This window comes from Schistocerca piceifrons, chromosome 8 (assembly GCF_021461385.2).
Source record: "Schistocerca piceifrons isolate TAMUIC-IGC-003096 chromosome 8, iqSchPice1.1, whole genome shotgun sequence".
Lineage (NCBI taxonomy): Eukaryota > Metazoa > Arthropoda > Insecta > Orthoptera > Acrididae > Schistocerca > Schistocerca piceifrons.
The window spans coordinates 175,372,660-175,444,748 of NC_060145.1; positions in this window are offsets into that span (position 1 = coordinate 175,372,660).

A 72,089-nucleotide genomic window follows, 5' to 3' on the forward strand; every position below is an offset into this window, starting at 1 on the left:
TCACAAAATTACGGAAATATTTAGTTCAAACGACTATTTGTTTCTATTTGTTATAACTTTTAAATTCGGTTTGCATGGTTTTGCAGGACCACTTGAGTGTTATTTCGTTCTGGTAGCTTGTCATCTGCAACCAAACGATGTTGATGAGAAATTTTGTTTAGAGTTAACCTATCATTTTTAGCTTTAAACGTAATTTAGTTTGTATCGATATTTCGCTCATATATTCGTTTTTACTTAAGTTTCTCTGTGGCAAGCCCTTATTTCTCAGCAGTCTGATGAGGTGTTGTGAAGCACACGTAAAGATAACACATTTTTCAGAAATTCCGTTGTGAAAACCACTTTTACACTTCACCAAAACACACTTTAATCGTGGTTGTTGTGTGCCCAGTCCAGTCAGTGTTCATTTGTTCACCACTGAGTTTGGCGTCAAATTTGAATTTTCTTTACATTTTATCTTTGTGTGTGTGTGTGTGTGTGTGTGTGTGTGTGTGTATGTGTGTGTGTGTGTGTGTGTGTGTGTGTGTGTGAGTTAGTGTGGGATGTTGAGTGGATGTGGGTGTGTGGTTTGTACACGTCTTAGCTGTTTGTGTTCTCTTTTACGTGCTCTTCCTTTAGTGTGTAAAATGGTGAGCCTTTGCAGGGTGTAGTGTATTCGTTTATCATGTTTGTTTGGGGACTGGGGGGGGGGGACGGGGGTGTGTGGGTGTGTGTGTCTTTATGTGTGTAGACTTTTTAGCTGTCTGTGTTGTCTTTTCTGTAAAGTTCCTTTAATGTGTTTAACAGTGTGCCTTTGCAGAGTGTAGAGTACATATTGATGACCTGTTTTCCTTCTGCTATTGCCTTCTGTATGTGGATGGTTTCCTCAATGGTCAGTTTTCTGTGTAGGCTTTGACATTCGTAAGTCTTTTTCTATTGTAGCTGGGTGGTCAGCAAATGTGGTATGGGAGCTGTTGCTTTTTAAAGCTCTGACATGTTCTGAATATCTGGTTTTGAAGTTTCTGCATGTCTCTTCTACGTATACTGATGGTCAAGTGTTGCATGAGAGTTCATATATTACTGATCTGTTAAATTTATCTGTGGGTGTTTCTTGTGTTCTGAACTTTTTCCGTGTTGTGTTCGCTGTTCTTTATCCTATTTGGTGTCCCTGTTTCTTTAATATGCAGCCTATTCTGTGAACAATTTTGATATTGTATGTGAGTATGTGCCATTTCGTTTGGTGTGTGTGTTGTTACTCTGTTGAGCCCTGCATGTGGTCATTGTTTGTATTCTGTCTTGTTCTCTGTTGGGTGAGGCCTTGTGTGTGTGTGTGTGTGTGTGTGTGAGTGTGTGTGAGTGTGTATGTGTGTGTGTATGTGTGTGTGTGTGTGTGTGTGTGTGTGTGTGTGTGTGTGTGTGCGCGTGTGGGTGGTGTGTTCATTTCTGTATTTCTTACATATTTTTCGGTTCAATTTGCCTACCATCGGTATCATAACCATTGTTACTGCTATTTCATTTATTGTGTTTACTTCTTGAGTGTAGTTCTCACCCACGTGCAAGTAAAATTTCTAACTAATCAAAAGTGTGCAGAGCCAGTGTTTTCATGAGCGGTGCCTTTAGTGACAGAGCTAAGTAGTGACAGCTCATATTCCATTCTTCAGTGATTCAATTTTGCTAGTATATTTATCCTATAACGGAGACTCTCTAGAAGCGAGAGTTCTGAAAACAAATCTTGATCTTAGTCCGTGTATTGCTTGCCCAGCAACTTTTGTGCAGCGTTAAGCAAAACAAATATCTCGCAGTTTCAAAATTTATCCTAAAATTCATTCAGAACCTTTAATTCACTGTTAGGAAACGAATATTGTTATGGCTGCAATATTTTCTCTTTTTCGAATAAACTATGTCATCAATCCGTACGTCTACATAAGCTCCCATATAAAATTGCATAATTCCGCCTCTCTGGTCAAAATTGATTTTGGAAATAAGAATTTTTCCGTTTGATTTGGATTCCACAGAAGATTTTGACTCAGTTTAACAATGTTCCGCATTTGAATCTCGTTTATGTTGTGAGGTTACAATTCGCTTTTCCTACTGGGCGCCACTTCATCGACTTGAAGGTCCCTAACCTATCCCAGTTATCCAACCGGGGTTGAGTGGACCTACACCTTAATATGGAATCCCGACTACGCGTTGCTTTTGGCGACTCCCCACGTTGCTGATAGGTGAAGGATAGATCAGAATACGCAATGAAAAGTCCAAGGTCCGACCAAGATTCGAACCCGTGACTTTTAGATGTCCATTCAAGCGCTTTACGGCTTTTTCCACCCTTTTATTTCTTATTTTTTTGTAGTTATTCTCGTCATTTGCTCTGTGCTGGCGTAGCGTAATACACCTTCAAAGTTCATAGTTGACTTCTTCACTCTGTCTTGTTCATTACAAGGGACAGCCAGCCCTTTAAATCCAACGCTGAGTCGTAAAACCTCTCACATACAATGGCTGTCGCAAAATTTTCGCTTACTCTTTTAATTGGAATAGGCATTGGCAGCTGTAATTTGTTAGAATAAAATAACATTAGATATCTAGGTCTAAATAATGTTAGTATAAAATATTACACCTCTCGTCATGTCGAACTTCTTCCCACAACGCTCGTTGTCTTGGTCGGCCCACCAAAACAAATTGATGCATGAGGAATCTCGTGCTCCTCTTCCTCCTTGTGAGTTCACTGACCCAAAATGACATCGTGCTCTATTCAATATTTACAAAGATATTAATAATATTATTTTATCACACTGACGGAAAACGAACAGCTAATTTACAGACGGCATTTGTGTACAAATCTGACACATGGAAGACCGATATTAGATAGGATTAGCAGATTAGGCTAAGGTCTAACAAGCAAACACGACAGTGAAAATCGGTTTCCAACATTCGACTTCTGTCTTCCATAATTTGTGTAACATATATACTTGGTGAATGTTTCTGATAATTTTCATTCCTTGTGTTCTTTTCATGTACGTTAACTATTATGCGTGCTGAACTGTTGTTAACGATGAAGTTAATAATGCAGCACATATATCAGGACTTTGTTAATAGCCCCATTCTTTTATACAGTTGTTTGCAGTATATACAGTGATGAGCCATTTTTTACCCCTATTGCTCTTTTTCGAGAGTTTAAACTATCTTCATACCAGTGACCACCATTCAAAATCCCTTAAAGAATCCCGTCTTTATTTTTTCTGTGGGACCCTTTTAAAATACTAAATACTTTGCGGAACCATAAAATAAGGAAAACCTGGTTTTGTGTTCATTCTTAAAATCATTTAACGAAAATCGTTCAAAAATAAGTGCATTATACATTACTGAGTTCTACAACAATATACTAAAGAACACACAATAATACGATACACAAAATAACACGGTACTAATCAACCATAAATTGATAAGTTGTTTCCATTTAATGGGAGTTTTGAATAGTTCCTTCTGTAATGTCAGGCTGATAAAAGAGAAATATAGACGCATGCCACGTTCAGCATCCAGTCTATTGCAATACTTTGTCTCCAGTCTGCTGCAGCATTTTGTCTTTGTAACTCCCTATGCTGAGACTCCCGTTTCACATAAGTATCTTCCTGTGAACGGGGTGGAAACAGTCAGAGCCCATCTCACAAGTCGAGGATGCTCATCACCAACCATGTACAAAAAATCATCAAGTGATATTATTTTGAATGGTGATTCCGTGCTTGAATCTGATGTCATTTCTAAAAAAACAAAATATTCGTAACTTTCTTTTGAGACATTTTCTGGTTTCTACAAATTCGGTACAAAAGGATTCTGAACCCATGGACTCCCTTCAGGAAAATACGTCTCAAAGATGCAAGTATATCATGGAGACACAGGAAAAATTCTTCAAATATTTTATTTGGAAATTCTGATGCCCTACCAATAACCACATTCAGTGTTTAAGAAGCTTTCTACTTCTCTCTTGTCGACAAGTACAATCCAAAAATATATTTATTTTTTTATTAGTAATGAAAACTGTTGACTGATTTCTTTGAAAGTTAGATTTAGTTCATTATTTTTTCCAAATGTATCTGCAAAAAAAAAGGTAGTCTGGAGAACTAAGTCACATCGCACAAACAGTGTCTTAATTAAAAACAAAAGTCAGTCATAAAAGCGTCTAATTCAGCTGTTAGTTCGAATAATATTATTAAGACCTTTAACCGAGACAGCTATCTAGCCTTTAGCCTTGGTTTGAAGTAGTAGTGTTTTATGTCTACTCCCATGATCTGCACGCGATATTGAAAAGAATCGGCACTGAAGAGGGAGTCGTTTAACAGAAATGATTATTTTTACTGCTTCATCAACAACCAGTTTCAGATTTGGTGGCATGTTTGTAAACGCTGCGCTTGTGGGCGCACGATACTCGTTAAAGCCTGTACTATGGTAAGTTGACGGGCTTCACATTCTGAGAAAGGATTTTTGTATAGATATTGACCGCGTGTACCTGAATGGAGGCAAATCAGACTTACACCCACCCTGTAAGAACAATGATACGTCGAGCAAGTCCGAAATGCAACTACACGTCAGGACGGACAAGTAACAACACAGAAGATGCTACCAATTTGTTAATAATACGGTTGCCAGCCTAATTAGGCTCTAACTGAGTTTCTTCTCTGTACAAGTTAAAGTACGTTCATGAGAAACCACACGTAATAACACTGCATAATATGGTAAATTTTAGAACCAGAAAATGTACTGAACTGATAATTTCACTTTCTGTACTAATATGGATAAACCATAAATACAAAGCATTACACTATAATATTTACTACAAAACTTCGTACTGTCTATTGATCTGATTAAAATCGGGCATACGTTACCCTAGAAATAGCACTTTCGAAACACACACACAATGCCAATTTTGATAAAGGTAAAACACTGATAAATTTTGGTTTCTATTTTGGCTTTGACTTTGCTGGTCATATCAGTTTAGAACACTTCAGAATTCAAATGAAGAAAAAAAAGGGGGGGGGGCTGAAACCGTTATGATCACTGTATTAAAGCAATTAATTACTGAAATCATTATGCCCTCAAGATTTCCTATATATGATTTACTACTCTTTTTGTCTTATTTCCTGCTTATTTAAATACCATTATATCTGTCTAGAAATAATTAAGCTTCATTACTAAATCAATATCAAAATTATCTTCCAACTTTGTCAGACCTTGTTATTCGTCTATTGGTTCATTAACAAAAAAGTCCTTTAAACATCATTCTAACATAGCTAGGTCTGCCGGTAATTATTATTAACATAAACTTTAATTCTTCATTTCGGGACACTCGGATTGCACAACATTTGGAAAGGACCCTGCCTAGGTTAGTTGTGAGGATAATTAAATGATAGGACAGTTCTGGTAAAATTTAAGTTGTTATTGAACAGTATGGAACAAAAGTAACACTGGTCCACACGAATACAGTACTAAAAGTTTCAACCTGTTTTTATCGATGTGGCGGTTGGCGGGCGGCGAGATGGCGAGGCACAGAGCACACATACAACCACAGCAATGGCTCTTGATGTATCGGCACTTTACTTCTTCATAGCGTCACAATACTTTCCCATTTAGTGCCTATGGAATTATGCCATGCTGTATAGGCGTCGGAACGGCATATCCGAGGTTCAATGAAACTACGTCTTCCAGGAGAGCCTCCTCGATCCAGGACGTGTTGCTCAGACCAATGCCCAACTCCGACTACTACTGCTGAGCCCGTTATGCCGTGCAGTGCCCGTGTGCATTCTCCCGCGCTCGCCTGCTATCCACCTTTTACCGCTCCCCTACACACAGGGTATTCACCCGAGGTTTTGCATTCTACGTATCCTAATACATTGCCTATGTATGGACCAGACGCACAATTACAATTTTAACATCCTACAATAGTTTCAACGTTTCTTACATTTCAATTCTGTTATAACATTGCTTGAAATTTGACATAAACATTAACATTCACATCGAAAATTGTTTACAGTTTCTTTAACATAATGGCATGAAACAAAAAAGAAATGAAATCAGAACATCGATTACACTAATTTATCGAAAATCAGAAGAAAAATATTATTTGTATAATAGTACAGCGTTGTTGTTGTTACATGTTCTTCACTGCGCATGCTTTTCTATACAGGATGCAGTGGCTGTAACTACACTTTGGCGCTTTACTTTTCATTAGGGATACCACTCCTGCTGTTTTACCATTCATTTCCTTGGCCTCATCTGTACAAACGTCTACGCAATCGTTCCAATTGAGATGGTTTATTTTGATAAAAAATTGATAATGTTGAATGGTAATATTGGTTGGTTGTGATTTGCACACAAAGAAATCTCCTTCGAGTCAATTTATTTGGGTATCGTACATTTATCAGCAAGATATCCAGCACAGCAGCATCAATCGACTCATCCATTTGCGAGAAGAATTTGTGTGATGAAGGCGACCATCTAGTTCATGTCTGATATAGCCCACCAGGTCGTTAATTAGAAGAGAAACGAGCTATAGAAAGAAATTTTCCAGATATTTCATCGAGAATACATTGTATTATATTAAAATCTCAGCGATAGTGAGCCCTTCGCCCATTTTTGCTGTGTATTAGATGACCAAATGCGATGCCTCTGTGGCTGTTTCATTGACAGCTTGGGACACAAATTTCACAGTTTCTGACATCTGAATAACTGTCTCACATACAAAAAATTCTTCATTCTTATCTTTGCAGTCGGGGTGTATTGATTGCAAATGTCGGTGCATCCTTAGCAGATACCATGGAGCTATTCGGGAGGACTAGCTTGCTATGTAAAATGTAGAGGGACAGGCGGCTAGAATCAACCAATTCTGAGATTCCTGTAAGATTCGCCATACTTCATTTTTTTTTTACCTTTAGGGATTTTTAGATAGCGTATTGCCTGAAACTATGCGACTTTAAATCGTTATATCACCTCTTGAATATCATACTCCGGATCCTAAATCTTTGAGGTAGTTGCCGCATCTACGATGGAAGGTTTCGTTGCAACACCCTTAAGACTACGCTCCATTCTATCTTTTAAAATCGACTATTTATTTTTACAAAATGACAAACATAGAATACTATCACCACAGGAGATTAAATTTCACAGCTGTAGCCAAAAGCAAACAGGAATCGAATATTCGGCGATCCAAGAGCGGTATGCAGGTTCGTCATGCTAAATTGGACTAGGCGTTGAAATCACAAACTCGGGTAGGAACTGTACTCTGTATGTGTGGCGTGGATTATATAGCTCCGGACTGTGAACCGCAGAGAGCGACCCTTCGAGGCAGTTCGATATGTTTGTGGCTGAGAGGGAATGTGCACGGCATGTGTAGATTAGAAAGCGTGCAGCGAGAGCGAGAGAGAGAGAGAGATTGAGAGAGTGAGAGAGAAAGGGGGGTTGGGTGGGGGGGGGGGGGGGGAGGAAGGGAGAAAGCGTCAGCACGGCCACTGCGGGCTTGTGTTTATAAGAGGAGTTCTTCTCATTGTGTGACAAGACTGATGTGCTTCGTTCTTTGCGTTGACATTATTTTGCCGGCGCTAGGCAGAGCCTTTGCGGAGACCCAGTGCTCCGCAGAACACACTTTTGGTATCGCTGCTTTAAAGAATCGACCTGCCGTGCATACAGCAACTTTGAACACCTTAGTACTTTCCATTTGACTTAATGGCTTACATATTTGAAGTTACGCTTGTAAGACCTGTATAGCCGAAGAAGCAAACCTTAACTGGGTTGATTTTAGTAGTTTCGGATTATACACCAATACACTAATGAAAAAAATCAAAACAAAAAATAGAAAAATAATAAAGTTTATGTCGCCATGTCTCCTGAGAAATGTGTCGTACATAGATAGAATTTTGCAGATACGTTCAGCAAAGTTTATGGACACTGTCTACAAAATGTGTTACTGCTTGAACAGCGAAAATGTAATAAATAATAAGCTTTTTTCCTGTCATTATTTTACGTCGACCCTTATTTTATACTTTCCACAGTGTTCAGGCTTTCCCCAATCCTTTCCTGAATGTCGCGTGGATGCGAAAGAAAACCGAGACGAGCACCTACAGATGATTATGAAGATGATCAGTAGGTAATAATACGAATCGGTACCGGAAATGCGTCTCAAATCACTTTAAACAGCCAACAGATGCCATGATATTGTTCTTTTTAATGGATAAGCAATCGAATGTTCAGAGGTTTCTCATAAACAACTGAATCTATGAAAGTTAGCTAGGAGATTCACAGAACTAAGCTTAAGAAATTACAAACATGTATTAAGTGCCTTATCGCTGAGTCCTTCAAATTAATAAAAGCAAACTAATTAGGAATCTGTTGTTTTGGAGGATTCGTTCTAGCGCCAGGCTCACATGTTCATGCAACAACTGAGTAGCATACAGTTTTTGGTGGTACTTCTTCTCTTCACTGACGTCGTTATTTGAAGCACAGGTTATTTATTTTCGAATTTTTGGAAATATTTTCAATAAGAATTCATTGTAAACCAACAGCAAGTAATTTACTGTAAAGGATGATTCTGATTTCTAAAGGTGTTCCCAAATATATTTTTGTCACCAAAGAGATTTTTTTAATGACTACAGGATGCCCGCATTTCCTGCGAGCAAAGTACTGGGACGTAGCGCAGTCCCTGAATGGTACCGCAGCATTTGTGCAGCTCGGGAAAGGTTAGCCGGTTGAACGTGCCATTAAGCCTCTGAAGCAAATTACAAACATTTTCTATGAAAATTACGTCCCTATACGTTACTGCTGCCATAAATTTTTATTATACCCATTTCTGTTAACTGCGACAGTTAAAATTCGTGTATGATTGTGTAAGTCGAAATTTTTGCAGCGGAACGAATACACAAGAGAACATTTTTGCTTGTTGGCAGACACGTGAGGTACGCAGTTATAAAACTGAATATAGCAAATACATGAAACGTTTTTCAGAGGAAACTGGATCTCGTAATCCGAAGGTACTCGAGCTGGATATAGAGGTGGTAAGTGTGGCTGAGAAGATGTTGCCATGATTATGGTTGGCCAAGAAAGGTCGAAGTGCTGGTACGCAGTTCCCAATAACAAGACTGAGTAGCGAAAATACTTTGTTACTGTGTGTCGCTTTTTTTGAGAGCTCTCACACTGGTTCTGTCAATAAGCTTGTATAAAACAAACACTAGTATATTTACAATCACTTGCACAAAATGAAGTATTATTTTAGGCACTGGAAACACTAATTACTTAAGAGCAACATCTTATATTACTTTAAATTAGTGAAAAAATTTATGAAAATATTTATATAACTAATTCCTTACATTCAGGGTGTCAGATTCAGTCGAATAAAAGCCATTACAATAATTTATACGGAATGCGGCGCTGCTTTTGTCTTACTGGTGACTGAGAGAGATGACTTATAAACACACGCCCGCAGTGGCCGTGCTGACGCTTTCTTTCTTCTCCCCCCTCTTCCTCCCCCCCCCCTCTTTCTCTTTCTCTCTATCTCTCTATCTCTCTCTCTCTCTCTCTCTCTCTCTCTCTTGCTGCACGCTTTCTCATCTACACATGTCACACACATTCCACAACGGTCTCTCAATCTCCACATAAAGTTCACTTCTCGAGCAGTTGGCCGTCAGACTCAACGTTTTCAATCAATAGACGCATCATGGTGAACTATCAGACAAATGTTCACACTCTAAAAGATACTGCAGTGGCGTTGTCTGTCGCCTGCACAAAAAAGTTCACTGACCTTTCGCTCAAACGTTCAAATGTTTGTGAAACCTTATGGAACTTAACTGCTAAGGTCATCAGTCCCTAAGCTTACACACTACTTAACCTAAATTATCCTAAGGACAAACACACACACCCATGCCCGAGGGAGGACTCGAACCTCCGCCGGGACCAGCCGCACAGTCAATGACTGCAGCGCCTGAGACCGCTCGGCTAATCCCGCGCGGCGACCTTTCGCTGATTTCTTCCGTACCACAGACGCCTTCTCTGAAGAAAACTTTCAGTGTGGGTCGGATAGAGAGGCTGTAGTTAGAACTAATCGTTCCAGGTCTGAGTAACTACCAAATGAGAGAAGGTCGTGGAATGAAAATTTGGATATATTGTTCCTCCCTGAATACATATTCTTCTGCCACGTCTGTACTAATTTGGAATTGAAATTACGACGTTCACAGGTAAGTACAGTCAGTCAAACATAAAGTTTATGGTATACGCGTTAACCTGTTACCAGAAAATCACCCACAGATTATCTGTGAATTGAATACTTGGTCATTATTCAACAAATTGATCTCTTTGAACTATTGTTTCTACGTTACAATTTTTACAGTGGGTAACAGGGATTTAAAATCTTCAAAGAAGTTCATAAATCACATAAAAATCCGGAATTTGCACTTCCATCTTTACAGTTAGCCCGTTAATACTTTCTAACACTCCACGATCTATTTAATGCTGCAAATGATCGAAACTAAAACATGTTTTCAGAGCTCACAACTAACACATCACGCGCGAGCCCCGAATCTTCTTTCCTCAAAATGAAATTTCTCTCGCCATACAAAATGCGTGCGAAGGCGCTCTCTTCTGATAGGCTAGAGCCCATCGTAGTCAGTTAACTTGCAACTCTAACTCTCAATATCCCACGCTTTCTTTCTTGCACCAACAATATTATGAACATTTCTATATCTCAGTTTGTTAAGTAATTAGTTTTGTAAAACTCAATAACAGTTAATTAATCCCTTCTATAAATAATTAAACTACTGCAGTACTTTTGTCGTTTCCTTAATACCATGAACTTGAATATTAAAAATATCAAATTTCCCCGAAGTATTTGATTCACATTTGCGAGAAATATCCACGTTCCCACGCTCCTACGTATTAAATTGTGATTATAATGTGATTACTACAATTAATCACATGTCACACACAGAACATAGACACATACCCTTCGCACACTCAGGTAATAAGATAAATGGAACAGGTGTTATTTTGCTTAAAACAAAATGCCAATGAAAGAAAAAAAGAAAAATATTACGAAAGAATAAAGTGTCTTACATTAAATTGATTTTCCGCTTACTGAAAATTTAGATATACCGTCAAACGTCTCTACGAGCTGATATCTGAGATACACAGATGAGCCGAACATTATTACCATCTGCTTAATAGCTTGTTTGTTCGTCTGTGCAACAAACTACTTCACTGATTCGGCCTATCGGGGATCCGACAGTTTCTTGGTGTGGTTTGTGAACGTATGTGGCATTAGATGTCTATGCACATGTCATACAATTCCCATAAATAGCGAAAAGCTTATTTGCGTTTGCGGTGATGGCGCCCGATAGCGAGCCAGATAGGTTCCATAGGATTCACGTCAGGTGAATCTGGACGCCAAGACGTCAACGTGAGTTCACTGCAATGCTTCACAAACCACTATAACATGGTTATGGCTCCGACACACGGACAGTTATACTACTGAAAGATGAATGCAGGTGGTTCACAGATGGCAGCGTGTCTTCGTTTACTGCAACAGTTCCCGAGAAGGCGCATGAGAATATCTCCCACCGCCGGCCGTGGTGGCCTAGCGGTTCTAGGCGCTTCAGTCCGGAACCGCGCGACTGCTACGGTCGCAGGCTCGAATCCTGCCTCTGGCGTGGATGTGTGTGATGTCCTTAGGTTAGTTAGGTGTAAGTAGTTCTAAGTTCTAGGGGACTGATGACCACCGATGTTACGTCCCATAGTGCTCTGAGCCATTTGAACCATTTGAAATACTCCCACCCAGCCAGTGTCCGTGGCGCGATGCACGTTTCAAGCCGCCTTTCACCTCATTGACGGCGTTTGTGGAGTCTACCATCGACCTGGTGTAGCAGAAATATGATTTACCCGATCAGCCGTCACTTTTCCATTGATCGACGGTCGATTCCCGATAGTCCTCTGACCACTGCAGTCTTAATTCACGATGTCGTTGGGCCAACATGTGAACACGTAGGGGTGATCTGCTGCGGAACTCCATGTTCAGCAATGTACGACGAACGGTGTGCTCCGAAACACTTGTGCCTGTACCACCATTGTGCTCATTCGGCAGAGATGCCGCAGATCACCACCTATCTTGTTTTACAGAGCAGACAAGGCTCCGAACTCCACGTTCTCTGAAGAGCCGTGGACGTCTAAGCATTTAGCGCCCAGTGGTAGTTTCATTGTCCTTCTACCTCTTTCCGTAGATGCCAACGACAGTAGCACGTAGACATTCGCTCAGCTTCACCGTTTTCCAGACATTAGTTCACAGGCCCTGCTTAACAACAATCTCGCCTTTGTCGCTGTCACATATCTCAATGAATTTTCCTGTTTGCATCCCCTATCTTCGCTAGGGTGATACCCCGTCCGTGTCCGCTCCGCTCACATCCTTTTGTTACCGCGTCACGCGCCCACAACGCCACCAGGTGGCATCCAACGTCGCGGTGGGCAGTGGTAAAAATGTATATGTATACTTGAAAAAAAGTTGCTGAATCATGTGAACTTTAAATTCTGCGGTATTAGTTGTTTTTTAGCATCTCTAAACGTACGAAAATTATTGCTCTAAAATTCTGCTGCTGTTAGCTCTCTACATTTGAAAATATAGTATAAAGTTTTGCTCCGTTTGGTATAATGTAAATGTTGCATTTTGCATAGCGTACTCAATATTTCACCGTCTGTTCCACGTTATTTTGATCAACACCCGCATGCGTAGCTTGATGTGAAATCTCAACAACTATCCTTTAAAAAGGGATTCCTAACGTTGAAGCATCTGTATTAACTATCGACCTTGACCACTTCAAGGGTAACTACGCAATGCACTATGCATTACCGTAAGCGAAATAAGATTTCAGTGCCGCTTTTTTGTGATTCTTGACCAACCAGATAACGTTCAAGCTGCGTGATCCGCTGGAATAGGCGAGGATTTGAAGGTCAGCCTCGAAAAGAGTATTTTTATCAATTATGGCTCTTCCAGTTAGAGTCCTCGTTAAGATATTAAAACTGTATACTTCAGTGTAGTTAGTTTCGGAAAACGTTCACGTAATCATCAGCCTTCAACTCTCTATGTAAAGTAGCAATATGATTAACAGAAAAAAACATTAAGGTAAAACGTATCTAATACCTGGACCCTCATATGTTGAAAGGCTGATTTAAACTGACATGTTGATGCACTGGTATTTGTCCGTTACTTCTGTACAAAAAATTAACGTCGGTGATTACCAGTCGACGGTGAAGTTGCTCATTTTGTGTCTCAGAAGGAGTGAGAATAACTCGCTCCTTACTGCAGCAAATAAACAATAACTCTATAATTTCATTCAAAAGCATATCAACAAATCACACGTCCACGCCATGACCAGTGCAAAAAAAAAAAAAAAAAAAAAAAAAAAATGAAACCATTGTGCAAAGGATGAATATTGTGCAACTAGTTCGTCAAATTCTATTAAACGTTTTTTAGTGGCAGGTTATACAACAACAAAAGATAAAATGTATATCTCAAATTCATTAAGATACATAGCTCTGAACCGTCTTAGAGGAGTCAAACAGAAAATAATTTAGTTAACGCACCCAAATAAACACAAATTATATATAAATTCTTCTTCTGCTTCGTTAGGACCCTTTACGATCAGGTGTGACTTGTTTTCCAAGTTTTCTTTCTTCCCAATGCCTCTTCATCCTCTCGCTTCTACTGTTTCTTTCTTCTTCTGTTATGACAACTTTAATTTTGGTGTCTGGCCACCTGTGACCATCCACCAACCCTTTATACTTCTCCCCGTCCTGTATTATTGCCTGCAAATTCCTTTATTTTATTCCTACAGCATTCCAGTCATCTCTGACTTCCTACACCCAGTTATTTCCCGTATGACATGTTGCATTCTATATCTTCTTAGTCAACCTCTTTTCGTCCATCGTCACGATGTGCACAACAAATCGTAACTTCTCACTCGATTTAGGTTCAATATTTTCATACAGTTCCTGTCCTATTCTGTGTATCCAGATATCCCCATGGTTTTTTGGTGCCCCAAATGTCTTTCAAAATTTTCCGCTCCTCCTTCAAGTGTATACAAACTCTCTTGCCAAGTGTGATCGTTTCTGATGCCTACAGAGCAGCATTTCTTATAGTTGCTGTGTAATGTCGCAATTTGGCATTCCGTGGCAGATTTTTCTTGCCGTATGTTGTTTTCACCGCATACCGAAGCTTCTGCAAAAGTCTACTGCGCTACTGTTGCTCTGTATGCCACCAGTTATTTTCTCCCCGAAATAACGAAAACTGTTGACTTTCTCAAACAGTTGGCTATCTGTCTTCCTGTCAGAGACAGTGTTCAATGTCGTGGATTTCTTATATGCAATCTTCAATCCAACCTTTTCTGCTGTATCGGCTAGATATTTTGATGCTGTCTTTGCCTCTTCTCCTGTCTCATTTAAGTGTGTCATGACCTCTGCAAATGCCAGGCAGTCCACTGTTTCATTGTGTTTGACCTTGTACCCTATTTGCACACCTCTGATCTTCATCCTACTATTAAGTTGTCTCCACTGCCTCCCTACTTCGTCCAAAACCAGGTTAAATAAAATTGCTGATAGTCCATCCCCTTGCCGGACTCTTATCTTTATTTCGAAGCTGTCTGACAGTGTACTGCCATGCCTGGTCCTGGCAGTAGTGTCGCTTAACGTTTCCTTTATTATTGCATGTGTTGTAGCATCCAGTCCTCTATCTTCTAACACTTCAGGCAGAGTGCTTCTGTCAACTGAATCGTAGGCCATTTGGAAGTCCACAAATGTCACTATTGTCTTTCGTTCTTTTCCTGTGTCTGTGTTCTATTATCCTTTTTACTCCAAATATCTGTTCTGTACAGTTCATCTCTTTTTTAAAGCCACACTGGTACTCCCCTATTGTCGGCCCCAGTTGCCCTTCACCTCTGTTCAGCAAGATTCTCGACAAAACCTTGTAACCTATGTTTAAGAGATATGTCCCTGTAGTTATCCAGTACTTTCTTGTCGCCTTTCTCGCGTAGTGGTGTTATAATGTCTTCTTTCCAGTCTATGGGTATTTTCTTATTTCTCCAAATATTCATTATTATTATATTGTACATACTTCTATTTCAGGACCACCCCACTTGATCTCTTCACCACAGATACCATCATTGCCTGATGCCTTGTTGTTTTTGAGGTTTTTTATTGCCTCTGATAGTTCTGCCCTGGTGGGTGCATTGTCTAGGTTATCCTGACTTTCGTCCACTTCAGCATTCAGCAAATCCCTAAACTACTTAGCCATTTCCTCGCATATCTCTTTCTCACCAATTTTTATTGTGGCATCTTGTCCAATTTCGAAGGGTTCTTTTGCCTCGAAGCCTTTAATTCTGCTCTTCATTTCTCTGAAAAGGACTCGTGATGTGTGTTTCTTGAAGGCTATGTTTGCTTCTTCAAGTTTCTCATTCCATCTACTTCCCTTGGCATTTCTGATCGTTTTGCTAGCAATTTTTCTCGCATTCTGGAAGTTCGACCAGTCTCCTTGCTTTTTACATGATTGCCATTTCATCCATACTTTCCTCCTAGTTTCGACTGCATTCTCACATTCATCCGTCCACTACTCATGCTTCCTTGTCTTGTTGTTACATCTGCATCTACATATATACTCCGATAGCCGTCAAGTGGTGTGTGGCGGAGGGCACTGTTCATTCCAAAGTCATACTCCCCGAGCTCTGATTTCCCTTACATTTAAATGGCGATCATTGCGAGATTTGAAAGTAGGTGGTAATAATATATGCTCTACATCCTCGGCGAAGATCGGATTGGAACTTAGTGAGCAGCCCCTTCCTTTTAGCGCTTCGTCTATCTGCAAGAGTGCCCCACTTCAAATTTTCTATAAGTTTTGTAACGCTCTCGCGATGGCCAAATGTACCAGTCCCGAATCTTGCCGCTCTTCTTTGGACCTTCTCAATCTCTTGAACGAGACCCAACTGGCAAAGGTCCCATACAGACGAACAATACTCTAAGACTGCACGAACTAAAGTATTGTAAGCAATTTCCTTTGCTGAAGTACTGCATCGCTTCAGGATTCTACCAATAAACCGCAATCTACAGTTCGCCTTAGCCGTTACTTGTGTAATCTGATTGTTCCATTTGAGATCATTTCGAACAGTCTCACCCAGATACTTGACGGATGTTACCTCTTCCAAAGACTGGGCATTTATTTTGTGCTCGCACATTAATGGGAATTTTTGCTTTATTATACGCAGTAGGTTACACTTACGAATGTTGAGAAACAACTGCCAGCCATTACACCACTCATTTATTTTCTGCAAAATCTCATTGATTTCTTCACAACTTTCGTGCGACACTAATTTCCTGTAGACTACAGCAACATCGGCAAACAGTCTAATGCCACTGTCAATACCATCAACCAGATCGTCTACGTAAATCGTAAAAAAGCAGCGGACCTATTACGCTGCCCTGGGGCACACCTGATGTTACGCTTGTTTCTGTTGAAGTCTCCCCATTCAGGACGACATACTGCTCTCTGTCTCTTAGAAAACTTTCTATTCAACCGCATATGTCATCGGATAGACCGTAAGCGCGCACTTTTTGGAGCAAGCGACAGTGCGGAACTGTTTCGAACGCCTTTCGAAAGCCGAGGAATATGGCATCAACAAGGGAGCCGGTATCTAGAGCCAGTTGTATATCATGCACAACGTAGCCAGTCTCACTGCCTGTTCTTCCTTCATATCTCTCACTTTCTTCCAATCACTCTGAACTACCATTCTCTTTTCATACTCTTCTCTCTGTTTCTTCAGAAGATCTAGTTCGCTTCCGTGCGTGTTTATGGACCTCCATTTCCTTGCTCTGTTGGGTATCCATCTGCATTTTGTTTCGACAAGGTAGTAATCTGATTCAGTCCGGCTATATTTCCTAACTTTCATGTACATAATCTGTGATTCTTGTCACGGATTGCTACAATGTCTAGCTGTTTTTCCCCAATCCTATTTGCAGGGCTGACACACGTTGTTTTCTTGCTTGCCTTAGCTTTGTAATGAGTGGTCATTATTCTCATCTTGTGTCTCTTGCACAGGTCCACTAATCTCTCATCATTCTTGTTTGTTCTTTTGTGGGCTGGATAAACTCCCACAGGACCTCTAAACTTCCTTTCCGTGCCTATTTGCGCGTTAAAATCTCCTAGAAAAATACTCACACCTTTTTTATCCACATCTGTCACTACCTTATCCAAAGTTAAAAATAAATTTTCAGTTCCTGGTTTGTATTTTTGTTCTTATCATTTGTTGGTGCATGTGCATTTACTATTGACTAAGTTTTGTTTTCTACTTTCATTGACAGATATGACAGCTTCTCGTTTATGTCCTTCCAATCAGTGATACTAACCAGGTATCTACGATCTATTACAAAGACTGTGCAAACATAAAAGGTTGCTTGGGCCTCCCAACATCCGGCTTCCCTTTCATAACTACATATCCCTCCGATGCCATCGTGCTTTCGTCTCCTGTTTTCTGTAGTGCCAGTATGCCAATCCCAAGTTCTGACACACTGTCAAGAACTTGCTTTAGCTTGCCCACCTTCATCATTGTCTGTATGTTTATCGTTCCCATTTTAAAAGTCTGTTTCGGTCTGATATTATGTTCTTGAATTAGATTCGATTTTGGGGCACTGGTAGGTTAGCAGTTTTGTTTCGCACATGATACAGGCTCCACAGAATCCGATAGCCTGCTTGCGTTGGTCTCGGTCAACGAGGGATTAGCTCCCTGGTGTACGTTTGTGATTATTACATGCTTCATGACTGCTTCACAAGGCGAAGTTTCGACTTTGGCGACCGCATTTGCAGTAGTGTGGTTACAACTGAGGTGGTTAGCCCCAGAGGATGTAATCAGGCCACCCCCTGGGAATAGACGCCTTTAGTGGCCGCTCCACTGGAGTACAGACGCCACTCTGTTGTGAGTAGGTTCATCCGCCTTGATGACGATTGGTATTCGCCAAATCTTCTTTTGAAATCAGTCGCCATCATCTTCCGCCCCTCAAGCCGTTGACCTTTCCGTGCTACAATTTTGATTGAGAATGATAAGCAGAAATGATAGGTTTAAGATAGTACAGGACACAGGATATCGATAGGTCGTTATATATATGTTGTTGTGGTCTTCAGTCCTGAGACTGGTTTGATGCAGCTCTCCATGCTACTCTATCCTGTGCAAGCTTCTTCATCTCCCAGTACCTACTGCAACCTACATCCTTCTGAATCTGCTTAGTGTATTCATCTCTTGGTCTCCCTCTACGATTTTTACCCTCCACGGTGCCCTCCAATGCTAAATTTGTGATCCCTCGATGCCTCAAAACATGTCCTACCAACCAATCCCTTCTTCTAGTCAAGTTGTGCCACAAACTTCTCTTATCCCCAATCCTATTCAATACCTCCTCATTAGTTACGTGATCTACCCACCTTATCTTCAGCATTCTTCTGTAGCACCACATTTCGAAAGCTTCTATTCTCTTCTTGTCCAAACTAGTTATCGTCCATGTTTCACTTCCAAACATGGCTACACTCCATACAAATACTTTCAGAAACGACTTCCTGACACTTAAATCTATACTCGATGTTAACAAATTTCTCTTCTTGAGAAACGCTTTCCTTGCCATTGCCAGTCTACATTTTATATCCTCTCTACTTCGACCATTATCGGTTATTTTACTCCCTAAATAGCAAAACTCCTTTACTACTTTAAGTGTCTCATTTCCTAATCTAATTCCCTCAGCATCACCTGACTTAATTTGACTACATTCCATTATCCTCGTTTTGCTTTTGTTGATGTTCATCTTATATCCTCCTTTCAAGACACTGTCCATTCCGTTCAACTGCTCTTCCAAGTCCTTTGCTATCTCTGACAGAATTACAATGTCATCGGCGAACCTCAAAGTTTTTACTTCTTCTCCATGAATTTTAACACCTACTCCGAATTTTTCTTTTGTTTCCTTTACTGCTTGCTCAATATACAGATTGAATAACATCGGGGAAAGGCTACAACCCTGTCTCACTCCTTTCCCAACCACTGCTTCCCTTTCATGCCCCTCGACTCTTATAACTGCCATCTGGTTTCTGTACAAAGTGTAAATAGCCTTTCTCTCCCTGTATTTTACCCCTGCCACCTTCAGAATTTGAAACAGAGTATTCCAGTTAACATTGTCAAAAGCTTTCTCTAAGTCTACAAATGCTAGAAACGTAGGTTTGCCTTTTCTTAATCTTTCTTCTATGATAAGTCGTAAGGTCAGTATTGCCTCACGTGTTCCAACATTTCTACGGAATCCAAACTGATCTTCCCCGAGGTCGGCTTCTACCAGTTTTTCCATTCGTCTGTAAAGAATTCGCGTTAGTATTTTGCAGCTGTGACTTATTAAACTGATAGTTCGGTAATTTTCACATCTGTTAACACCTGCTTTCTTTGGGATTGGAATTATTATATTCTTCTTGATGTCTGAGGGTATTTCGCCTGTCTCACACATCGTGCTCACCAGATGGTAGAGTTTTGTTAAGACTGGCTCTCCCGAGGCCATCAGTAGTTCTAATGGAATGTTGTCTACTCCCGGTGCTTTGTTTCGACTCAGGTCTTTCAGTGCCCTGTCAAACTCTTCACGCATTATCTTATCTCCCATTTCGTCTTCATCTACATCCTCTTCCATTTCCATAATATTGTCCTCAAGTACATCGCCCTTGTATAAACCCTCTATATACTCCTTCCACCTTTCTGCCTTCCCTTCTTTGCTTAGAACTGGGTTGCCATCTGAGCTCTTGATATTCATACATGTGGTTCTCTTCTCTCCAAAGGTCTCTTTAATTTTCCTGTAGGCAGTATCTATCTTACCCCTAGTGAGACAAGCCTCTACATCCTTACATTTGTCCTCTAGCCATCCCTGCTTAGCCATTTTGCACTTCCTGTCGAAATCATTTTTGAGACATTTGTATTCCTTTTTGCCTGCTTCATTTACTACATTTTTATATTTTCTCCTTTCATCAATTAAATTCAATATTTCTTCTGTTACCCAAGGATTTCTATTAGCCCTCGTCTTTTTACCTACTTCGTCGTCTGCTGCCTTCACTACTTCATCCCTCAGAGCTACCCATTCTTCTTCTACTGTATTTATTTCCCCCATTCCGGTCAATTGTTCCCTTATGCTCTCCCTGAAACTCTCTACAACCTCTTGTTCTTTCAGTTTATCCAGGTCCCATCTCCTTAAATTCCCACCTTTTTGCAGTTTCTTCAGTTTCAATCTGCAGTTCATAACCAATAGATTGTGGTCAGAATCCACATCTGCCCCAGGAAATGTCTTAAAATTTAAAACCTGGTTCCTAAATCTCTGTCTTACCATTATATAATCTATCTGATACCTTTTAGTATCTCCAGGATTCTTCCATGTATACAACTTCCTTTTATGATTCTTGAACCAAGTGTTAGCTATGATTAAGTTATGCTCTGTGCAAAATTCTACCAGGCGGCTTCCTCTCTCATTCCTTCCCCCCAATCCATATTCACCTACTATGTTTCCTTCTCTCCCTTTTCCTACTGACGAATTTCAGTCACCCATGACTATTAAATTTTCGTCTCCCTTCACTACCCGAATAATTTCTTTTATCTCGTCATACATTTCATCTATTTCTTCATCATCTGCAGAGCTAGTTGGCATATAAACTTGTACTACTGTAGTAGGCATGGGCTTTGTGTCTATCTTGGCCACAATAATGCGTTCACTATGCTGTTTGTAGTAGCTAACCCGCACTCCTATTTCTTTATTCATTATTAAACCTACTCCTGCATTACCCCTATTTGATTTTGTATTTATAACCCTGTAATCACCTGACCGAAAGTCTTGTTCCTCCTGCCACCGAACTTCACTAATTCCCACTATATCTAACTTTAACCTAACCATTTCCCTTTTTAAATTTTCTAACCTACCTGCCCGATTAAGGGATCTGACATTCCACGCTCCGATCCGTAGAATGCCAGTTTTCTTTATCCTGATAATGACCTTCTCTTGAGTAGTCCCCGCCCGGAGATCCGAATGGGGGATTATTTTACCTCCGGAATATTTTACCCGAGAGGACGCCATCACCATTTAATCATACAGTAAAGCTGCATGAAACTTCCTGGCAGATTAAAACTGTGTGCCCGACCGAGACTCGAACTCGGGACCTTTGCCTTTCGCGGGCAAGTGCTCTACCATCTGAGCTACCGAAGCACGACTCACGCCCGGTACTCACAGCTTTACTTCTGCCAGTACCTCGTCTCCTACCTTCCAAACTTTACAGAAGCTCTCCTGCGAACCTTGCAGAACTAGCACTCCTGAAAGAAAGGATATTGCGGAGACATGGCTTAGCCACAGCCTGGGGGATGTTTCCAGAATGAGATTTTCACTCTGCAGCGGAGTGTGCGCTGATATGAAACTTCCTGGCAGATTAAAACTGTGTGCCCGACCGAGACTCGAACTCGGGACCTTTGCCTTTCGCGGGCAAGTGCTCTACCATCTGAGCTACCGAAGCACGACTCACGCCCGGTACTCACAGCAAGGTTCGCAGGAGAGCTTCTGTAAAGTTTGGAAGGTAGGAGACGAGGTACTGGCAGAAGTAAAGCTGTGAGTACCGGGCGTGAGTCGTGCTTCGGTAGCTCAGATGGTAGAGCACTTGCCCGCGAAAGGCAAAGGTCCCGAGTTCGAGTCTCGGTCGGGCACACAGTTTTAATCTGCCAGGAAGTTTCATATCAGCGCACACTCCGCTGCAGAGTGAAAATCTCATTCTGGAAACATCCCCCAGGCTGTGGCTAAGCCATGTCTCCGCAATATCCTTTCTTTCAGGAGTGCTAGTTCTGCAAGGTTCGCAGGAGAGCTTCTGTAAAGTTTGGAAGGTAGGAGACGAGGTACTGGCAGAAGTAAAGCTGTGAGTACCGGGCGTGAGTCGTGCTTCGGTAGCTCAGATGGTAGAGCACTTGCCCGCGAAAGGCAAAGGTCCCGAGTTCGAGTCTCGGTCGGGCACACAGTTTTAATCTGCCAGGAAGTTTCATATCAGCGCACACTCCGCTGCAGAGTGAAAATCTCATTCTGGAAACATCCCCCAGGCTGTGGCTAAGCCATGTCTCCGCAATATCCTTTCTTTCAGGAGTGCTAGTTCTGCAAGGTTCGCAGGAGAGCTTCTGTAAAGTTTGGAAGGTAGGAGACGAGGTACTGGCAGAAGTAAAGCTGTGAGTACCGGGCGTGAGTCGTGCTTCGGTAGCTCAGATGGTAGAGCACTTGCCCGCGAAAGGCAAAGGTCCCGAGTTCGAGTCTCGGTCGGGCACACAGTTTTAATCTGCCAGGAAGTTTCATATCAGCGCACACTCCACTGCAGAGTGAAAATCTCATTCTGGAAACATCCCCCAGGCTGTGGCTAAGCCATGTCTCCGCAATATCCTTTCTTTCAGGAGTGCTAGTTCTGCAAGGTTCGCAGGAGAGCTTCTGTAAAGTTTGGAAGGTAGGAGACGAGGTACTGGCAGAAGTAAAGCTGTGAGTACCGGGCGTGAGTCGTGCTTCGGTAGCTCAGATGGTAGAGCACTTGCCCGCGAAAGGCAAAGGTCCCGAGTTCGAGTCTCGGTCGGGCACACAGTTTTAATCTGCCAGGAAGTTTCATATCAGCGCACACTCCACTGCAGAGTGAAAATCTCATTCTGGAAACATCCCCCAGGCTGTGGCTAAGCCATGTCTCCGCAATATCCTTTCTTTCAGGAGTGCTAGTTCTGCAAGGTTCGCAGGAGAGCTTCTGTAAAGTTTGGAAGGTAGGAGACGAGGTACTGGCAGAAGTAAAGCTGTGAGTACCGGGCGTGAGTCGTGCTTCGGTAGCTCAGATGGTAGAGCACTTGCCCGCGAAAGGCAAAGGTCCCGAGTTCGAGTCTCGGTCGGGCACACAGTTTTAATCTGCCAGGAAGTTTCATATCAGCGCACACTCCGCTGCAGAGTGAAAATCTCATTCAGTAAAGCTGCATGTCCTCGGGAAAAATTACGGCTGTAGTTTCCCCTTGCTTTCAGCCGTTCGCAGTACCAGCACAGCAAGGCCGTTTTGGTTAATGTTACAAGGCCAGAGCAGTCAATCATCCAGACTGTTGCCCCTGCAACCACTGAAAAGGCTGCTGCCCCTCTTCAGGAACCACATGTTTGTCTGGCCTCTCAACAGATACCCCTCCGTTGTGGTTGCACCTACGGTACGGCTATCTGTATCGCTGAGGCACGCAAGCCTCCCCACCAACTGCAAGGTCCATGGTTCATGGGGGGGTTATATATATATATATATATATATATATATATATATATATATATATATATATATATATATAGTTGTAGGTTATGAACAGCTTCATAATTCAGCAAAACTGTGTTACATTGCACATATGACGCTATTACAAGTGATGATGTAGTCAAAATCATTAGACTAGGTGTTATCTCCACTCCCTCCTAGCTTGTAAATTTCTGACACGTCATACCCAATGTATATTTAAAGCGCCCTACCATCGTCATGATGATATATCTGAGTGTTCAGCAAAGGCAACCGGGGTGTACCAGCGGGTTTTCTAATTTGATCTACCCTCTTCCGTTAGTACGTCTATCGATCTATTCTTGCTTCGTGTAATCAAGAAGCTACCTTGGGTCACGCATTCGGTTGGATGCATTTTCAGGCCCTCTCTTCGTTTTATTCGTTATACACATCACCACGCCTTCTTTCTGTTCCTCAGGACAATTGTTTTTCTTGTATCCTTATTTAATTTCCAAAAACCTCATCTCGATATCTCGTTCATTAACTCTCAATATCTTACGGATTTTCACAATAAAAGTCCATGTCTCACAAATACACAACAAAACTTCATATACTTTAAGCACAAAATTGATTAACTGATTCTACGTCTTCCTTAATTCTACTTTCTTTTCTTTCAGTATTTTTATTACGTACTATTTTTGTCCTATTACGGATAGTTTCCAGTTAAAGTTACAAACTTGCTCTATAAAGTTCCCCTAAGAACCTTACTAGTACTAGAACCAAACTGCGACTGCATAATGTCATTAGTAAAACGAAGTTGGTTCAGTATGTTTGTTAATACATCTTCTGCAAGTTTACAGATCTGTAATCGTCATCTGTTGTTCTTTAAAACAGTACTGGTGATAAGAAATTGCCCTGTGTGGCTCCTTTTTAATACTGAGTTGCGAAAATCTGGATGCAATCTAATGGCAGCTGCAGTATCGTGTTCATATTTTTCGTAAATTTAGCACGGAAATCATTCTTAGTAATGAAGAGCTGTCAGTGCAGATTTTGTTGAAAATTTCCACGAAATCTTAAGAGTACTATATCCATTCGCGCAGAAAGTTTGCTCTTATTCATTTCAGTAATTTCACTAAGCACTTTTTACGTTGATAAAAATGTTGTACGACATATATATTTCTCTCATGTGCCCCACTTCCAATTTTGCATTGTTATTTAATTTGTTCTGCCGCATTTTTGGATTTAATGTTAAAACGTAGAGGTGATGAGCTACCTTACACAAACACAAAATTTCAAATTTGCCGTTTTCGGTTAGCTGAAATACTGAGTTTTCAAACAAGCGGTATGTACTTACGGAAATTAAAGCACAAAATACTCTACTATCACAACAGTCACATAGAATATTATCAAATTCCCAGCACTGTTAGCGTCATACATCCATGCAGACTATAGTGCCAACTAATCTCTATTCCCGTTTCACAATAGAAACAAATGTTCTTCTTGATTATTTGTCATATGGTAGTATCACGGCGAGATTGAATAAGGGCACAAAAGAATCGGACACATACGCCAACAAACAGTACATTCTCTCTCTCTGTCTCTCTCTCTCTCTCTCTCTCTCTCTCTCTCTCTCTCTCTCTTTCTCTTTCTCGGTGTCTCACTCGTTCGCCAATAAATTTCCATATACAACAGAGAAATATTCATTGGCGTCTATACATGTTGATGACATCTGCTCCGAGCCATCTGATTTCACATGTACACATTGGAACACCACTCTCGCCGCTACACGATATTCTACATCCAGAACGGGAGATAGCCACGGAGTCTGTAATGCATTTATATACATGCCCTCTAGCAACATGTTTCAGATGACGTCCCTTTAGTACTTTCGAATTCACAAATTTTCTTGCGTCGAGATCTGTGTACACAGCATGAGTTCTAGCAGTGGCTTAAAAATTAATGTCAGACATCATAGTCGTGCTTCATGTAACCATTAATTCAGAAATACAAAATGGTTCCATAGAAGATGGACAAAGAGATATATTTTTTCAATCTTGAGCACCAGTTCTAACTTGTAGACTTTTGTCGTTGAAACTCGTGGCATTTACAACTCGTTAGACTGTTTCAATACTTAGGAAGAATGTAACTGATAAGAAATGTAAGTAATCGCTAAATTTTGACTACTGCGAGTGGGTTGTCTTGGTACGTGGGTACGAACAAGAATTCGCTACATTCAGATAAATTACCATTATCGTGACGCTCGCCTAAAGAAGATATACGATGGGACTTCAAAAAATAAATTACATATTAGTTTGGCAGATCAAGTAACTTTTATTGAATTCTGCATTACACATCAAAGTGACGCACATACACGGCACTATTTTTCAACGCCGTCACCAAATCTCTGTAAAAAAAGTGATCAGACGTTCTAACTCTATAGTAGTAACTCCTGAAAGAAAGGAGAGCTAGTTCTGCAAGTTTCGCAGGAGAGCTTCTGTAAAGTTTGGAAGGTAGGAGACGAGGTACTGGCAGAAGTAAAGCTGTGAGGACGGGGCGTGAGTCGTGCTTGGATAGCTCAGATGGTAGAGTACTTGCCCGCGAAAGGAAAAGGTCCCGAGTTCGAGACTCGGTCCGGCACACAGTTTTAATCTGCCAGGAAGTTTCAAATATACGAATGTATCAATCTTAGAGAATGCAGAGACACAGGAACTGAATTGGTTAACCAGCCGAAATAAAAGAAGAAAGAATTTGCTGGTATTGCTGATTCGAGGATTTCAAGGAATTAAATGTATGTATTTCAAATAGCAGTTATTTGTTTACTGCATGCGAGGTTGTTGATCTATGAGGTAAGACATTTCAAAATGGCCGTGAGCGGCACGTTTCGTCTACCTTTTTTACGTGTTTCTACAGACCAAAAGGTACCTCAGCAGTTGGAGAGAGTACTGGCGGCTCATCGCTTTATGTACGACGTGTTTGTTTTTTGCCTTTGCATTTCAGATTTCTAAATAGAAAGACTAGGCCAGGCTTATCCATTGCACGTAACTTAGCTACAATCTGAGTTATGTACTAATGGCAGTTCATGACGACTTAGCACGTTCACAGAATTCAGCTAAGTGACTACTTATGCCAATTATTAGAGCGTAGTTATACTTAAACTTTCGCTACATGGGAGGGCCTCCATGAACGACGAGTGATCGTAGGACAGTGAAACTTCGTGTAAACATTTGTAAGGACGTGTGGAAAAGAAATAACGAATAAACCATTGAAAAAACATATTTTAATTTCCATATGAGGGGGTAACAATTGTTAATTGCGTACCATGTTTACATACCAGGTTACAAACATTGTACAATGTTACGACGATCTTCACTGCCGACAGCCTGGATCCACTCTAGATACAATTTCACAATTTTTCGTAGCGCTTTTCGACTGTCGTCACAAAGCTCGTGCATTGCTTGAAAACAGCAGAATGGGTCCAGCATTCTCAGCCGTGGAAACAGTAACTTCAGCGATTTGTGATGGAAGTGGCCGATGGCCTCTCCCAGGATCGATTCCAAAATCTCCAGTTTATTCAAACTTCTGAATCATGTTCTTCAACCCCGGTGTGGAAAGAAGACCTTTCCTTATACTTTTAATGCGTCAAAACGCGCGAAGAGCAGCAACACTATTGCTGTTATTATGATGAAACAGCTTTTCTAAACTTAAGCCTGTACTCACATTTTTTTTGTTATTAAGTGTAGTCCCTTCGTGCCCGCATTTGTATAGTGACCATCCAAAAAGATCTACAGTTATTTCTACTTTGGATAGTTTACAAAAAGGATTCCGTTGAAAATGCAACGAAAGCAGCGATTTATTTTCGCCTCACTTGTTAACCATTTGTAGCTTTCCGAGAAGTGCCATGAGTGGATGATTTTGAGTAAAACCTATATTTCCCTTCCACAACGTCAAAATGTTTTCTTTTGCCAAAACCGAGCGGAGTTGCCGCAGTGTCGTATGACTAACGTATTGTGCTGACACTGTTGTAAGAGAATTGTGAAACAGTGACTTATTAAGTTCACTAGGTGAGGAACTGTGGACAAGTAAGATCAATAACTTATGATGACGCACCAAAAAAACTAATGTCTCCATTTATGCTGTTCCAAAACCCACAGCATTTCATTTCACCAGCTATCGACCGCCTTTGAAAACTAGATTCATTCATTGAAAAAGGCTGTAGTTAGAGTAATAACAGGGCAGTTAGTAAATTTTTCCATAGTAATCACATGGCAAAATACACTCCTTATTGTGCGGTATCATATGCCAAAGTTTCGTTTAGATATCCCAGACCGTTTACGAAATATTATGAATGTTACGGATATTTCATTCTGGCATACACAATACCATATGAGTGTGCCACATAAAATCAGTTTTCTCGAGACTGAGACGGCTAGAGATCTCCACTCAAGTGTAAAGAAAGATTCAATATATTACATAAATTTCATGTGCAGCAACATATAATGTAATACGCATCAATCACAAAATAATTGCGATCCCTTTTTTTAATTGCAAACTTCTACCAATTTATAACATTTTCGTACTAACAGACTTCTTAACTAAATGGTCGGCGTGCCACCATGAAGCTGACATATAAATCTACAAGTTACGCAAACATGATTTTCTTTTGGCATGTAGTTTCTGTAAAATCGTTTGAGAAAGATTGCAGGAGTGCGCCTCGTATTTGCCACTATAAGCTGCGCGGCGATGGCGAAGGTGGGCGGACGTGACGGTTCTGCCTCCATCCGATTATTAGAAAACATTACTTTATGAATGAAATGATTATCGGCTGTCACAGAGCACTGTCGCAAATGTACGATCAAAAGACTCCTAAATGTATTAAATATTGCATTATTAAAGAGTTGGATGGCGACAGTTATAGCTGTGGTCAATTGTTGCGTAATATACTTCAAGAAAGATTCAGGTACGTGTCTGATCTGAGGGCAGCGCATGTGTTAAACTGTACTCGTGAGATAGAATTAATCGTTTCTTAGATGGAGTTAGATGACGTGGTCACAAAGGGTCGCACAGATCATGTCACTGTTCAGAGCGATTTGCGTTAATAAGTTGACTCAGGCACAGCCGCATCTGATTGCGGTCACGTACAAAGATAGTTGTTAGCAATAAGCTGGCTTCGATACCATCATTATTTACGAGTGTAGTGTACGGATCAATGCAAATGCCACGTGGTACAACACATCCCGAATAACGTTGACCGTACTGTATTAAAAAAACATAGCTCTTAATAGAAGTTTGGAACAATAATTGTCTACGCTTTACTGAAAAGTAGTTAAGAATTGTCTTACGATTCTCACCTTTTCAACGCCACTTCTAAATGAGACCACAACCAAGATGAGACTTGAGGGCTCTACAAAAACGTACAAAGGGTGTTCAGTAAGTAATGCGACAATTTTTTTCTGAAAGCAGGTTGGTTTTATTCAAGGCTCCAGTACACAGTATCATTGACCACTATTTAAGTAACAAAATCCTGTTTTTCGATATGATCTCCGTTCAATGGAATGGCCTTACGCAGGAGAACCCTCGTAAACAAGGAAACGACGTCAAAACTCTCCATGATATCCAACATCAAATTCACTATGGAGACTGAAACGGATGGTAAATTACCTTTCCTTGACGTCTTGGTCAAGAGAAGGGCTGACGGCACCCTAGGTCATGGGGTGTATCGGAAGACAACGCACACTGATCTGTAGTTGCACGCAGACAGCTGCCACCACCCTTCACAGACGAATGGGGTACTTAAAACTCTAGTACATAGGGCGCGCACTATCTCTGACGCAGAGAGTCTACCCCAGGAATTGGAACATCTCAGAACTGTATTTCGGAAAAAATGGGTACTCAGAATGGCAGATTCAACGTGCTCTCCGCCCAACCACTACAGCACAACCTGTGGAGATGGATGACATCACGAGGGAGGAGGTAGGCACTGCGTTTACTCCATATACAGCCGCACTCTCGGGGAAAATCGCCCGCATTTTGAAGAAACACCGGGTCGGAACTGTGTTTTGTCCTCCGAATAAAACTCGTGCACTGGTGGGGAGCGCCAAAGATGAAATCGGTCTGAGGAAGGCCGGCGTGTACCAGATTCCGTATCACTGTGGCAAGTCGTATATTGGTCAGACGATGCATACCGTCGAAGATCGATGCCGTGAACACCAGAGGCACACTCGACTGATGTATCCGAGCAAGTCGGCGGTCGCTGAACATTGTTTGTCGGAAAATCACGCTATGGAGTATGAACGCACGAGGATTCTGGTACAGACGTCGAGATATTGGGACAGCGTTGTTAGAGAGGCCATCGAAATTCGCACCAATGACGACCTCATAAACCGTGACTGTGGCTATAATCTTAGCAACACTTGGGAACCAGCGATTGGGTTAATCAAGAGTAAATCGAGCAAACATATAGTTGTGACGACCACGGCGGACAGAGCCATCACACCGAAGTCATCTCAGACGCCGTCGCAATCTGTTCCACCGCGCGACCGTGGCGCGGGGCGCGGACGGCGGAGGGAGTGCGCCGCGGGCGGAGGGTATTTAAATCGGCCGCCGCCGCCACCGAAGCCAGTTCCCCCTGAGCAGCCATAGCGTACGGATCTCCGTACCGGCACGTTCACAGGAGCTCAGTCCGTCCGTTCACCTGATGATAGCGACATGTATGATCCCTGAAATATTGTGCCCGTTGGACACTGTAGACCGGCAGTACACCCGTGGATATTTCGATTATCAAATACGCCGGGAGAAACTCAAGAATCACTTCAGTTGTATATGATTAATGAAGTGGGACTTCTGAAAACTATCATTAGGTCTATTAACAGCCGATGCATGACATGAAAACAAGAAAGTTGTGCGCAAGTAGCTTAACACGAATTATTGGACACAACTTTCTCTATCATACCGCGACTAGTAATGTGGGATGGGTTCACGATTCATCGTTATGACGTCTAGAAATATGGTGGAGATACTTCCGTTGAGGTGTCTGAATGTCTCTGGATGAATGGCAGTCCATAATTCCTCGACAACCAAAACCAGAGAAGACACTGATGATGAAAGCTGGGGTCTAGAACGAATTCGACGTTCTAGTTCATCTCAGTGGTATTCAATTGATATAACGTGCGTCTGGTCAGGCCAGCCCATTTCAGTAATGTTACAGTCCACTGACCATTGCCTCACAGAAGCTGCTTTGTGGCAGGGTACGCTGGCATGCAGATAGGATCGATTGTCGCCTGTTAACTGTTCTTCTGCTGCATGTACTCCACAATGCTGCAAAATACAGGGTGAGTTTTTTCACCATGTACAATTCGAGGGATTTATCGATGAGAGGATACGAAACAAAAACGGTCTAATGAACTCTTGACCGGAAATGCATGGTTTTTCATGCTAGACTATTTATTCAATCATACACCGTTACAGATACTGCAGTCTAATACGTTCTGTACCGTGTAGCCACAGTTTCAGTACGTGCTGAAAATGGTTTCCATGTGCCTTAACGCATTTGTGTACGCGCTGTAGCATGTTCTGTCTCACATTCACATCGACCAGGCTGCATCCGAACAGTGTCAAAGGCAACATGAATACGCTGCTCCAGTGATTCGTGCGTGGATACCAGAAGAGTTTAAGGCGACCGTTCGCTTAAAGTGGGAAATCGGGGATAGAGTCATGGTCTGGCGCATATTTTCATGATCGTCACTCCAATATACAGGCAACGGATGTTCGTATTAGCAATTGTGAATACATTTCCTGTGTTTGTCGTGGCTATAGTTGCTGCAGTGCAATGCCAGCTCTGCTATTTCTTACTGAGTGGAGAGTCTGCCATACATATAGAACGGAGTAATTGGTGACTCATATGCACTGACGGAATTAAATCGCAACACAAAAATAATTAAGGAACAGTAACGAAATCATGGGAGTTCATTTGTCTAGGTAATATTTTCAGGCGATTAACATTACAAACCACACCTTAATGTAAGCGCAACATAAGCCATTGAAAATGTAAAATTCTGGTACACTAGCAACCGGTGCAACGGCCAGATTGTTGAATACAAGCATGCAAACGCATATGCATTGTGTCGAATGTCACTTTTTTCGATGGAGTTCCATGCATTTGGTTGATCAATAAAGAGAAGATTAAAGCTGTTTCTGGATGACGCTTGATTTGACGTCCGATGATGTTCAATATATGCTCGGCTGGAGATAGATCTGGTGATCGAGAAAGCCAAAACAACATGTCGACACCCTGTAGAGCATGTTGGGTTGAAATAGCTGTACGTAGACGAGCGTTATTCCATTGGAAATCCCCCTCTGGAATGCTCTTCACGAGTGTCAACATAAGAAGTCGAATTGCCAAACTGACCCACAAATTTGCAGTCAAATTCCCTGAGATAACCACGAGATGCTCCTGCTCCATACGAGATCGCACCCCACACCTTAATCCCAGATGTAGGTCCAATGCGTCTAGCATGCAGACAGGCTGGCCAACGCATGGTATCACTGTAGTGACAGAACCAATTTTCATCAGAAAAAACATTACCTCTCCACCCTGCCCTCCAATGAGCTCTTCCTTGACACTACTGAAGTCAGAAATGGTGGTGTTTCAGGGTCGGTGTGTAACACCACAGCTCTTATGCTGTATGGATTGATTTTGCTTTATTTAATGTTACATTGTTGATCGCCTGTGAATGTGTTCAAATCGATAGCATAAAATTGTGTATTCTTTTCTTTGTCAAACCTTTGATGTCGTGATTTGATTCTATGCAAAGTAGTGTATCTGCAATTTGTATTCTTTGTCCCATTTGGAGGGAACAGAACTTATTGTATGTAATTGTAATTTTGTGTGAATAATTTTTTGTAGAAGTGTCAATATGTGAAAATGTTCTGTTTTATTTAATGTATTTGTTTGCTGTTATGTAAATTGCTGATCCTCACTTAGGGTTCTTAGTTAGTTTGTATGTAAATGGTGTAGTGGTTCCCCTCTGGAACGGAAATGCGTAGCACGCGCAAATTGTGGTTGGCATAGGTGGAAAAGGTGGAACTGATAGTCAGTCGGAGACGAGCCACCAGTCGGAAAGGAGCTACCAGTCTGTGCACTGTCAATGTAAAGGTGCATATCATGCTGATTCAGAGAGAGGCTTTTACTGCTTCTTTCCAATCCCTCGGATGGGTGGATAAATAGCTGGATCTATTCTGGAATTTGTATGAATCATCGCCATGAAGATACGATAAAGTCCGGCAATTCTACCTGTAATTCCACCTACCAACATGCAGTTGCCACCACATTGCGCAATCACTGTAACGTAATACTATATTGAGGTACAGTGAAGGATCAGCCTAATGGATGTGTTAGTGTGCTGAAATATGAGGTAATTCATATCGGAATTTATTTACCTACCTTGATTTTACTCCTCATCATAACACCTCTCAGGGTCCTCTCCGTTTGAAGTAAAGTGATTACCGAGTGTCCTTACTGAAAGTACGTTGAAGCCTAGAGCTTTGTTAAATAATGCCTCTTGAACTTATTAGAAAGATAGTTAAAGGTAATGTGGTAACAGAGTGAGTTAAAGCAAATGTTATTTGTCCAATAATAATTTTCCTATTGAAACTGTTATTTAAAGTGCTGTTACCAACTTCAAACTTTAGGCTGAGTCTTATAAAGTAAATGATCACGTTGTTGTCTGTAGTAAATTCTAAAAAGGAGAGTCAGTTCCTTGCAATTTTGTCAACATTGTGTTTCGTTGTTGTAAAAGTGAGAAAGCTGCAGTTGTGAAACGTTACATTCTCATGTATGCCAAGAGTTTGTCTCTCTTGTGTGCATATTAACAGTATAAAGACCACTCAGTTTGTGTAAACCCTGAAAGTGATAGTGTTTTTCTGTACCTGTTATAATTTTGAAAATAGTTCCTGCTGCTCTAACTGTTAGCTTCAATCTTAAAACATATGTGTGTTAAGAGTTCATTGCACTCGCGTGTTGCTAAGTCTAGGTTGTGTCTGTTGTGTTGTCCATTATAGTTACTTATACCTACTTTCATAAACGAGAATGTTAATCTTTCTCTTGCCTAATTAGGCTGGCGACCGTTTCCCTTATTCTATAAACAGTATAGCTAGGCAAAATAATGTTTGTCACTATTCCAATATTAACATAATTCTGACTTTCATTTCCGATAAGCCACTTCCATTAGGAACAATACGGTCAACTTAACAGAATTCCTCTCAGAGGGTAACACTGCTCTGTTGCTTTGTGCCATAGTTACTTTTACAAAATTGTTTTATGTTACAACCTGCTTCTGGCATTGAGGTTATGGTACAGTAGTTAGCAGACGGGGAGTGTTATACGTGGCGCCGCGTGACAGGACGTTGTTCAGTTGCACTTACAGACGGAAAAAATTACAAGTAGTTAGCATCTTACAAACATAGAGTGAACATAAAACGTCCAGCGGCACGAACCTGTACATAACTTGACAGAACTAGTAGTGAAAGTTCAGTTTAAATTAAAAATAAAAGGTATCAGTACTTAATAATAGCTAAAATGGACAGGAAATCAGAAATAAGTGTAGACACGCGAGAGCAGAATGCAACCGAGAGCAGTTCAGGCAGCACACCAACAGATGGCATGACGCGCGAGTTAAATTATGTACGTTATCACGCAGACGTTAATAAACAGATCGAAGCTATGTGTGTAGCGCGTACTAAGCAAGACAATGTAGGCGATGTTATCGAAGACAGTGGCTATGCTGATGAATCAAGGGATATGTTTGAATCACCAAAACCAGAAAGGGGTGTAGGATCTGAACACGAAAAGGCAGTAGAATCTCAAAGTGAAAAGACACCAGATGTGACTGATTTGTTAAAAATGTTGTCTGCACAAATTACAGCACTGGGGCAACAAAATGTAGAACAAATACAGCTAATTACAGCACTGGGGCAACAAAATGTAGAACAAAGACAGCTAATTGCAGCACAGGGGCAACAAAACGCTGCACAAAATGACAATATTAATGCACAAATTGCAGCACAGGGGCAGTTAATTACAACACAGAGTAGTGATATTAGTAAACAAATGCAAGAGCAGGGTACCAGACTTAGTAAACAAATTGAAGAAGTCAACTCAAGGGTAGGAACAGTGAGTAATGAAATCAAAAGTATTAAAAGCGAAATTACTGTCATCAATGGCAATATTGCCAATGTACAAGGACAAATTGATGACATTAACGAAAGATTTGACACTGAAGTAATTAAAATTCAAGATCAAATAGAACCCTTAGTCGTCACTAAAGTAGACGAAAAGATATTCGGTATTAAATCCGAAATACAAACAGAATGTAACCTGGAATTTGCACAGATCAAACAATCTGTAACAGAAACAAGTAGAGAATTAACCAAACAGATTGTTACTTGCGAAAAGAAGTGTGAACATAACACTTCACAAATCCAAGGCAAAGTGTATGACTTGGAAAGAAAAATACAAACCGGACCTACACATTTTACTGAAAGAATGCCTCTCAGTAAAATATTAGAGGGCGAAGAGAAATTCGACCCTGCAAAGAGGCATAACGGATGGCACCCCCTAGACTTTGTAAAGAACTGCGAAAGAAATTTTCCTGAATATTTGTCTGATCAGGAAAAAATTAATGTTGTAATTAGTGCACTAACGGGAGAAGCAAAAAGATGGGGTTTGAATCTGGATACTAACCAGATGTATTCTGAAACGTTTAAACAAAAATTTATTGACGAATACTGGTCAGAACTAAAACAAAACCAGTTGTGGCGTGAGTTTTTAATGGCCAGGTTGTATGACATCAGGGGTAGGCAAACCATGAAAGAATTCTGCGAATCATGGTATAGAAAACTGATACATTTGAAGGCTAGAAGAACTGAAGCTGAGATCATTTGGGTTCTTTGGCAGAAACTACCTGAGGATTCGAAACGATATGTTGGGAGTACACACAGTAGTTTTTCTGCGTTCTTGGAAAGGGTAGAGGATGAAGATCACTGGCGAAGAAATCGCGAATCTCGTCCCCACAATAACAACAATTATTCGCGAGAAAGTAATGACCAAGCTGAACGACAGGAAAACGATAGATTTCGTGTAAACACGATTCAAAGAGGTCGTGCGAGAGGTAGAGGAAATTATACGACGCGCGGCAGAGGATACATAGCACGGAATTCCCAAACTAGAGACGAAATGGAAAACTAAAGACCGCGTGTGTTGCGGGCCGGATTCACGCGGAAAATGGTTTTGGGCCCAAAGAAAAGATGCCAAATATTAGATTCGAGAAGGAAAGATGTAAACTGTGGGGCAGGAAGGTTAAGGGCGCGCCTATAGCAGACGGGCGCGGAGTGATACATAGTGGCGTTCCCAGTGCGAAGTCACGTGACCGTTCGTGCTCGGACCAGCCGTTGCCGAAGCAGCGTACATTGCACTTGGCAGCAGACACAAATGGCAGACGTCAGAACAAGATGGCTGCCGTAGAGAGAGACAGAAGAGGCGGGATCGGACACTTCCGATGGCCGGTTTCAGTAGTAGATGAATGTAGAAATGAAAATAAAGTTAATATGTCATATGATAAAGATAACTCGGTATCGGAATCGTGCGAAAAAACTTTATTAAAAAATAAAAGGGAGCCAGAAAAGGCGAGTAAAGAGGGAAATATTGGCACTGTTAATGATGTGTATGAGGTAAAAGACGTAGATGTGGGGGAAGTTATGATGAATAAAGAGGAAAGGGAGGTAGAATATGCCACGCAAAAGACGTGTGCACAATTAATGATAGGTGAAAGTGATATAGAGGAGGACGTTAGTAAACATGACATTATAAGCAGTGCAGGTGAAGTTATTGTTGATGGAAAGGTGCTTAATGATTTTAATGCAGAAGGGTCTAGTAAGAATTTCGCACGATTACCTGAAAATGACAGCATGGAAGAAAATGAAATGAAAGTTATCGAAGTACATGACGATTATACTAAATATGAAGTTAAGGCCGAAATCGTTCAAAGTGATATAACAGAAGTGTCTGACTGTCCAAACGATGTGCATTGTGTAGAAAATGAGTCGAAAAACGAAGTGGCTGAAACATCTAGTGATAATCTGCCTCACTGTTTAAAAGTTGCATTCCTGCTCGAATCTGATGACGAAAATGAAATCAGTGATAGTTCAGGTGATGAAGAGTATATGAATACAGATAAGAATGAATATACTAACTTTCTCTATTGTTCAAAAGTCGAGTACTTAAGTGAATCTGATGGTGAGGAAGAGAGTAGTGATGACTCCAGTGAAGATGAGTTTTCAGGTGTAAACGAAAGTGAATACACTTTTACTGAAAGAGGGTATGAGAAAATTAGTGACATTTTACCAAAGCAAGATACAGAAAGTGAATCTGGGCCAAAACCGAATGAGTTATTTAGTAATGTAACACAGGGGCATAATTTACAGGAACCTCCAGATGATACCATACTGGGGCAAGCCTTAACAAATGTTTTAAATGAGTGTAAATTACAAGAACTAAATGAATCACCTGGTAAGAGAATAGCAGAACAGGAGATCATGTACCTTGCTAAAGACTTTGAAATTCCACAACCTAAAAAGCCACCTGATGAAACAAAACGTTGGCAAGATCTGAATAAGTTAGTGAAGGATGTAGAAGATAGGAGGCCTAAAAAGCCACCAGATTTAAGTGACTGTTTTATGAACCCTAAAAGACTGCCTTGTTAATAAAGAGACTGGGGGCAGGATGCTGTATTTGTATATATTTTAATATAATGCATGACTTTAGTATCATTATAGTATCTGAGTGTTATCTGAAAGTGAATTATTGTTTTGTTAACCTTGAGGTCTGTGGCAGGTTGTTGCTTATTTATTGTAGTATACTGTTTGACTTTGTTTAGGAGCTGTTTATTTTCAATTGCACACTTATTGTTGCCAGTCTAATTATGAAGAAAGAGCCATATAGTGTGAGAAACCTGAAAAATTTATGAATAATGATGATTATGGTAACTTAACGAGAGTGCAAGGAACTCCATAAGATAATAATTTATTCCTAATATACTTAAAGATCAGAAAGGGCTTATGTTTACACTATGTTGTTTATTTAAAGGTACATGTCCTCAGATGAAGTTCGTTAACCCTCAGGGGACAATGCATCCTTTGCATTGTCAGGTGCCTGACGAGCACCAGGGACCCGAGTCGTTGTCAGCACTACTTCAATTTCTTTTCGTACTGCCAACCTTCCTCTTCATCATTCAGAACTTTTACTATCTTCTTTCCTTCTTCTCTATCAGAGTGTATTGAATAGTGTGGAAATAATGTAGAATACTGTGGGTACACTAGAAAATGACCAAGAATAATGAAGTATTGTGGATATTGTTAAAGAGAAAAGGTAATTAAAAAGTAATTGGAAAGAGAAATATGGATGAGAAAAGGTAAGAATATTGAAAAGAAAAGGTAAATGAATGCCATAATATAATTAAATGTAAATGTTTTTGAAAAAGAAAGGGGCAAATATGGTGTTGAAAAACTGTATATGTGTTTAAAACTGAGGAGATGAACCTGGCTAAGGTATGTGTAAAGTAGATGTGAGGTATGTGTCTAGTGCCAGCAAAAGAGTTGGCAGAAATCACTTGCAATAGGATATGAAATTATTGTCCTGATCTTGATGTATGTAATGAACTAACTGTGTGTGGAAAAGCAATGATAAAGGAGTAGTAAGAAATACTTTATCCTAACTTGATCCTGAATATGACATTAATTCTTTCTCGATTAATGTATATGTTACCTGATTGCGTCATTTGAAAAGAAATGGTTTTGTTACCAGTGTCCAATTGCTGTTTCAAAGTTACAGGTCTCATGTTTTATACCACTAATGCAAATTTTACCAAAAGTGTGTCAGAATGATAAAAAACCTGGAAATGATGACAAACTGCTTAAAAATATGTTGATGGGCAGTAAAACAAGACAAAATAATAAAAATGCTGTGGTCCTGATGCTAAGGACTACAAAATATACGATGTGAGCAGTAACCAAAGGACTTGCCATTGTGGGGCAAGGAGCTGATAAGTGGTCATGAACTGCCAAACCTAGAGGATGGGGTAGTGTGTCAATTTAAGAATGTGTTTTTTGTGTATTCTTAATCTAAATTGTGTTTTTGTGTCTAAATGAGTATGTAAAAAGACTGCTAAACCAATAATGGGTAGAATGTGTAACATGGACTGCTAGTGCTGAGGCAAGCAGTGAATTAAGTTAGGTTTTTTTGAGCAATATGTTATAAACTGACTATTCTTATTGAAGTCCGTGAAAAGTTATTATAAAATGTATAAGGAATCTTATTTAAATGGATGTAGATGTTTTTGATACTAGGTTTTTTGAAATAACGTAAAGTTTTGGACTGCCTTGTTTTGAAACACAGCAGTGATGATTAAAGATAGGCTCTAAATATGTTAGTGTGTTTATGTGTAACAAATATTTTGGACTGCTATTAATGAAGACCAGCTTTAAAGTTAATTATTTTGAAACAACCTTGCAAAGTTACTTTGGTATTTAAGGAGTCAGTTGGAAAAGGTTTCTCATAGTTGTTTGTATAAATAATTGTGCATATCCGGATGCAAACTGAAATTTTCAATATTTCATTAATTGCTGAACCTTGTAAAATATACTGTGATCATTAATATGCTTGTGTGTCTGTGAAATTTTACATTCCTCTGTAATTATTGAGAGACAAAATTCTGTTTTGCTAACTTAGAATGTCCTGTGTTATTGTATATGTGTTTAAATTTTTTTCATATTATTTAAAGGCTTTTCCTATTCTACTTATATGTAGATGAGTTTGTGTACTGATTGCCTATTAATTGAACTGTGTGTGTATGAAAAGAACATGCTTAAAGATATCTTGTGTAATGGTGCAAAATTAGTTTCCTTAAACCAGTGTGAAATTGAAAATTGCTTTAGATATTTTACTTTGAAAATATTTTGGAAGAAATACATGCAATTTCTTAGTGTATATACTGTATATTTGTAATGTGTGTGTGTGTTTTTTTTTTCACCCAACTGAAGTTGGATGGAATAAATTTTTTTGCAGCCAGCACCACTTAGGTGTTATGGATGTTTCCTTGAAGTATCCCTGATGGGAAACTTCAACGAAACATGGGGCATTTGTAACACCACAGCTCTTATGCTGTATGGATTCATTTTGCTTTATTTAATGTTACATTGTTGATCGCCTGTGAATGTGTTCAAATCGATAGCATAAAATTGTGTATTCTTTTCTTTGTCAAACCTTTGATGTCGTGATTTGATTCTATGCAAAGTAGTGTATCTGCAATTTGTATTCTTTGTCCCATTTGGAGGGAACAGAACTTATTGTATGTAATTGTAATTTTGTGTGAATAATTTTTTTGTAGAAGTGTCAATATGTGAAAATGTTCTGTTTTATTTAATGTATTTGTTTGCTGTTATGTAAATTGCTGATCCTCACTTAGGGTTCTTAGTTAGTTTGTATGTAAATGGTGTAGTGGTTCCCCTCTGGAACGGAAATGCGTAGCACGCGCAAATTGTGGTTGGCATAGGTGGAAAAGGTGGAACTGATAGTCAGTCGGAGACGAGCCACCAGTCGGAAAGGAGCTACCAGTCTGTGCACTGTCAATGTAAAGGTGCATATCATGCTGATTCAGAGAGAGGCTTTTACTGCTTCTTTCCAATCCCTCGGATGGGTGGATAAATAGCTGGATCTATTCTGGAATTTGTATGAATCATCGCCATGAAGATACGATAAAGTCCGGCAATTCTACCTGTAATTCCACCTACCAACATGCAGTTGCCACCACATTGCGCAATCACTGTAACGTAATACTATATTGAGGTACAGTGAAGGATCAGCCTAATGGATGTGTTAGTGTGCTGAAATATAAGGTAATTCATATCGGAATTTATTTACCTACCTTGATTTTACTCCTCATCATAACACCTCTCAGGGTCCTCTCCGTTTGAAGTAAAGTGATTACCGAGTGTCCTTACTGAAAGTACGTTGAAGCCTAGAGCTTTGTTAAATAATGCCTCTTGAACTTATTAGAAAGATAGTTAAAGGTAATGTGGTAACAGAGTGAGTTAAAGCAAATGTTATTTGTCCAATAATAATTTTCCTATTGAAACTGTTATTTAAAGTGCTGTTACCAACTTCAAACTTTAGGCTGAGTCTTATAAAGTAAATGATCACGTTGTTGTCTGTAGTAAATTCTAAAAAGGAGAGTCAGTTCCTTGCAATTTTGTCAACATTGTGTTTCGTTGTTGTAAAAGTGAGAAAGCTGCAGTTGTGAAACGTTACATTCTCATGTATGCCAAGAGTTTGTCTCTCTTGTGTGCATATTAACAGTATAAAGACCACTCAGTTTGTGTAAACCCTGAAAGTGATAGTGTTTTTCTGTACCTGTTATAATTTTGAAAATAGTTCCTGCTGCTCTAACTGTTAGCTTCAATCTTAAAACATATGTGTGTTAAGAGTTCATTGCACTCGCGTGTTGCTAAGTCTAGGTTGTGTCTGTTGTGTTGTCCATTATAGTTACTTATACCTACTTTCATAAACGAGAATGTTAATCTTTCTCTTGCCTAATTAGGCTGGCGACCGTTTCCCTTATTCTATAAACAGTATAGCTAGGCAAAATTATGTTTGTCACTATTCCAATATTAACATAATTCTGACTTTCATTTCCGATAAGCCACTTCCATTAGGAACAATACGGTCAACTTAACAGAATTCCTCTCAGAGGGTAACACTGCTCTGTTGCTTTGTGCCATAGTTACTTTTACAAAATTGTTTTATGTTACAACCTGCTTCTGGCATTGAGGTTATGGTACAGTAGTTAGCAGACGGGGAGTGTTATACGTGGCGCCGCGTGACAGGACGTTGTTCAGTTGCACTTACAGACGGAAAAAATTACAAGTAGTTAGCATCTTACAAACATAGAGTGAACATAAAACGTCCAGCGGCACGAACCTGTACATAACTTGACAGAACTAGTAGTGAAAGTTCAGTTTAAATTAAAAATAAAAGGTATCAGTACTTAATAATAGCTAAAATGGACAGGAAATCAGAAATAAGTGTAGACACGCGAGAGCAGAATGCAACCGAGAGCAGTTCAGGCAGCACACCAACAGATGGCATGACGCGCGAGTTAAATTATGTACGTTATCACGCAGACGTTAATAAACAGATCGAAGCTATGTGTGTAGCGCGTACTAAGCAAGACAATGTAGGCGATGTTATCGAAGACAGTGGCTATGCTGATGAATCAAGGGATATGTTTGAATCACCAAAACCAGAAAGGGGTGTAGGATCTGAACACGAAAAGGCAGTAGAATCTCAAAGTGAAAAGACACCAGATGTGACTGATTTGTTAAAAATGTTGTCTGCACAAATTACAGCACTGGGGCAACAAAATGTAGAACAAATACAGCTAATTACAGCACTGGGGCAACAAAATGTAGAACAAAGACAGCTAATTGCAGCACAGGGGCAACAAAACGCTGCACAAAATGACAATATTAATGCACAAATTGCAGCACAGGGGCAGTTAATTACAACACAGAGTAGTGATATTAGTAAACAAATGCAAGAGCAGGGTACCAGACTTAGTAAACAAATTGAAGAAGTCAACTCAAGGGTAGGAACAGTGAGTAATGAAATCAAAAGTATTAAAAGCGAAATTACTGTCATCAATGGCAATATTGCCAATGTACAAGGACAAATTGATGACATTAACGAAAGATTTGACACTGAAGTAATTAAAATTCAAGATCAAATAGAACCCTTAGTCGTCACTAAAGTAGACGAAAAGATATTCGGTATTAAATCCGAAATACAAACAGAATGTAACCTGGAATTTGCACAGATCAAACAATCTGTAACAGAAACAAGTAGAGAATTAACCAAACAGATTGTTACTTGCGAAAAGAAGTGTGAACATAACACTTCACAAATCCAAGGCAAAGTGTATGACTTGGAAAGAAAAATACAAACCGGACCTACACATTTTACTGAAAGAATGCCTCTCAGTAAAATATTAGAGGGCGAAGAGAAATTCGACCCTGCAAAGAGGCATAACGGATGGCACCCCCTAGACTTTGTAAAGAACTGCGAAAGAAATTTTCCTGAATATTTGTCTGATCAGGAAAAAATTAATGTTGTAATTAGTGCACTAACGGGAGAAGCAAAAAGATGGGGTTTGAATCTGGATACTAACCAGATGTATTTTGAAACGTTTAAACAAAAATTTATTGACGAATACTGGTCAGAACTAAAACAAGACCAGTTGTGGCGTGAGTTTTTAATGGCCAGGTTGTACGACATCAGGGGTAGGCAGACCATGAAAGAATTCTGCGAATCATGGTATAGAAAACTGATACATTTGAAGGCTAGAAGAACTGAAGCTGAGATCATTTGGGTTCTTTGGCAGAAACTGCCTGAGGATTCGAAACGATATGTTGGGAGTACACACAGTAGTTTTTCTGCGTTCTTGGAAAGGGTAGAGGATGAAGATCACTGGCGAAGAAATCGCGAATCTCGTCCTCACAATAACAACAATTATTCACGAGAAAGTAATGACCAAGCTGAACGACAGGAAAACGATAGATTTCGTGTAAACATGATTCAAAGAGGTCGTGCGAGAGGTAGAGGAAATTATACGACGCGCGGCAGAGGATACATAGCACGGAATTCCCAAACTAGAGACGAAATGGAAAACTAAAGACCGCGTGTGTTGCGGGCCGGATTCACGCGGAAACCGGTTTTGGGCCCAAAGAAAAGATGCCAAATATTAGATTCGAGAAGGAAAGATGTAAACTGTGGGGCAGGAAGGTTAAGGGCGCGCCTATAGCAGACGGGCGCGGAGTGATACATAGTGGCGTTCCCAGTGCGAAGTCACGTGACCGTTCGTGCTCGGGCCAGCCGTTGCCGAAGCAGCGTACATTGCACTTGGCAGCAGACACAAATGGCAGACGTCAGAACAAGATGGCTGCCGTAGAGAGAGACAGAAGAGGCGGGATCGGACACTTCCGATGGCCGGTTTCAGTAGTAGATGAATGTAGAAATGAAAATAAAGTTAATATGTCATATGATAAAGATAACTCGGTATCGGAATCGTGCGAAAAAACTTTATTAAAAAATAAAAGGGAGCCAGAAAAGGCGAGTAAAGAGGGAAATATTGGCACTGTTAATGATGTGTATGAGGTAAAAGACGTAGATGTGGGGGAAGTTATGATGAATAAAGAGGAAAGGGAGGTAGAATATGCCACGCAAAAGACGTGTGCACAATTAATGATAGGTGAAAGTGATATAGAGGAGGACGTTAGTAAACATGACATTATGAGCAGTGCAGGTGAAGTTATTGTTGATGGAAAGGTGCTTAATGATTTTAATGCAGAAGGGTCTAGTAAGAATTTCGCACGATTACCTGAAAATGACAGCATGGAAGAAAATGAAATGAAAGTTATCGAAGTACATGACGATTATACTAAATATGAAGTTAAGGCCGAAATCGTTCAAAGTGATATAACAGAAGTGTCTGACTGTCCAAACGATGTGCATTGTGTAGAAAATGAGTCGAAAAACGAAGTGGCTGAAACATCTAGTGATAATCTGCCTCACTGTTTAAAAGTTGCATTCCTGCTCGAATCTGATGACGAAAATGAAATCAGTGATAGTTCAGGTGATGAAGAGTATATGAATACAGATAAGAATGAATATACTAACTTTCTCTATTGTTCAAAAGTCGAGTACTTAAGTGAATCTGGTGGTGAGGAAGAGAGTAGTGATGACTCCAGTGAAGATGAGTTTTCAGGTGTAAACGAAAGTGAATACACTTTTACTGAAAGAGGGTATGAGAAAATTAGTGACATTTTACCAAAGCAAGATACAGAAAGTGAAACTGGGCCAAAACCGAATGAGTTATTTAGTAATGTAACACAGGGGCATAATTTACAGGAACCTCCAGATGATACCATACTGGGGCAAGCCTTAACAAATGTTTTAAATGAGTGTAAATTACAAGAACTAAATGAATCACCTGGTAAGAGAATAGCAGAACAGGAGATCATGTACCTTGCTAAAGACTTTGAAATTCCACAACCTAAAAAGCCACCTGATGAAACAAAACGTTGGCAAGATCTGAATAAGTTAGTGAAGGATGTAGAAGATAGGAGGCCTAAAAAGCCACCAGATTTAAGTGACTGTTTTATGAACCCTAAAAGACTGCCTTGTTAATAAAGAGACTGGGGGCAGGATGCTGTATTTGTATATATTTTAATATAATACATGACTTTAGTATCATTATAGTATCTGAGTGTTATCTGAAAGTGAATTATTGTTTTGTTAACCTTGAGGTCTGTGGCAGGTTGTCGCTTATTTATTGTAGTATACTGTTTGACTTTGTTTAGGAGCTGTTTATTTTCAATTGCACACTTATTGTTGCCAGCCTAATTATGAAGAAAGAGCCATATAGTGTGAGAAACCTGAAAAATTTATGAATAATGATGATTATGGTAACTTAACGAGAGTGCAAGGAACTCCATAAGATAATAATTTATTCCTAATATACTTAAAGATCAGAAAGGGCTTATGTTTACACTATGTTGTTTATTTAAAGGTACATGTCCTCAGATGAAGTTCGTTAACCCTCAGGGGACAATGCATCCTTTGCATTGTCAGGTGCCTGACGAGCACCAGGGACCCGAGTCGTTGTCAGCACTACTTCCATTTCTTTTCGTACTGCCAACCTTCCTCTTCATCATTCAGAACTTTTACTATCTTCTTTCCTTCTTCTCTATCAGAGTGTATTGAATAGTGTGGAAATAATGTAGAATACTGTGGGTACACTAGAAAATGATCAAGAATGATGAAGTATTGTGCATATTGTTAAAGAGAAAAGGTAATTAAAAAGTAATTGGAAAGAGAAATATGGATGAGAAAAGGTAAGAATATTGAAAAGAAAAGGTAAATGAATGCCATAATATAATTAAATGTAAATGTTTTTGAAAAAGAAAGGGGCAAATATGGTGTTGAAAAACTGTATATGTGTTTAAAACTGAGGAGATGAACCTGGCTAAGGTATGTGTAAAGTAGATGTGAGGTATGTGTCTAGTGCCAGCAAAAGAGTTGGCAGAAATCACTTGCAATAGGATATGAAATTATTGTCCTGATCTTGATGTATGTAATGAACTAACTGTGTGTGGAAAAGCAATGATAAAGGAGTAGTAAGAAATACTTTATCCTAACTTGATCCTGAATATGACATTTAATTCTTTCTCGATTAATGTATATGTTACCTGATTGTGTCATTTGAAAAGAAATGGTTTTGTTACCAGTGTCCAATTGCTGTTTCAAAGTTACAGGTTTCATGTTTTACACCACTAATGCAAATTTTACCAAAAGTGTGTCAGAATGATAAAAAACCTGGAAATGATGACAAACTGCTCAAAAATATGTTGATGGGCAGTAAAACAAGACAAAATAATAAAAATGCTGTGGTCCTGATGCTAAGGACTACAAAATATACGATGTGAGCAGTAACCAAAGGACTTGCCATTGTGGGGCAAGGAGCTGATAAGTGGTCATGAACTGCCAAACCTAGAGGATGGGGCAGTGTGTCAATTTAAGAATGTGTTTTTTGTGTATTCTTAATCTAAGTTGTGTTTTTGTGTCTAAATGAGTATGTAAAAAGACTGCTAAACCAATAATGGGTAGAATGTGTAACATGGACTGCTAGTGCTGAGGCAAGCAGTGAATTAAGTTAGGTTTTTTTGAGCAATATGTTATAAACTGACTATTCTTATTGAAGTCAGTGAAAAGTTATTATAAAATGTATAAGGAATCTTATTTAAATGGATGTAGATGTTTTTGATACTAGGTTTTTTGAAATAACGTAAAGTTTTGGACTGCCTTGTTTTGAAACACAGCAGTGATGATTAAAGATAGGCTCTAAATATGTTAGTGTGTTTATGTGTAACAAATATTTTGGACTGCTATTAATGAAGACCAGCTTTAAAGTTAATTATTTTGAAACAACCTTGCAAAGTTACTTTGGTATTTAAGGAGTCAGTTGGAAAAGGTTTCTCATAGTTGTTTGTATAAATAATTGTGCATATCCGGATGCAAACTGAAATTTTCAATATTTCATTAATTGCTGAACCTTGTAAAATATACTGTGATCATTAATATGCTTGTGTGTCTGTGAAATTTTACATTCCTCTATAATTATTGAGAGACAAAATTCTGTTTTGCTAACTTAGAATGTCCTGTGTTATTGTATATGTGTTTAAATTTTTTTTTCATATTATTTAAAGGCTTTTCCTATTCTACTTATATGTAGATGAGTTTGTGTACTGATTGCCTATTAATTGAACTGTGTGTGTATGAAAAGAACATGCTTAAAGATATCTTGTGTAATGGTGCAAAATTAGTTTCCTTAAACCAGTGTGAAATTGAAAATTGCTTTAGATATTTTACTTTGAAAATATTTTGGAAGAAATACATGCAATTTCTTAGTGTATATACTGTATATTTGTAATGTGTGTGTGTGTTTTTTTTTTTCACCCAACTGAAGTTGGATGGAATAAATTTTTTTGCAGCCAGCACCACTTAGGTGTTACGGATGTTTCCTTGAAGTATCCCTGATGGGAAACTTCAACGAAACATGGGGCATTTGTAACACCACAGCTCTTATGCTGTATGGATTCATTTTGCTTTATTTAATGTTACATTGTTGATCGCCTGTGAATGTGTTCAAATCGATAGCATAAAATTGTGTATTCTTTCCTTTGTCAAACCTTTGATGTCGTGATTTGATTCTATGCAAAGTAGTGTATCTGCAATTTGTATTCTTTGTCCCATTTGGAGGGAACAGAACTTATTGTATGTAATTGTAATTTTGTGTGAATAATTTTTTTGTAGAAGTGTCAATATGTGAAAATGTTCTGTTTTATTTAATGTATTTGTTTGCTGTTATGTAAATTGCTGATCCTCACTTAGGGTTCTTAGTTAGTTTGTATGTAAATGGTGTAGTGGTTCCCTCTGGAACGGAAATGCGTAGCACGCGCAAATTGTGGTTGGCATAGGTGGAAAAGGTGGAACTGATAGTCAGTCGGAGACGAGCCACCAGTCGGAAAGGAGCTACCAGTCTGTGCACTGTCAATGTAAAGGTGCATATCATGCTGATTCAGAGAGAGGCTTTTACTGCTTCTTTCCAATGCCTCGGATGGGTGGATAAATAGTTGGATCTATTCTGGAATTTGTATGAATCATCGCCATGAAGATACGATAAAGTCCGGCAATTCTACCTGTAATTCCACCTACCAACATGCAGTTGCCACCACATTGCGCAATCACTGTAACGTAATACTATATTGAGGTACAGTGAAGGATCAGCCTAATGGATGTGTTAGTGTGCTGAAATATAAGGTAATTCATATCGGAATTTATTTACCTACCTTGATTTTACTCCTCATCATAACACCTCTCAGGGTCCTCTCCGTTTGAAGTAAAGTGATTACCGAGTGTCCTTACTGAAAGTACGTTGAAGCGTAGAGCTTTGTTAAATAATGCCTCTTGAACTTATCAGAAAGATAGTTAAAGGTAATGTGGTAACAGAGTGAGTTAAAGCAAATGTTATTTGTCCAATAATAATTTTCCTATTGAAACTGTTATTTAAAGTGCTGTTACCAACTTCAAACTTTAGGCTGAGTCTTATAAAATAAATGATCACGTTGTTGTCTGTAGTAAATTCTAAAAAGGAGAGTCAGTTCCTTGCAATTTTGTCAACATTGTGTTTCGTTGTAGTAAAAGTGAGAAAGCTGCAGTTGTGAAACGTTACATTCTCATGTATGCCAAGAGTTTGTCTCTCTTGTGTGCATATTAACAGTATAAAGACCACTCAGTTTGTGTAAACCCTGAAAGTGATAGTGTTTTTCTGTACCTGTTATAATTTTGAAAATAGTTCCTGCTGCTCTAACTGTTAGCTTCAATCTTAAAACATATGTGTGTTAAGAGTTCATTGCACTCGCGTGTTGCTAAGTCTAGGTTGTGTCTGTTGTGTTGTCCATTATAGTTACTTATACCTACTTTCATAAACGAGAATGTTAATCTTTCTCTTCCCTAATTAGGCTGGCGACCGTTTCCCTTGTTCTATAAACAGTATAGCTAGGCAAAATAATGTTTGTCACTATTCCAATATTAACATAATTCTGACTTTCATTTCCGATAAGCCACTTCCATTAGGAACAATACGGTCAACTTAACAGAATTCCTCTCAGAGGGTAACACTGCTCTGTTGCTTTGTGCCATAGTTACTTTTACAAAATTGTTTTATGTTGCAACCTGCTTCTGGCATTGAGGTTATGGTACAGTAGTTAGCAGACGGGGAGTGTTATAGGTGGAATGCAAGAGACAGGGCGTCTGGTTCTGAACTGTGCTGAAAGTAACGGATTTGTAACATTTCGGTGTCACTGTGTCTAAGTGCTGGTAAAATTGCTTCTGCAGATGCAGTACGATGCGCCAGATCCATAACCCGAGACGATGGTCTTCTCTCTTGGTAGTGCCACGTGACCGTCTGGAGCTCATTCCTCTTGCGACTATATATACTCGTGACCATTGCTGCTAGTAATCATGAACAGTGGCTACTTTCCTACCAAGTCTTCCTGCTATATCCGGAAGGAACATCCAGCTTCTCGTAGCCTTATTACATGATCTCGTTCACATTCAGTGAGGCGTTGAGAGTAACGTCTTTTTCGCTTTAAAGACATTCGCGACTAACAGCCACTCACTACGTCCAATGTCAAAGGTAACTAAATCTCACGACCGTTACAGCGAGTATTTAATGTAAAGCTGTTTTTCATCCTTATTGTGGTACCACTATGGCCACTGTCATGCCATTGATGCGAAATTGGAATAGGCATCGTATCTGAGATATACGAGTAGAAACACGGCTAAGAACTTTCGTTTGTGTCGCAAACCTGGTTCTTGGTGTTGTGATTTTTTTCCTTTCAGTGTATTTGTCATTGACCAATAATACCAGGCCTAGTATCGAGGAGAGCGCCGTGCAACGAATGCTAGACCACCGGCCAAGTAACCGAAGGAATAGAGCTTTCTGTCGGATTCCACGGATGGCCTCGCATCATCTGGCATTAAACGTCTAGGGCCCACTTCAATGGCTCACTCGGGAGGTTGGTATGGACATAACTGATGTCCACAAAAAATTCCTTAAGGTGAGATAGTGTCGGGGAAATATCCGCCATTGCAATCGGTAGATGATGAGCGTTGGGGGGGCCAGTTCTTCGACCACAGTTCCCGTGTAGCTGCATCGTCATCAGCGTAGTGATTTATAAAGTAGCTGCTCTATCCTGCACACTGACCATTCCAAGACCGCCCTCGGTGGCATTAAGAGAGAGCATATCGTATCACACTTTGATGACAATTTCCTCACTGGCGAAGTAACCAAAGGCTGCGTGCTACTGGCTTCGCCATCAGGAGAACTGCAGCCAGATAGACGTTGACGTAAGCCCCTTGCTGGATCATGTTCGAAGACCACAAAGGCCACAGCAAGCAACAGTAGACATTCTTGGGTTTATCTTGTAGAAGGCGAGTTTATGTAAGACACGCACTCCGTCGTCCGACGAGCCTAAATATGACCGCAAATATTTTATCTTGTTCCAGAAAAGGAATGGCGTCTTTCTCCCTTCCCAGAGAACGTTGTCCCGGTTCCTGGAACTTCTGGCTGCGTCATCATTTCAGACAATTCAGGCCCGTGATCTTTGGATTTCATCCGGAATACATACTAAAACACTAGACCATCTGCATACAGGCAGCAGACGAATGTATCCTCTTAAGGGCAGACGGAAGGCAAGTGGGCTTCAAAAACTCGATTTTTAGATTTAAGCATATTGGAAATGCCTAGTCTTTCCTGTGTGAAACAGTTATTGTTTTATATAAATACGAAAATTTTTTGGTAAGATTTCCTGACGTTTTGTGCAATCTGGCATTTAAATTCCACGCCTTCGTTTTAGCGCCGTGCAGAGATAATGCACAGAATTCTTTTACCCCTTGTATATTATTTCATATTTTCATCAGCAATGAATGAAATTAAACCCATATTTAGAGACCTTTGTAAAGATACCTTGTTGAAGATAAGGCTTCATGAGAAAACACAAAATTTAAACGATTGTGTGAATTCTGTCATTTCACACCTGTTACCGAAAACTGTATTTGTTCAACTTACAACCCTCAAATTTGGTTTTTATGATGCTATTTTATGCTTCACTGATGGTGTAATTAGAAAAATGGATGTTTCGGAATTATTGGGCATAAAATCTAGTGGAAATACTGCAAAATACTTAGTGCAAATAGATAAAGAGAGAATCTGCAAAGCAGATACTGCTAATTTAAAATGTAAAAAAGAAGCCAGACAGAAAAAAGGGGGACCAAGAGAAGAAAAGAAGATCAGTATGATTCAGACGATGCTCAGTATGGTGAAGGAAATTATTAGTGGTAAATAATTCTTATCAATAACTCTACTAGAATTGCAATATTAAAATTTAAATGGATTTTCCTCAAAACTACATTTTCTTTACGTTCAGGTACCATTATTTGATAAACTAATGGGGTAAAAACATGAAATTTGGTCAATTTGTGCTGCAGATGGTAATAAGTTATTACAAGTAAATTGAGAACCACCAAACAATCAGAAACTGTTTTATAATAATTAATGTACAAAAAAGTTAAAATTTACTAGTGAAAGAATAATTTTTTTTTCTTCAAAACCATAACAGATACTACGTTCATTTTACTTGTAAATTGAGGCGTATATATATATATATATATATATATATATATATATATATATATATATATATATATATATATACATGTATGCAGTAAAAATTTCATTGTTTTATGACTTATGGTTCTTTTGAAAAATATACATTCTCAAAGGGTAAAATAGCATTTACAGAATACGGATAAAAATTGCCCTCCGTCTCCCCTTAAGTCCGAGCAACCAGCTTTTTTGTGCCACGAGGCAGTGGCTCTATGGCAATGATGTACATAATCACTGACAAGGGCAACTTTGCCTGATAATGTGGGTAGAAGTGATCGCGCCTAATGTATATCAATTGAACACAGCCTGTGAAGTCGCGCAACCTAGAAGGTGCATGATAGTGTAAAAAATAGCCTGCACAGCACGTACTCAAGAGAATCGTGGTGTACCGTGTGTAAAGCTTTGTCAAAGTCCACCAACACCAAGCCCCTTAACACATAACATACCCCTTCGAGTGCAATGACATTACGCTAATCACTGAGCGCCATCTGAATATCGTTGTTACTATTGACACTTGTCTGGTCCATAGAGATGATTTAGGGAAAGATATTCCAAATGCGGGCAGCCACAATCCTCGTGATGAATTTTAAATTGCTGTCGATAGCATAAGAAGCCAGTAATGATCAACTTCACTTCTTAGCTTAGGGACCTATATAGGGATGGTGTCGACATACGCAAGTGGCATCTACACTGCAGGTGTCATCAGCTCTTGGTACTTCGTAACTTATCAGGGCATCATAACATGAAGGGACAGCTGATAAAACTCTATTGGTGGACCATCTGGGCCTGGTGATTTGTTGGTCGCCCCTTTCGGAGGGTGCTGACGATGTCCTCCACCACTGTGTGGTCCACAGAGGTAACCGTCACATCTCCATTGAGTAGTGTCCGGAGCATTGTGTTTTCCTGTGGCGCAGAACTGTCGGTAATGATCCAAGAAGGTATTGGTGGTATCCCTTCAGGCCCTCAGGCACCGGTCATCCAGCATATCCAGCAAGGTGATCAACTCTCTTCGACATCTGAAACGTGAATCGATATTGTGATGCAAGACCAGGATTTCACACCTGATTCTATCCAGAATACGCAGGCACCCAAGTGTTATCTCAAGATAGCGTCGACTAATGGTAGTGATCTTTGCTTGCAGTCGCTTAACCTGGCGTCAGCAGTTGGGCAGATATTTTCCACAGTAGCATAAAACGACATTCCATGGTGTGTCATTGCCAACATATCGCTCTGCAGAGCAGATTTTGTGGATTCGGGCCATCACTAGATTTGGGAAGGAAACATGGGATGCTACCTCTCATGGTTCCTCCAGGACTCCAGTGTTTTCTGCTGACACTCTACACCGTCAACCTTCTGTCTTGGTAGGGAGATGGTGGGAAGGTAGGCATCATGATTGGTTAAGATCAACGCCTATATCTCCACATCTCTACCATTAGTCGCTGGGAGACATAAAGCCAGTCAAGGCGAGTCGCCGACTGTCCACTAACATATGCGTATCACTGTTCAGCGCCATGAGTACTCTGCCTGGTATTAACGAGACAAGGGTCTTGCACCTGTCGTTGCAGTTCCTAGTACATGCTAAAATGTGTTATTTGATCCTGTGGCGACAGGATACAATTGAAGTGTCTCCTAGGACGATATGATCGTAATGTCCCTCGAATAAGGACGCGATCTCGTTGTCAACTATTGTGAGAGGTGGAGGAGGAGATCTAAAGAAGGCCCACCATTGAAAACCTGGTACCCTCCAATATCAACTGGGATTTAACAGTCGTGAAGTGACGCAACTACAACCGCTTTACATCCTCGACATCATCGGCCGGCGCAGTTGGGCTTATCCAGTTATCATTCTGCAGCATTAATGGGACAGCAGAAGCTTGCAGCATGACAGTGATGGGGACAGAGACCGAATTCGCCTGTGGTAAATCATCCAGAAGCATTGTGCTATGAGGCTCTGTCGAATCCCATCAGAGGAACAGATGACCATATCTGGCCACTGGGAGTGATCGCAATCATTGGGATGCTTGGCGTCTGTAGACGTCATTAGCAGGTATCAGGCCAAGCCAGTTGGTGTTTGTTCCATCTCTTTGGTGCCCATTCTTTTTGGACACGAGTGTTAGTATTTAACAACGATTGTGGCTTATTGCCATCAGGGACACAGTCGTCCCTTCTCACCACCAAGTTTGCAGTGGCCAGTATCTCTTCCAAGGCCATTCCAACCTAGAGTTGCAAGAGGGGGGGGGGGGGGGGGTTCGGCAATGCACCTCCACCTCTGGGGCAGCTCAGGGTCAGTTGGAGGTGACACTTTTTGCAACAGTTGATGAGTGGATGGTACAGACTGAGGGACTCCCACGTACATCAGTGTGAGCACCGTTGGACCAGGCGACCTCTTCTCCTCCTCCAACGGCAGTTGAATAATGCGACATTGCTTACAGCTAGATCTGAGAGGTTCCTCTTGCCTGCAACCCAAACGTATCTTTGCCCGACTCTTACAATGGCATGGGATCCACTTTCGTATAAATAAGATGGGAAATGATCAGTAATATCTATGCACACATGGTACAACATGTACACAACTGGATATAGCATGCCAATTTTTCCGCCATATGGCTCATCATAGCGCCATAGTGTCTCAATGCTATGACCACCATCTCTGCTGGCATCTAAAATGGCAGCTCCATGGACCTTCCTCTGGTAGAGTTTCGCATGTTCCATTTTCACAAGGCCAATGTGTCCATCCGACTGTCGAAACTGAAGTTTGCTCCTTATGTTGAGGTTCGCTTCACAAACTGCGTCGTCTACCAGTTTCGCACAGACCACAGTAGCTGTGATGGGGATGTGAACCCTTTCAAGCTCAATATAATCGATGCGAACGTCATCTCCTGATAATTGTTCACATTTCTACACTTTTATTCGTGCATACTCAATCGTAAAACAGTATTTCAATGTCGAATTGTTTCATCAAAACGTCACTTTGTGTTGAAGGTAGTAAATTTCAAGGAGGCGACATTAAACCACAACAACACTGCGAACGCGCTTTCACTGAAGGGACGTAAACAGGACGTTTACACTGCTCCACTGCTGAAGGCAGACTGCCACTTCATCTATTTGAGCACACTTCACAGACGAACCCATACCTCCATATGTCTAGTGTCTGTTTCACATAGTTCTTACACAATTATGTGATCATCACACTGGGAGAAACTTATTTAATTTACTCATCAAATTGCCTTGACTATGATATGGAATACGTGAATGCAGTGTCTTTATTTGACAATATCTCTAAAGTTCGATGTAATGTTCCTTCTGACATGCATGTATTTCCAAAGTAACAGACACTCCCGATGATTGATAGCCGTATTAAAACAGTTCACAGTAAATTGTAAGGCTATGACGGTACTGTACACATATGATTAAATATGGATATCGGTCGTCAGCAGCATCTGTTCCTTCAGACTTAAATAAATGTTCGAAGGAACACTGCATCGATCTTAACAGACACTGCACTCATGTATTTCATGCCACTGTCAAAGTAGTCTGACGAAATAGTTAAATAAGTTTCTCTCTGTGCAAGGGTCACATAACTGTGTGAGCCCTGTGGGAAGCAGACTCTGGGAAATATGGAAGTTGGGTCTATGCATCAAGTGTGCTTGGAATGCGAAAGCGGTAATGGCAACCGCTCACGTAGAGCAGGAAATCCCGGGTCAAGTACAACTCTGGCACAAATTTTCACTTGTTCCCAGTAAATTTTATAGCTATGTCGGTACCGTACTCGCAGATTGCTAATCCTTTCCTGACTAAATACGACAGTAAATCTCCCTTTATGTGTCACTGCCAAGTAACATATCTCGCTCACCATAAATAGAAATCACTATTGCAGAATAATGCAGTAGAGAAGGTAGCTAATAAAAATATGCAGTGAAACAAAAAGAAATTGCCATTTTGTTCAGAGAGAATAATTACACAGAAGTCACCGCGATTTATGATGGTATCCCTGGACGTTACAAATGGTGGAACATGATCCTTAGCAGCGTGTGTGATCACCTCGGACAGCAGTGCATCCTCTGCAAAGTCCTCACATGTTGGTCACAAGAGTGGGAACGAGTTCCATTCCTCCATCAGTGCGGTTGGCAATTGCTGTATGGTCGTTGGTGCATGTGGACGTACGACAATACGTCTACCCAACGCAGCCCACACTTACCCAGTGGGATTTAAGTTGCCGGAACGGGCTGAACAGTCGATTCGCCGAATATCCTCTCGTTCCAAGAGCCCCTTCACCTGCGCTATTTGGTACAACGGTGCACTGTCATCCACAAAAATGAAGTCAGGCAGAATGTACCGCTGAAAACACACCCCTGAGGAAGAAGTGCAGTCTCACAATAACATAACAACGTGGTTGCAATTGCACCTACTGTTTGATGTGTGTCCCTTCTACGGGCATCTGCTGCTGTAGTTAATTGTGTTGGCCAGTTTCTTGGGCAGTTTCTGTGGTTCCGGACGCTCCTCGTGGAAATGAAACAACGCTGCGAGCAATACCATCACTACACTCGTCACACCATCCTGCTTCCCGTTTTCCGATGAATTCTCGCACTGTGAAGTTATCCATGAGTTGTTTGCTGGTCATGTCGGAATGAAGAACACCAGCACAGTGTACCGTAACTGCTCACTGAGTGACACACACTGTCTGTTCCCGTATCTTCTACTGCATCGTGTTGCGAGGTAAGCCCCATTTGGCGCTAAAGTCAGGCTTAGTTCGTAGCATATGATGTGAAACTTCCTGTGCACGACTGGATATGGGTTGAAGCACACTCCCGCACTTACATTACTTTCAAACCTAATAGCTAATATATTACTTTATCCAGCCTGTCCTTAAATTTTACGGGAGAGTGTATAATCAATGGGCACTTACAGTACATTTTCACCTCTGCCGTAGACACAGGAAGGTTCACCAACATATCCACGACTCAACCTTTACAGTGACGTTTGCGCTGTAATAACACACACACACACACACACACACACACACACACACACACACTCACACATCCCATTCACGCAAATGTTTTTAGCTTCTGAATGAAAGTACAGAAACGGTGATATCGACAATCTGACAAACTATGTGTGGGTGATTATAAAAGGCATTTTGCAGTGTTCAGCTTGTGACTGCTTGATGTGTGTAACTGATGCCGTTACCTGACTAGCACACGCACGCAGTGGAAGAAAATAGACGCGCTTCGTATCGAAAACACATAAAATCTACACTACTGGCCATTCAAATTGCTACATCAAGAAGAAATGCTCGGCCACCATTTACCAGACGTTTTCAATTAGTCAGAGATCTGGAGAATGTGCTGGCCAGGGCATCAGTCGAACTTTTCTGTATCCAGAAAGGCCCGTACAGGACCTGCAACATGCAGTCGTGCATTATCCTGCTGAAATGTAGTGTTTCGCAGGGATCGAATGAAGGGTAGAGCCACGGGTCGTAACACATCTGAAATGTAGCGTTCACTGTTCAAAGCGCCATCAATGCGAACAAGAGGTGACCAAGACGTGTAACCAATGACACCCCATACCATCACGCCGGGTGATACGCCAATATGGCGATGACGAATCCACGCTTCCAATGTGCTTTCACCGCGATGGCGCCAAACACGGATGCGACCATCATGGTGCTGTAAACGGAACCTGGATTTATCCGAAAAAATGACGTTTTGTCATTCGTGAACCCAGGTTCGTCGTTGAGTACACCATCGCAGGCGCTCCTGTCTGATGCAGCTCAAGGGTAATCGCAGCCATGGTCTCCGAGCTGATAGTCCATGCTGCTGCTAACGTCGTCGAACTTTTCGTGCAGATGGTTGTTGTCTTACAAACGTCCCCATCTGTTGACTAAGGGATCGAGACGTGGCAGCACGATCCGTTACAGCCAAGCAGGTAATATGCCTGTCATCTCGACTGCTAGTGATACGAGGCCGTTGGGATCCAGCACGGCGTTCCGTATTACCCTCATGAACCCACCGATTCCATATTCTGCTAACAGTCATTGGATCTCGACCAACACGAGCAGCAATGTCGCGATACGATTAACCGCAACTCGACAGGCTACAATCCGACCTCTATCAAAGTCGGAAACGTGATGGTACGCATTTCTCCTCGTTACACGAGGCATCACAACAACGTTTCACCAGGCAACGCCGGTCAACTGCTGTTTGTGTATGAGAAATCGGTTGGAAACTTTCCTCATGTCAGCCTGTTGTAGGTGACGCCAGCGGTGTCAACCTTCTGTGAATGCTCTGAAAAGCTAATCATTTGCATAATTCAGCATCTTCTTCCTGTCGGTTAAATTTCGCGTCTGTAGCATGTCATCTTCGTGGTGTAGCAATTTTAATGGCCAGTAATGTACATAATAGTTTAAGTTTGCTAGGATGAGATTCAGTTTCCAACTTTATAAGAGCTTTCAGAGCAATAAATCTCCTATATCTTTCAATTTCAAATTGCGTATCAGACCATTTCTCCAACATGCATTCTTACATTTCGTGGGTTGTGTGGGCCGTACTCTGTTTACATGAATCTGAAATACCTGCAATAATACAAGACGCAGGCGAACAAGGCAGAACGGAAAAATAAATGAAAAGAATAAATTTGTGTAACACTAATAGTACAGTACATTCTTATTTCTGTAAACTGAGGTAAGTGAGGAGAGTTTTCTGAATTCCCACTTCTTTTTTGTAATTCACATACCACAACAAATACATCCTACTGTATCAGAAAAGAAGATTGTATCGGGACCAACTTGTCATCGTGCACAGACTGGATTAGTCATTTACAGTACAGGCGTCGAGATAGAGAATTTGAGATGACAGTCGATTAATTATCGTTAATTTGCAAGGTTTCTGTTTAAGGTCGTGAGCAGTTCAGTGAGCAAATGCTATTTATATACATTAAATAATTTTAATCTTACTCAGATGCAAGGAAGAGAATGCTACGTTTTTCAATCCCTGCCACCGTAGAAATGAGGCAAATATTCTGTTACGCACAGTGAATAAATAATGGATTACTGAAATCGTTTAAGCTTTATGTTAATTGGATACTCGTTCCGTAGGTAATAAGAAACATTTTAGTGTTGGAAATCAGAATCCGAGTTGTTATCAATAAAATTTGAAGGAAAAAATATCACATATGAAGAGCAAAATGGGGCGGACTTTCGTTTGAATGTTGAATATTAAATTTCATGGCCTACAATCGTCAGGAACGTAGGCGGAAATTAAATCAGTATTCGGCCACCAAGTTCCTAAAGCACTCAACGCTCTTTTACTCTCTGTCTCCCTCCCTCTCTTTTCCCTTTCTACCTCTCTATCTCTTTCTCTCTCACATCAGAATTAATGCCAACTTGCAAACTGACATCTGAATTCTCCCTCTGATATTTATGCGTAGCAGTTTTTCGAATGTTTCGATAAACACAGCTGTTCAAGCCTTTATTGACTTTTCCATACCGAACGAAATTTCAAAACTGAGCTCGCGTTTCTCACAAATCAAACTGGGCACTTGGCAAAAGCAATCTGGCTGTGTTTCAAATGGAAGCCACACATTTATGCTGTTGTCGATGTTTTGTTGCTCATTTCCTTTTCCACACTGACAGAGTCATTGTTTGCATAAAACGTGGAACACTAGGTCTTCAATATGTCATGATATAGAGAATTTAATTTCATGAAAATGTGAAGTGGGATAGTTCTGGTTTGATAGCAGGGAAACCGTCTAATAAGTGTTATTTACTTCATTTTAATTTCCATATAACATAGACGAAAATTTAATAGTCATGGGTGACTGGAATTCGAGTGTAGGAAATGGGAGAGAAGGAAACATAGTAGGTGAATATGGATTGGGGGACAGAAATGAAAGAGGAAGCCGCCTGGTCGAATTTTGCACAGAGCACAACATAATCATAACAAACACTTGGTTTAAGAATCATGAAAGAAGGTTGTATACATGGAAGAACCCTGGAGATACTAATAGGTATCAGATAGATTATATAATGGTAAGACAGAGATTTAGGAACCAGGTTTTAAATTGTAAGACATTTCCAGGGGCAGATGTGGACTCTGACCACAATCTATTGGTTATGACCTGTAGATTAAAACTGAAGAAACTGCAAAAAGGTGGGAATTTAAGGAGATGGGACCTGGATAAACTAAAAGAACCAGAGGTTGTACAGAGATTCAGGGAGAGCACAAGGGAGCAATTGACAGGAATGGGGGAAATAAATACAGTAGAAGAAGAATGGGTATCTTTGAGGGATGAAGTAGTGAAGGCAGCAGAGGATCAAGTAGGTAAAAAGACGAGGGTTAGTAGAAATCCTTGGGTAACAGAAAAAATATTGAATTTAATTGATGAAAGGAGAAAATATAAAAATGCAGTAAATGAAGCAGGCAAAAAGGAATACAAACGTCTCAAAAATGAGATCGACAGGAAGTGCAAAATGGCTAAGCAGGGATGGCTGGAGGACAAATGTAAGGATGTAGAGGCTTGTCTCACTAGGGGTAAGATAGATACTGCCTACAGGAAAATTAAAGAGACCTTTGGAGAGAAGAGAACCACTTGTACGAATATCAGGAGCTCAGATGGCAACCCAGTTCTAAGCAAAGAAGAGAAGGCAGAAAGGTGGAAGGAGTATATAGAGGGTCTATACAAGGGCGATGTACTTGAGGACAATATTATGGAAATGGAAGAGGATGTAGATGAAATGGGAGATATGATACTGCGTGAAGAGTTTGACTGAGCACTGAAAGACCTGAGTCGAAACAAGGCCCCCGGAGTAGACAATATTCCATTGGAACTACTGACGGCCGTGGGAGAGCCAGTCCTAACAAAACTCTACCATCTGGTGAGCAAGATGTATGAAACAGGCGAAATACCCTCAGACTTCAAGAAGAATATAATAATTCCAATCCCAAAGAAAGCAGGTGTTGACAGATGTGAAAATTACCGAACTATCAGCTTAATAAGTCACAGCTGCAAAATACTAACACGAATTCTTTACAGACGAATGGAAAAACTAGTAGAAGCAAACCTCGGGGAAGATCAGTTTGGATTCCGTAGAAACACTGGAACACGTGAGGCAATACTGACCTTACAACTTATCTTAGAAGAAAGATTAAGAAAAGGCAAACCTACGTTTCTAGCATTTGTAAACTTAGAGAAAGCTTTTGACAATGTTGACTGGAATACTCTGTTTCAAATTCTAAAGGTGGCAGGGGTAAAATACAGGGAGCGAAAGGCTATTTACAATTTGTACAGAAACCAGATGGCAGTTATAAGAGTCGAGGGCCATGAAAGGGAAGCAGCGGTTGGGAAGGGAATGAGACAGGGTTGTAGCCTGTCCCCGATGTTGTTCAATCTGTATATTGAGCAAGCAGTAAAGGAAACAAAAGAAAAATTCGGAGTAGGTATTAAAATTCATGGAGAAGAAATAAAAACTTTGAGGTTCGCCGATGACATTGTAATTCTGTCAGAGATAGCAAAGGACTTGGAAGAGCAGTTGAATGGAATGGACAGTGTCTTGAAAGGAGGATATAAGATGAACATCAACAAAAGCAAAACAAGGATAATGGAATGTAGTCTAATTAAGTCGGGTGATGCTGAGGGAATTAGATTAGGAAATGAGGCACTTAAAGTAGTAAAGGAGTTTTGCTATTTGAGGAGCAAAATAACTGATGATGGTCGAAGTAGAGAGGATATAAAATGTAGGCTGGCAATGGCAAGGAAAGCGTTTCTGAAGAAGAGAAATTTGTTAACATCCAGTATTGATTTAAGTGTCAGGAAGTCATTTCTGAAAGTATTCGTATGGAGTGTAGCCATGTATGGAAGTGAAACATGGACGATAAATAGTTTGGACAAGAAGAGAATAGAAGCTTTCGAAATGTGGTGCTACAGAAGAATGCTGAAGATTAAATGGGTAGATCACATAACTAATGAGGAAGTATTGAATAGGATTGGGGAGAAGAGAAGTTTGTGGCACAACTTGACCAGAAGAAGGGATCGGTTGGTAGGACATGTTCTGAGGCATCAAGGGATCACCAATTTAGTATTGGAGGGCAGCGTGGAGGGTAGAAATCGTAGAGGGAGACCAAGAGATGAATACACTAAGCAGATTCAGAAGGATGTAGGTTGCAGTAGGTACTGGGAGATGAAAAAGCTTGCACAGGATAGAGTAGCATGGAGAGCTGCATCAAACCAGTCTCAGGGCTGAAGACCACAACAACAACAACATAACAAATCTCGTAATTAGATTTTCCGAACTTTTATTTCGGATTGATCAAACAGGTTCGTTATAGTCCGCATGATAGTATCATAACTGTGCAGCTTTGTTATATTATTAATGCTATATTCGCTTGAATACATATAGTTGTGTGATGTTCAGTGATTTAGCTGAACCTAAATGTTGGAAAATTCCCGTTTTATATCTTATATATGTGTGTAAAGATTTTCGTGATTATTTACTATAAGATTGTTCAGTGTAGTTAACTTTCAGGAGCCAGATGACGTAAATCTGAAAGCCGAATTGCGGAAGGTAACGTTGATGCGTAGCTATTTAGTTTCGCGCCGCGTCAGGTCATTCGGCAGCCTGGGATATATTGTATTTATTGCAGCTTCCTAAGTGACTTCTTTACAGGGCTTGCAATTAGGAAAAATGTTTCTTTACTCAGTGTGTGACCGAGTCTGGATGTACTGTTAAGGCTGGTGTCTGAAATACTGGTACGGGACTAGCAGTGGAACTTTCAACACGGAAACGCACGCACGTCCATGTCTGCATCCTAAATTCTCATGTACTTTACCCTTTCTGTTATTAAGATCATACCTCTGAACTCGGATGTTGCTGCTACGTGCTGCCTGCCATCACTTACCACTAGATAACTGTGTAATCTAATTTTCCGAATGCTTAGAAATCCGAGAATGTAAGGTTACCGTACTTTCCGAGCCATCTGCTGAGTTCAACACAGACTGCATGGCCACAATATTGGAGCTAGCAGGAGAGATCTGAAGGATTTCCATTGCTGTAGGTGCCGTAGACGAAGTCTCCAGCTGGCACTTTAAGGCGGTGTAAGGGCATAAGAATAACTGAATTCGGTCGATATGTGCGTTCTGAAGGCATAATTTGAAATATGTTGTCGTATGATAATAGTAGACTGTAGTATATGTGTCATTGGTGTAATCTATTAACTATGTAATCCAAACTATTCCAATGAATAAATCCAAATGATAATTGTACGAACATTAGCTTAGTCACTTGCACGGTCTCGTTAACCGTCGCAATACCAAGATGGGGAGGGGGGTTGGCTACTTTATGCCCGCTATTTGAAAATGTTGTGACCTAGTCACGTACTCTATATTTTTAAATGTAGAAAAAATATTTATTGTTTTTGATGACGTTTACACCAGATCCAGCATTTTGAATTTTTCTACAAAACGTTCTCAAATATTTAAGTCATATTAGTAAATTTGACTTTTCCAAGAAATATTATATTCATCTGTACAAGATCAGGACCCTTCTTATATATCAATATATATGTAAAAAATGTGATGTAAAATAACTAAGTGACAAAATTAATGAAATAGTAATTTTTTAATTTTTTGTGGTTGTCATGAAGGTATCCCTCCTCTCTGAGTTCACTTTACGGAAAATACAGTACCTATTTAAAATGAATGTTGATGACTAAAGTAAACAACAATTAACGAAATTTGTCTATTTTTAATTTTTTGCCTTTTTTGTGAGGGGCTTAAAGTACCCCACCCCTTTTCCAGGACGCGTTATGGAAAATACGTTAGTATTTCTAAGGTTAATTCGTGTACGAACTTTGACACACCTTTAAAAAGTGTAAGGTATTCCACACATAGACCATGTTCAAGATGAGGGTACACAGATGAAAGTGCAGATCGCCTTTTCCAACCACAGTTAGCCTTGATATTAATCATCAGTCGGCATACTGATTGTCGAAAGCCAAATCTTAACGCACAGAAGTGGTCAACTAATATAAATAGCTGAGAGCGCGAGAACGTTGCATAATCTTTTAAGATGGTAAACGTATGGCATAAAATTTAAGCTGTGTGATCGGTTCTGTCTTGCTAGTCTGAAGTCAGGGACATACTCAACTCTGGCCTTTCTCCCCCTCCCACCTCAGAGGAAAAAAAAAAAAAAACTGCAGACCGAAATCGACTGCGATACGGCCAAATAGACAACTTACCGCATCAGAATAAGTTTGAAGGAGGTCAGAACATGTAACAGATACAGGCTTTTGGCACGTGTATCTGCAACCATTTGTTGTGAAATCTCGTCATTCACCGTGACACTGACATGAGTTCCCTACACGACTCCAGTCCTGGGTAGGTTCTTCCTTTGTATTATTGTAAGCACGCTTCGAAAGTAGAAACTAGGACCCTAAAGATTAGATTAGATTAGATTAGTACTTGTTCCATAGATCATGAAATAGATCATGAATATGACACTTCGTAATGATGTGGAACGTGTCAGGTTAATAAAAGGTTTCTATGCAAGATATTACATTACACAAAATATTACATGACAATTAAATTTTTTTGGGTGGGGGGGTGGGGAAATTACCCACTTACTATATCCAAAACTTCATCTAATGAGTATAAGGAGTTGCCATTCAGAAATTCTTTTAATTTCCTTTTAAATGCTATATGGCTATCTGTCAGACTTTTGATACTATTAGGTAAGTAACCAAAGACTTTTGTGGCAGCATAATTTACCCCCTTCTGAGCCAAAGTTAGATTTAACCTTGGGTAGTGAAGATCATCCTTTCTCCTAGTGTTGTAGCTATGTACACTGCTATTTCTTTTGAATTCGTTCTGATTGTTAATAACAAATTTCGTAAGTGTATATATATATATATATATATATATATATATATATATATATATATTTATTTATTTATTTATTTATTTATTTATTTATTGTGAGGGTACTGTGAAGATCCCTAGTTCTTTAAATAAGTGCGTAGGATAATCTTGGATGAGCTCCAGCAATTATTCTGATTACATGCTTTTGTGCAATGAACACTCTTGTACTCAATGATGAGTTACCCCAGAATATGATGCCATACGAAAGCAGAGAATGAAAATAGGCGTGGTAAACTAATTTACTGAGATGTATATCGCCTAAATTTGCAATGATCCTACTAGCATAAGTAGATGAACTCGAACGTTTCAGCAGATCTTCAGTATATTTTTTCCATTTCAGCCCCTCATCAACGCATACACCTAGCAATTTTGAATATTCTACCGTAGCTACTGATTTCTGGTCGAAGTTTATATTTATTAATGGTGTCATTCCATTTACTATATGGAACTATATGTACTGTGTTTTGTCAAAGTTTAATGAGAGCCCATTTGCAGAGAACCACTTAATGATTTTCTGAAAAACATTGTTTACAATTTCATCAGTTAATTCTTGTCTGTTGGGTGTGATAACTATACTTGTATCATTGGCAAGAAGTACCAGTTTTGCATCTTCATGAATATAGAATGGCAAGTCATTAATATATATTAAGAACAGCAGAGGACCCAAGACTGAACCTTGTGGCACCCCATCCTTGATTGTTCCTCAGTTTGAGAAACCACCAGTTTTTGCATATTATGTGAACTACTTATTTCAACTTTCTGCACTCTTCCAGTTAAGTACGATTTAAACCATTTGAGCGCTGTCCCATTCATACAATAGTACTTGAGCTTATCTAGAAGTAATTTATGATTTACACAATGAAAAGCCTACACGACTCCAGTCCTGGGTAAGTTCTTGCCTTAAGTTATTATAAGCACGCTTTGAATGTAGAAACTGGGGCCCTAAAAGGATTCTAGGGGCAGTGGATTGACTTAACATTATTGCAAATAATACCTAGAACTAGTAAGAGTGAGAAAATGTATTGCTCTTGTACTCCATGGCAGTTTTAGAGCAACAAATTTAAGGGAAATTTTTCAGGCTTCAAGGTACATCCCCCACCTTCAGCAATACCCGTTATCTTCCATTTATATCAGAGAGGAATGTTTTGTGTTTCACAGTCACGTTCAGACGGCAGCTATAGTAGAGGCATGGGTAAAGATCTCAATTTTTAATCAGCAATGACGCAGATCATAACAGCCAGTTACATGTTTGCGTGTCTTGTTAGTGGTCTTACCGCGGCGAAGGCCGTAACAGCAAAAGTTTCCCTCTAACTGACAATAATGAACGAGTGTTGTCTCGACAAAACATATTAAATGTATTCCTTAATCTATCACACTCAGATACAACAGACCAAACAAAGAACAATGTGCCGTTTGCAATTACCGCTTAAAATTATTTTTAATGTAGTAAGTAACTGTGACCTTGAAAAAGCGTCAGTTTTAATAGGTCTATACAGAATCCAAACTGATGTTATCTGCTTCAAAAATGTCAAGCAGGTGCCTCTGAAGGGCATCTTACACGTGACATGACAGAGTAGGAATCTAGTATTACACTAATAATCGATTTCTATTAATTTAAAGTAAAAAGATTAAAATGACATAATCTATGGATAACTCACAGTACTCTGCATGAATATGGCGCACTGTAGACACACGAATAGCTGCCGTCAGCTGGAACATGGAACTTTTTCCTTCTGTCCGCCAACAGCAGCACATAAAACTCTTCATGGCCTGTGCTTGTCCATTCAATGACGGCTGACTTCGTCTTTAGTTACGACTGCTATGGACATATTTTTATTCTGATGATGCTGAGCGCAGAAAGACAATCCGTTGACCCAAGCACTGCCAGAATGGATGGGAAAAGTACGGCACTCTATGAAAATGCTATGTGAAATACATGCATTACTTTAAAAATGTAGCCTACAGCGTACCATCACGATTTTATATTTCAGTAAGCTAGGGCGGGGCTAGTGGAGCAATTTTTCAGTTAATTGGTTATAACTCCTAAACGATAAATCTTAATGGCTTGTTATGCATATTGATGGGTAAGTAATTTATCCCTTTGCAAAAGTGTCTATAGTAATTTCTTTCTAAAAAATCTCATTTAAGAGCTAAGCTGTTTAAATGCAAATAGGCAAGTTCGCTCAACGTACCCCATAGGTGAGGTACGTTGAGCAAAGTCGTGGGACAAATTGAGCCCTTAGAAATCTAACCAAACCATTGGTTCAATGTTAGCTAGACGTGACATAAAATTTTTGTTTGACAATCAACTTTTTATTTATGGTCTTTTAATAGCGCAAAAGTAAAGAAAAAGTCATTTTCTTTTAGTAATAAACAGAAAATAGAATCAACAAAACATTAACGTATCTTAAGATTAACTTCTATTCAAAATCAGACTTGAATATTTATGTAAGTATCAATATAGCTAATGAGAAACTGCCTATTGGCTTCTGTCTCGGGTTCTTCGGCCGACGCTCATCTAATGATTTTTCTGACGTTTCGCCAGTACGAGTGGCTGGCATTGTCAAAGCTTCACCCTCCATTGCCGGTGGTGAACTGGAGCCGAGCTCGCGGCCGCAGACTATATGTACCTGGCGCGCCAACTTCCGAGGGCTTCTCCGCGGTCATTTCCGGTGCGGTTCTCCTCTTGCTACCTGCGACGGTACGGGAAGCCAGAATCCGTTTACCTTAAGGCTTTCCTCTTTCTTGTTGAAGCTGTTCGTGTGTTTTTGTATTTCTACAGCTTCTCTGAACAAGCGCGTGTGATAGTGCTTCTCTACAGCCAGAACTTCCGTGTCGGCGAATTTTATTACGTGGTCGGTCTCATTCAGTGCGTGCTCTGCCACGGCCGATTTCTCCACCTGCCCCAGCCTGCAGTGTCGCTTATGCTCTTTGATCCTGGCGTTAATGGATCGTCCAGTCATTCCGACATAAACTTTTCCGCATGTGCATGGTATACGGTGTACTTCCGACATTACAAGTGGGTCTCTTTTCTCCTTCGTCGATCTAAGACACTCTTTGATCTTCCTTGTCGGTTTGAAAATCGTCTTTACGCCATGTTTGCGCAATACACGGCCAATTCTGTCCGTTACTCTGCGAATGTATGGCAGAAAGGATCAAAGAGCATAAGCGACACTGCAGGCTGGGGCAGGTGGAGAAATCGGCCGTGGCAGAGCACGCACTGAATGAGACCGACCACGTAATAAAATTCGCCGACGCTTAAGTTCTGGCTGTAGAGAAGCACTATCACACGCGCTTGTTCAGAGAAGCTGTAGAAATACAAAAACATGCGAACAGTTTGAACAAGAAAGAGGAAATCCTTAAGGTGAACGGGTCCTGGCTTCCCGTACTGCAGCGAACGACCGTCGCAGGTAGCAAGAGGAGAACCGCACCGGAAATGACCGCGGAGAAGCCCTCGGAAGTTGGCGCGCCAGGTACATATAGTCTGCGGCCGCGAGCTCGGCTCCAGTTCACCACCGGCAATGGAGGGTGAAGCTTTGACAATGCCAGCCACTCATGCTGGCGAAACGTCAGAAAAATCATTAGATGAACGTCGGCCGAAGAACCCGAGACAGAAGCCAATAGGCAGTTTGTCAACAAGTGGCCACGAAAGCCTTAACAATTTTGTAATATAGCTTATATTAAAAAAGAAAGTATTAATAAGATCTTATAAACTCAATCATCGTTGTCACTGTTATAATTTACACAAATGAAAGAAGCACAAGCATTTCGCACACATTTTATATGTGGCCGTTGCCTGCAAATTTGACACTGGTTTCATGTTCCCCTGATAAACTTGCAGACCAGCCTTCGCAACAAACAAGACGAAAACAGTCTTCATCGTTGCTTTCTTCACGTTGAAACGTCCCCTTAGAAAAATTATTGAATTACTGTGCTAGTAAACCTCTTACATTATTTGCTTTTCAAAGAGCTGAGCAAAACTGAACGTACTCAGACATTACTCTCTTTACTTATTCTGATCAACTCTAAACTGACACACAATATTTTTAGCGTAACGCAAACTGACTTTCAATAATCCCTACAAAAAAGTGGCCCTGACTAACATTAACCTATACGTTTCACAAATCACTTACCTCACAAAAATCTTCGTTACTCGAACTACTGCAATACAGCGAGTGCCACTAATGCCAGCTAAATAAAAGATTCAAACTACTGATGGCACTAACTACTGATAGGCATAGTTAGCAAATGACAGATTTTGATAGAGAACAAACAATGTATTTACCTTAATAGTGTTCAAAAGTCATAATATATGTAGCAGTTCATGACATCATCACCAGTTATCTGCTATATTAGCAGGTCCTTTGCCTCTCCATTTTCTGCGATCCATTGATTCCCTCTTAAGGCTGCTGTATGTTGTACCGTCCATCATGTCATCCAGTATCTGGAATCTCTTCCTTCCTCGCTTCCTTTTCCCTTCTACATAACCTTCTAAAACTGTTTTTATCAGTCCGTCATTCTTTCTTAATATATGCCCAATCCAATTTCTTTTTATTCTCTTTATTACATCTAGTAACTGTCTTTTCTCTCCCACTCTTCTCAGTACCTCTTCATTTTTTACTCTGTCCACCCAACTTATTCTTTCCATCTTCCGCCATGTCCAGATCTCAAAAGCCTCCATCTTTTCTCTGTCTTTTTTCCTCATAGTCCATGTTTCAGTGCCATATAGAAGAACACTCCATACAAGACATTTTATGAGTCTCTTTCTGAGTTCTCTGTCCAGTTCATGACATCCAGTCTTAAAAATTTAGTGTCCCTGATGGACACACGTCCAGATCATCCGCTTTCAAAACTCCGCCATCTCTCTCCCCACATCCACCACTGCTGGCGGCTCACCTCCAGCTGCGCAACGCTACGCGCTGTTAACAGCCAACTGCCCAAAATTACAATAGCCAACAACAATGCAAACCAGCCACAGACTGCCAGTGATTTTCATACAGAGCGCTACGTGACGTTACCAATAAAAAGACCTATACAGCCTACTTACATAGCCCCCAGGCTCCTCACAAAAAATTTTACAAATTGTCTTGGGCAGTGGCCAATACAGATTTGAAAAAAAAATTTCATAGTTACAGTAACAAAAATATAAAATGCACACACTTATTGATACAGTGTTTGTCAAAAGCTAACATTTTCTCACAGTCCATAAAGACAGTCCTTATCATTCATCACAGTATTAATTACAATTTTATGCACAAAGTCTGAGCAGTAAAAGAAAATGCACACGGAAGTAGTGGATTTCCATGCAGTCTTGAAGAAGTAGTGTTGTCCTTCCAACGGAAGACAGTGCTGACTCTTGTCATGCAGACAGGTAATGGGCCACAACAGAGCAAACCCACCGCAGAGTCAGTCGAAGTTTTGAAGAATATCGGTAGGTAGGCCATCACGGAGCAGACCTATTGTAGTCCTGGTAGAGATTACGGTATTGGTGGGCAACCAGAGGTGCAGACCCACTGCAGTCCTTGTAGAAATAATGGTATAGATGAATCATCAAAGGTGCAGACCCACTGTAGTCCTTGTAGAGACGGCCAGCAGCCATCTGTTGCGACTATGCAGGTGCAAAATCACCATCAAAGAGTCTTGCAGATAATATAGGAAGTCTATGAACTACCACTTGTGCACTCACAAAAATTTTTTTTTGAAATTTCCTTAGATCCAGCAGTGCTGTTAACCAGTCCCTTGCTGAATTATTAACACACGTGCACGCGCTAACGGTTGAGTTCTGAGGGGCTGTATGGGTTTGACAGGTACTGATTCTTGTGCAACATGTCTTCAAAATATTTCACAAGACTGGAAAATTGAGATTGTTCGATATGTTTCATCATTATGATGCTATGTTTTACTCGGTGTTGTGTAGCTTGAGACCAATATGCTGAGAGGAAGGCATGATAAAATTCTCCTTCACTGTGACAATCGTGAATAACCGATCGCATTCTTACAGCTGGTTCATTCTCTAAATAACCACACATAAATTCTAATTTGAGCTCTAATGACCAGTTGGAAGGAAAACAATGAGAGAATTGATGAAGCCACGCTTGTGGATGAATGTCGTTGCCGGAATTCTTAAATGTTTTGAATTTACGTGTAGTAATGAACAGATCATAGTCAAAATCATCGTGTTGGCGAGTCGCATATCGGTCATTGTCACTGCGTTTCGGCGGTTCCATCTCAAAATTCGGTGTACCTTGCCAATTTCTTTCATAATTTCTGAAGTGCCCCGTGTTATTATTTTGTGGCTGTTCCGTATTTCTATGTCCCTCTTTCCGTATTGGAGCGCGAGTGTCCTCTGAAATATGTGATTCTTGTTTTATCTGTATCAACCGATCTTGTACTTCCCGGATTTCTCTTTGGTGTTGCGTATTAATTTGATTCTGATTATGTTTGAATTTCCCAATTTGTTCGTACTCTTCTGTATCATTCAAGACTACCGGTCTTGTGTAATTCAGATTATCATCTACCTTCGTAGATAAATTATTTAGCTGATCCGAAAGTTCGACTACTCTCTCTGATAATGAACTAATTACCTCCATGTGTCTTTCTGAACCAATTTTCAGAGTATCTACTGTGTCTTTTAAGTTTTCCTGAGTTTTTGCAAGTAGCATAACCGAATCGGTAGATGCAACTGAGTCAATTTTAGCCAGCAAGGTCTCGTGATTTTCATGAATAATAGTTTGCAGTTCTTTTATGGCTGCTTCGTGATTCTGTAATGCATTTTCATGCCGCGAAAAAATAGGCTGAAAATGCACACAAATTTGTTTTTACATCATTATAGACTTTTTGACATTTCGATTCGAAGTTATGTAACTCAGTAGTTAAATCTTGACGTGTTTCTTCAAGCGTGGTGTCTAACTTTTGAAGATTTTGTTCTATTGTGTCTAACTTTTGAAGTTTTGTCCCATTTGTTACATTAATTGTAATAACAATGCACTGGCGTCTGAAACATGTGCCTCAGTGCTATTCGGCAGTGCATTTGAACCGGCAATATTCGCATTTTGAAAAGCAGAAAATGTGTCTTGACTTATTTGAGAAAACGGTGAGGACGCAAAACCTGAATCTACAGTATTTGCAAGATTGTGTCATGTCATTTCGGATTCCTGAGGCGAACTGTTGCCGACCGATCGATCGATAATGCTTCCCTGTTCAGTAATTGTTTCACTGTCTACACCATTATTTGCAGCCCGCCCCATTTCCCTATGCACAATTACCAAACTACTAGTTTGAACGTCTGTTAATTCACTACACAGTGTTGCTGATAAGCTACGCTCGTCGTCAATATTATTTCTCAATTTACTTTGGAGCCTAGTGTTACGTTTTCCACACGCCGTTATTGTCACAATATTTCACACGATAACAGAGAAAAGCACAATTTGAAGAGCAAAAGTAAGAGAACACATTAACATAGCACTGAAAATAATATCTAGTTAATCGCAAGTGCCGCTGCGAAATACTTGGTCAAATCTACATGCAAGCCACAACTGTTTTGCTGTACAACAATGAAAGACTGCAACTACAAAGGAGATTCTCTCTATAATTACGCGCTAGCAACAAACAATAGCTACACTAATTACACAAACTACAAGAAAAAATCAGAAGATTCCAGTGAGGTATCCTCGGCTAAGGGTCGACATATGAAACGTCCCCTTAGAAAAATTTATGAGACTGTGCTGATAAACCTCTGACATTATTGCTTTTCAAAGAGCTGAGCAAAACTGAACGTACTCAGACATTACTCTCTTTACTTATTCTGATCAACACTAAACTGACACACAATATTTTTAGCGCAACACAATCTAACTTTCAATAATCCCTACAAAAGAATGACCCTGACTAACATTAACCCATACCTTTCACAAATCACTTACTTCACAAAAATCTTCGTTACTCGAACTACTGCAATACAGCGAGCGCCACTAATGCCAGCTAAATAAAATATACAAACTACTGAAGGC